Source organism: Xenopus laevis, chromosome 4L (genome assembly GCF_017654675.1).
Source record: "Xenopus laevis strain J_2021 chromosome 4L, Xenopus_laevis_v10.1, whole genome shotgun sequence".
NCBI lineage: Eukaryota > Metazoa > Chordata > Amphibia > Anura > Pipidae > Xenopus > Xenopus laevis.
This window is the reverse complement of record NC_054377.1, coordinates 143273259-143345347: the sequence shown is the minus strand read 5'-3', so window position 1 is coordinate 143345347 and position 72089 is coordinate 143273259. Positions and strand designations below refer to the sequence as shown.

Below are 72089 nucleotides of genomic sequence, written 5' to 3'. Positions count from 1 at the left end.
CTACTATACCTGCTATCCCACAGTCACACTCCCTTCCCAGAGACTATTATCCTACTGTTACTATAGGCACCATCTCTCCCTACTATACCTGCTATCTCACAGTCACACTCCCTTCCCAGAGATTATTATCCCACTGTTACTATAGACACCATCTCTCCCTACTATACCTGCTATCCCACAGTCACACTCCCTTCCCAGAGACTATTATCCCACTGTTACTATAGGCACCATCTCTCCCTACTATACCTGCTATCCCACAGTCACACTCCCTTCCCAGAGACTATTATCCTACTGTTACTATAGGCACCATCTCTCCCTACTATACCTGCTATCCCACAGTCACACTCCCTTCCCAGAAACTATTATTCACTGTTACTATAGGCACCATCTCTCCCTACTATACCTGCTATCCCACAGTCACACTCCCTTCCCAGAGACTATTATCCTACTGTTACTATAGGCACCATCTCTCCCTACTATACCTGCTATCTCACAGTCACACTCCCTTCCCAGAGATTATTATCCACTGTTACTATAGACACCATCTCTCCCTACTATACCTGCTATCCCACAGTCACACTCCCTTCCCAGAGACTATTATCCCACTGTTACTATAGGCACCATCTCTCCCTACTATACCTGCTATCCCACAGTCACACTCCCTTCCCAGAGACTATTATCCCCACTACTACTGTTCCAGGTACCAAGACTGAGCCAAACTTTCAGTTTTCACGTAGAATATAGATGTAGAATATAGAAGTTCAGGAATATTTTCCCTATGTAAGAGACTGGTGCATGACTAGGCAGTGCAGTACATAAGATTGATATAGAAACACATATTGACTTTGTGCTGATACCTTCCTGGAAAGGTTAGAGTTGGTATTTTTTCTCTGTGTGAGCGCACTTGTAATTCCTGAAACACTAATATCTCGCTGGAAAGTCGGCGGGGAGCTGCTTTGGACTGTGAGCTTTAAACATTGTGTTATTTTCGGCACGTAATGAGGTACACGACCCTATCTCTTTTCTCCCATCAGAAAGGATTTACCGTAAAATTGACTATATAAGCGGACGTATTCCCTTCTGCTAATACTCCAGTTTCTGTAGACGCCGCACGTAGCGGGGAATTTACTTCCAATGTACATTGGCTCTTTCTATCATTTTAGACTCTTTGACAATATGGTCAAAAAAATATTAAAGTCTCAGTGTTCACATCTTTGCTGTTTATTTAACGTGCGATTCCTGTAAATACACACCGACAATTCCTATTGTGACTGCCCGAACCTGAGCGAGATGACTGCGCATTTCTAAAAGCTTCTCCTCCGCTGCCCAAATCATCTTCCAGTTTTAAAATTCATAGCTTCCGAAATTGTAGCATTAGGGAGAATCAGTGGGAAATAATGGGAAGGGGGGGGAGGGGACAATCAATGGGTGAATGTGCAGAATGGAGATGGGCACCCACTTTGTTTAGATTAATGAATGGGAAGCTGGTTCCATTTCTATAGGAAAGGGGGATGATTTAAGGGAATATATATCCAATTCTAAATAGGCTTTGTGAACCATTTATTTAATTTAAAGAGACATCTCGCCAGTGTGTTTTGTTTGTTCAATTAAATATATGATCCAGAAACCCGTTATCCAGACAGTCCTGAATTACAGGAAGGCCGTTTCCCATAGACTTCGTTTTAAATCAAATAATTTGATTGTTTAAAAATATAAAATCTTTTTTTTCTATAATAATAAAACAGTACCTTGTTCTTGATCCCAGCTGAGATATCAATATTCTTTAATGGAGCAAAACAATCCTATTGGGTTTAATTTGTGTTTAAATCTTATTATAGTAGACTGAAAGGGGTTGTTCACCTTTAAATTAACTGTTAGTATAATGTAGAGAGTGATATTCTGAGACAATTTGCAATCGGTTTTCTTTTTTTATTAATTTTGTTTTATTGAGTTATTAAGCTTTTTAATCAGCAGCTCTTCAGTTTGCAATTTCATTAATCTGGTTGCTAGGGTCTACATTACCCCAGCAACCCCACATTGATATAAAGAGACTGGAATATGAATAGGAGAGGCCTGAATAGAAAGATGAGGAATAAAAAGTAGCAATAACAATACATTTGTAGCCTTACAGAGCATTTGTTTTTAGATGGGGTCAGTGACCCCTATGTGAAAGCTGGAAGGAGTCAGAAGAAGTATAAATAAATAATTAAAAAACCATACAAAATAAAAAATGAAGACCAATTAAAAAGTTGCTCAGAATTGGCCCTTCTATTGGATACTAAGAGTAAACATAAAGGTGAACCACCCCTTTAAGGAATGGAGATCCAAATTACAGCAAGATCTCTTATCCAGAAAACCAAACCTCCCAACTGTCCCGTTTTTAGAGGGACAGTCCCTCTTTTGACAGTTCAACCCGCAGTCCCTCGTTTGTACTGGAAAGTTTAGATTTTCTGTGCACTGAACAGGCAGAAAAAGAAACAAAGTTTCTAACTTAATTGGCTTTTGGCAGAGAGCCCAGAACAGCCACAGCAGCAGATAAGATACTTTTGTAACAATTTTGAGATAAGCAAATAAGTCATTGTAACAATATAAGATAACAGGTCTCTTGGGAGAAGTTAGACTCACAGCTTAAAGGGCAATTCACCTTCATTAGCAAAACTGTAATAACTGAAAACATATTATAGCGTGTGATTGCCAAATGGGCACTACCTTTGCTAATGATGAATAATTCCGAGGGGCTGTTACAGTAAGAATATCCCAAAAGGCATCCCACCCTATATCTAATGGTATCTACCAACACTCCCCGATGCAAATTTAAAAGGGGAGAGGGTTGCATAGGGGCACAGCCCTGACATTGGGGGAGGGTGTGCAGCAATGAAAGAGTTAAGTGAGCTTGGAATAAGGAATTTATCATGCTGGGTACCATTATCAGAGAATCAGAGATTACTTTGTTTTAGCATTATGTTAAACATAGCCATGCTATAGCCTTTATAGGATTTCATATCATTCCCCCAATTTACACCCAGTCCATTGTGGGGTGCAGCACTGGAAACCCAATCAGTGGGTGAGAAGGAACCAGCACTAGTGAGAGGTGAATTTCTCCAGTTTCGCTTCGCCACAAAATTCACGAATTCCATGCGAAATGGCGAAAAATTTGATGACCGCGTCAAAAGTCGTTTGCATCAGTTTCGATGCAGGTGTTAAAGTCAATAGGCGTCCGAATAGTGTTGACGAGCAGCGATTTTGACGCAAGTGACTTTTCAGCCGCACATCGACGCCGGTGAATTTTCGCGGGAGATTCGCCACAAATTCACGGTAGCTGAATTTATACGCCCATCACTAACCAGCATCTAAGTGGTGCAAAATTGCACTTTGCTCTCAGGCTCAGGATTCATGGCACAGTTTATAAATCACTGGTTTTCTATAGCTGCTCCCATTCCCCTGGGGAGAGTCCAGAATTTGGCTGGGTAGCCATTAACTCATAACAAGGTCTAAGCACCTGTGTAATATACAGAGAAATTGTACAGGGCCCCTGTCCCATAAGAGTTAATATTTCAGACTCCTCTCCTGACCACATAAGAAATGGCCGGCAGGATAAAACGTGTGCAGGGAAGAGGGATCAATATGGAGCTAGAGCGTAAGCACAAAGCCCAGTGCAGGAAGATCCTATAGCAATTGCTTAGTTGGATTAATATGGATCAGTCAATGAAGTGCAGCTCAAGTGCTGAGAGAGGTCCGGATTCATCCATCACAGTCCAGTCAAATGGGCTTGTGTCCATCAGTGAGGTTCCAGCAGCAACAGGGTGTTTTCCATACTTGAGGGATGCACTGCGCTATATGTTGCTGCTATATGAATACATGTTTATAATAATAATAATGTTAAATAAAGGGTAAGTAAAGGCTGCATTTAACAGTGGTCTGATGTGCCAATCTGGTCAGACAGTCAGGAGCCCAGGGCCTCGTTCCTCCAGTGCTGTATGTGGGTAACTATCATCATTAGTATCAAGCACCCCACATGTCAGTACAATGAATACATCCTATTGCCAGTAGAACAGAGGGGCAGGGCTGCAAGAGAATTCTGAAAGGAAGAGTTGGGGTGCATGGGGGCTATACATAATAACCAGGGCCCCAGTCCTACACCAGTGCCCATTGAGCTTTTATTTCCCATAGTCCTTTGCTGATCTGTCTTGAGCAATCCATCTGCATATTAGTTGTGACTCCTATAGAGGCACATTTACTCATGTTGTTGTTGCACCTTTTGGAGATGGTAGCAGCCAGGGCTGTGACGTTGGTACATAAATCCTTCAACTCCCAATCCTCAGTTTATGGTACCTCTGACTCCGACTCCAAACCACTCCAACTCCACAGCTCTGGCCCCCCGACTGCAACGCCACAGCTCTGGGCCCCACAACTCCATATCTCTGGGCTCCATGAGTCTGACTCCACAGCTCTGGGCCCCACGACTCCAACTCCACAGCTTTGGACTCAACGACTCCAACTCCGCAGTTCTGGCCCCCCGACTCTACAGTACTGGGCTCCATGACACAGCTCTTGTAGCAGCTGTGCCTGTTGTAAAAATGATAAAGTTCTGAAGGTCTAGATGTTATGTTTCCCCATAAAGAAATGCTACAAGTCTGTTCTATCTCTTTCAACTTACCATAAGGATCAGCCATAAAGCAAGGTGCAACTGCTGCTTAGTGAAGAGCTTAACCATTTGATTACAGTTCCCTGCCTGACCACAAATCATCAGGAATACTCTGCCTTAATCAACATTATCCCTTTCTGACACAAATGCAAAATGTATGCCTCTTTAAATAGTTTGTGTTATTTAAGATTTGGTCAAAATCCCAGTATTTGACATTGATCTGTCCAGCCTCCCCTGTGCTGCGGTTATTCATCATTTGTGGTGCTCTGGTGCCACCTGCTGCCACAATATAACAGCGACCCTGTTGCCCGCTTCTCAATCATCGAATTTCTTTATATATTACACCTCAAAAGGCAATTCTTACACCTATGATGAAACAAACAGGATTTTAAAAATGTAAAGACACAAACAGAAGTTAAATAATCAGCCTGACCACAAGGGGTCAGTATTCTAACAAACCCTTCTTGCCCAACTGCTATTATCATTATAATAAATGTTTTTAGTGGTTTATAGCAAACACATTAGCGAAACCATCTGATTTATTCCATTTATCTCAATGTATTCTGCTATCTATCAAATAACGGGACAGCATGTGACGTTTAATTTCAGTTTCATTACACATTGTTTCACACACCCTTTGGGAGCCAAAATGTTACCAGTTGCAGTGCCCAAGCAGAAACTAAGCATATTATGTGATATAGCAGCTAAAGTCACTAAGGAGTTAATTACTGCAAACCTGAGAAACCTAAGCACAAATGGTCTCAGCAAACATGGTATTGTCTAAGCAAAATAATATGGCTGCTCCCCTATAAACAGTATATATATATATATATATATATATATATATATATATATATATATATATATATATATATATATATATATATATATATATATATATATATATATAATACACAAAAATCATAAATTGATAAATTATGTCCTTATAAATGGTGACTAGTGATGTTATCAGTTATAAACTGTAGTGATGTCATTGTTGTCACATGACTCACTAAAACTTGTGTAGTATAATAAAGTACCGCTTGCTGGTAGATATGAGGATATTAGGAGTTACCTCCGAGTTCCATTACCTGTATAAATACACTCATGTTTTTATATGGTCATGGGACATTGGTGACTTATATGATCCTTATATTTTACAAGAGGGGGTACTTTATTCATTATATATATATATATATATATATATCAACTACAAGAGGTCCTCTGCACTCAACCCATTATCAATATATTTAAGACAGAGACATTTTGTGCTACTGCTACTAAAAAATGCCTTACCCTTTAAACAACACAGGGATTGTTTGTCCATACAATCTGGTCATTACCAGATAGAACAGCAAAGGGCACAGGGGCACCTCCCATTAGTGCTCCCAGAGTGACCAGAGGGAATAGGAACAATGAAGATTGGTATCAGTGGGTGCCACAAGTACATGATGACATCACACAGTCTAAGAGATGATGACATCACCCAGACTGGCATGTACAGGGCATGTGATTGTAGTTGGCATGTCAGCGCTGATGTCATTGAGCCATTCCAGTTTAGTGACGAGGAACAATAAAATCCCATCCACGGATGCAAATGAAAACTCCCTTCCTGCAGCCAAATATTCATGACCATTCATAGAAAGTTTTACTGATCAATAAGTAATCTTGTTGTACTCAGCAGTGCACCCCAGGCACCATATTGTATCTCAGCTCCATAATTATACGTCCCTTTTAATTCTGCCAGGGAATTGTTGGGGGAATATGGATCATTTTATGGTATTTCTCTGTAAGGCTATGAGCAAACTTAGGGGACTGTTCCTGCTGAATTGTGCTTAGTACAGGGAATACCTATGCTGCCATACTTTTATGGGATCTCTCTGTACAGACTATGGGCAAACTTAGGGGGCTGTTCCTGCTGAATTGTGCTTAGTACAGGGCAGAGATCCCCAACCTTTTGAACCCTTGAGCAACATTCAGAAGTAAAAGAAGTTGGGGAGCAACACAAGCATGAAAACTGTTCTTGTGGTGCCAAATAAGAGCTGTGATTGGCCAATGGTCTACATACATTGAGGCTCTGCTTGGTAGTACACCTGGTTTTTATGCAACCAAAACTTGCCTAAAGGCCTGGAATTAAAAAATAAGCACTTCTTTTGAGGCCACTGGGAGCAACATCCAAGGGGTTGGAGAGCTACTGGTTGGGGATCACTGGTACAGGGAATACCTATGCTGCCATAGTTTTATGGGATCTCTCTGTACAGACTATGAGCAAACTTAGGGGACTGTTCCTGCTGAATTGTGCTTAGTACAGGGAATACCTATGCTGCCATAGTTTTATGGGATCTCTCTGTACAGACTATGAGCAAACTTAGAGGACTGTTCCTGCTGAATTGTGCTTAGTACAGGGAAACAGTGTCGGACTGGACTGGTCGGACGCAGTAAAAAAAACCTTTGGGCCCCACTGGCCCAGACCCACTCCCTGCATTGTGATTAGTATGGGACTGCCCAATGACCACTAGCCCAGGCCTGATTGCAGCGGCCAGAAGAGGAAGGTACGTACTGGGGTGGGGTTGTGGTTGGGGTGGAAGGGCCATTGGGATGTCGGGGCCCAGCTGGGCCCCTGAAGCGGCAGCTCCAGTCTGACACTGTCTGTCTGACAACTATGAAATGCTCTGGACAGCCAGAAACAATAGCAGCTTAGGCAAGACTGAAACTCCAAGGTAGGGAAGGCAAGACGTAAAAATACATCCAGCTCTTAAAGGAGAACTAAAGCCTAACTAAAGATGTAGCTAGAAATGTTGTACGTTATATTTTGGGTATCTGTACCAGCCCAAGGCAACCACAGTCCTTTAGCAGTAAAGATCTGTGTCTCCAAAGATGCCCCAGTAGCTCCCCATCTTCTTTTCTGCTGATTCACTGCACATGCTCTGTGCTGCTGTCACTTACTGAGCTTAGGGACCCACTCACAATATACAGTACACATAGAATAGAAATGTCACAATATAAGGCTGATTAGTAATTAATACAGATAATTACTACATGGCAGCACAGAAACCAGTGCAATTAGCATCAGAATTTAATAATCAGCAAACCTGTAGCATCAGCTTATATTACAGCCAGGGAAGCTCATTTTCTGCTGGATAATTAGTGACGAGCCCTAAGCTTAGCTTCTCAACAGCCAATCAGAGCCCACTGAGCATGTGAGTGTCACAGACACTTTCCAAGATGGTGACCCCCTGTGACAAGTTTGAAGTCCTGGATCATTGCTGCTATTGACAAGCTGAAACTTGAGGCTGGTGCAATACGTTCAGTACGGCATTTTTTGCCGTATTCATTAGGGTTTAGTTCTCCTTTAATACATATATTAAATAAAGGAAACATCTACGATCTGTTCCTTTAGATTCATTGGCAGCATCCAAAATGCATTTTATAATAAGGGGCCCATTATTCCAGGGTCGGACTGGGCTGGTGGGGCAACGGGAAATAACTCCGGCTCCTGTCAGCCCCACCGGCCCAGACCCTCTCCAGAATCTGTTGTTGCTTCCCCAGACCTCCTTCTCCATTACCGTTTGCTGCAAGAAACAGGAATGCATGGGGGGGGTTGCGGCTGGGGCTTTGTAGCAGGGGTGGGGGACACAGCTCCAGTGGCCCCCCATTCTAACCCTGCATTTTTCCATATATATATATATATATATATATATATATATATATATATATATATATATATATATATAAATATATACAACGCTGCGGAATATGCTGGCGCTATATAAATACATTTTAATAATAATAATAATAATATACACACAAGTAGGTTGTAACAATAGATGACATCACTTGTGAGTATAATAAATATTTCCACTGCTCAGACCTGTCCAACCATCTCATCCACCAACTTCCCACCGGGAATTGCTCCCTTAATGGCCTTAAACCTAATGAAAGTTTCTAAAGCGGTCGGATCGCACCAAGACGCCCGGCGGGGAGGTCAGAGCGGCGCCGCTCGCATTTACACCTCGTTGGAAACATTTTGATTACCTGCCAGAAACAATTTGTGTACTTCCAGCCTCCCGCCATATTTTCCTATCTTTTTAGGCGCATTAAAGCGAATGTGATGGAATCAGATTTCATAAGAGGGAGTTATGAGAAGCAAATGCTATTTCTGCTCTCCGCCCCCGCCGCCCAATATCGGCCAAATAAATAAGTGTGACAGTACAATTGTGATCGAGCCCGGCTACAACATTCAAATGCAAATCGTTTTATTTTCCCCCGACGCTCAGGGAGGGAGAGCGGAGACGTGCGGCTGCTGGATATGAAAACCCTTCAAATAAGAATATCATAGAGACAGGGGGGTGGTTCAGCTTTAAGTTAACTTTAGTGTATTACAGAATGGCCAATTATCAGCAACTTTTCAATTAGTCTTAATTATTCATTTTTTATAGTTTTTTAAATATTTGCCTTCTTCTTCTGACACTTTCCAGCTTTCAAATGGGGGGGGGTCACTGACCCCATCTAAAAAACAAATGCTCTGTAAACACATTTATTGTTATTGTTTTTCATATTCCAGTCTCTTGTTCAAATCAGTGCATGGTTGCTAGGGTAATTTGGACCCCAACAACCAGATTGCTGAAATTGCAAACCGGAGAACTGATGAATAAAAGCTAAATAAATTGATTAAAACCAATTTAAATGGTCTCTGATATGTCAGTAAGATTACTGCAGGGAGAATATGATAATCTATGTTAACCCCAGGCATGTCAGTAAAATCACTACAGAAAATGTATTCAGAGCATTGCATTATCCCCAGATGTACTAATAAGACCACAGCAGAAAATAGATACAGAGCATTGCATTAACCCTGAATATACCAGTAAGATCACAGCAGAACATGGATTTAGAGCATTGCATTAACTCTGAATATGCCAATAAGATCACAGCAGAACATGGATTTAGAGCATTGCATTAACTCTGAATACGCCAATAAGATCACAACAGAACATGGATTTAGAGCATTGCATTAACCCTGAATATGCCAATAAGATCACAGCAGAACATGGATTTAGAGCATTGCATTAACTCTGAATATGCCAATAAGATCACAGCAGAACATGGATTTAGAGCATTGCATTAACCCTGAATATGCCAATAAGATCACAGCAGAACATGGATTTAGAGCATTGCATTAACCCTGAATATGCCAATAAGATCACAGCAGAACATTAGAGAATTGCAGAGATTTAGAGCATTGCATTAACACTAGATACACAATCAAAGATCACAGCAAAAAAAATTGCATTAACCCTGATTATGTCAATAAGATTCTTATAGAAATGCACAATGAGCACTCCGTTAACCCTTAACCCACAATGGATAAAAACTGAATTAACCTCATGCTGCCAGTAAGATCACTGCAGAACACCGATAACGTGCATTAAAGGACCAGTAACATCAAAAAAAAAAACATAAAAAAAAATGTTTAAAAATTCGTTAGTGCACAACGAAAAATAAACACCAAGACAAATGAAACTTTTAAAAAGCAAAGCAGAAAATGGATAAATTCATTGAATGAAACAACAGCTATGCCAGTAAGATCATTACAGGAAATGGCGAACACTGAATTAACCCCACAAATGCCAGTAGAATCATTGTAGAAAGTAGAACATCGTGTGGATAGCTACCGGATTAACCCCACACATGCCAGAATGATCATTCCAGAAAGTAGATCATAATGTGGATAATCACCTTTAGCTAAATGCACGTTTCACCTCATTCATCTCACGGATTTTTCTCCGCAGACGCCAAAGCGATCACTGCAGAAAATGAATAATGAACAACGCGTTAACCCCCAAACTAATCAGTAAGATCATTGATGAAAATGGATGATGTACTTTGCATTAAACCCAGATCTGTCAGTAAGATCACTGGATGCTGGACGCTGAATTAACCCCACACATGCCAGTAGAATCACTGCAGAAACTAGATCATAATGCGGACAATCACCTTTCGCTAAATGCATGTTTCACCTCCTCCTTCATCTATTACAGAAAAGGAGAAACAAATAAAGGGATTGAGTAGCCACATAGGAGACCAGGGTGAAATGTTTGTGTCTGACCCAGAGCATGACTCTGTGTCATGTAAAACACCATTACCAGGTGAGGAGCAGCAGTGCATGCTGGGACCCTATGTGGCTGCTGCATTCCCCTGTGTCTGTCAGTATCACCTTCAAAAAAGCCAGAGGAAATAAACCAAAAGGCAAATAAATTTACATTCAGCTATTAATATTGGGCAAATCCATGGGGAAATAATCACCAAGATGTAATGGCCCTTGAAGTAACATTCCCAACAGGACAAGGTAATCTGCCAAGTGCTCCGCTCACATACGCATGAACTACCTACTGTGTGCTCTGATGCATTCACCAAATGTAATAATAATACGCTCCGCAGTCTGGAACTTACTGAAAATATTTAGCAGGTCTTTTTATACTACATTATTGCCTATATGTGGAATTTTCGTCAGAATTATTGGTTTACGGAGGTCTGTCTTTTAACAACTGTATGAAAAGGTGAGCAGAGAACTTGACTCCGGAATGGCAGTGGATGTGATCTACTTAGACTTTGCTAAAGCATTTGATACAGCGACACACAGAAGGTTACTGGTTAAATTAACAGTAACAGTGTTGTTAGTGGAGTATCACAGTGTCTGCACTTGGTCCCTTGCTTTTTAGCTTGTTTATTAATGACCTGGAGGTGGGCATTGAAAGTACTGTTTCTATTTTTGCAGATGATACTAAATTGTGCAGAACTATAGGTTCCATGCAGGATGCTGCCACTTTGCACAGTGATTTGTCTAAACTGGGAAACTGGGCAGCAAACTGGAAAATGAGGTTCAATGTTGATAAATGCAGGTTATGCACTTTGGCAAAAATAATATAAATGCAAGTTATACACTAAATGGCAGTGTGTTTGGAGTTTCCTTAAATGAGAAGGATCTAGGGGTCTTTGTAGATAACAAGTTGTCTAATTCTGGGCAGTGTCATTCTGTGGCTACTAAAGCAAATAAAGTTCTGTCTTGTATAAAAAAGGGCATTAACTCAAGGGATGAAAACATAATTCTGCCTCTTTATAGGTCCCTGGTGAGGCCTCATCTGGAGTATGGGGGGCAGTTTTGGACTCCAGTCCTTAAGAGGGATATAAATGAGCCGGAGAGAGTGCAGAGACTAAGTGCAACTAAACTGGTTAGAGGGAGGGAAGAGTTAAATTATGAGGGGAGACTGTCAAGGTTGGGGTTGTTTTCTCTGGAAAAAAGGCGCTTGCGAGGGGACATGATTAGACTTTACAAGTACATTAGAGGACATTATAGACAAATAGCAGGGGACCTTTTTACCCATAAAGTGGATCACCGTACCAGAGGCCTCCCCTTTAGACTAGAAGAAAAGAACTTTCATTTGAAGCAACGTAGGGGGTTCTTCACAGTCAGGACAGTGAGGTTGTGGAATGCACTGCCGGGTGATGTTGTGATGCTGATTCAGTTAATGACTATAAGAGGGACTTGGAGGATTTCTTGGACAGACATAATATCAAAGGCTATTGTGATACTAAAAGCTGCAATTAGTATAGATTTGGGTATATAGAATTATGTGAGGGTATGGAGGTAGTCAGGGTCAGTGTGTGTATGGATCGGATCCTGGGTTTCATTTCAAGGGGTTGAACTTGATCGACTTTGGTCTTTTTTCAATCCGATTTAACTATGTAACTAACTATGTATGTTACTTTGTAGATGAACCTCTGAAATGTTATTATGAAGCATGAGTAGTTATAGGGCAACCCTTTTGAAATAAAAAAAAAAAATAACAAAAGTGGTATAAAGGCAATACCTTTGTTGGCTAACTAATATAATCATAGCAAGTTTTCAGAACATTTTAGTTCCTGATTACAATGAAGCTGTGCTGTTCTCTGTTATATATACAACATTCAGCTCATAGGTCAAATGACCAACAAAAAGGAATATAAATCTATGTGTAACGTGTCAAAGTCATTTACGAGGGGATCTGTAAGAGACAAGCAGATAAGTTACAACTTAATGTGGGTCAAAGAGGCTGAGTATAAATTAGGGATGAATTATTGGAGTGTGGAATAAAAGGAATTCCATATGATCCCTTAGTCCAGATCCAGACATGTTGGTATTTCTGACTAAGAAAGGACTGCACCAGGTCAGAAATACCAACATGTCTGGATCTGGACTAAGTGATCATATGGAATTCCTTTTATTCTACACTCCAATAACTCAGCCTAATTTATCCTCAGCCTCTTTGACCCACATTATCTTGTACCTTATCTGCTTGTCTCTTATAGATCCCCTCGTAAATGACTTTGACACGTTACACATAGATTTATATTCCTTTTTGTTGTTCATTTGACCTATGAGCTGTATATTGTATATATACCAGAGAACAGCACAGCTTCAGTGTAATCCCCTTAAAAAAGGTTGGAAGATTGCTATGATTATATTAGTTAGCCAACAAAGGTATCGCCTTTATACCACTTTTGTTATTTTTTTATTTCAAAAGGGTTGCCCTGTAACATTTTTACTGGCTAACATGGTACAGCAACTTTACCTGAAGAAGCAAGAGTAGGGAATGGCTAGTGAGAAGTAGGGAAAGGCTAGTGAGTAGTAGGAAAAATCTAGTGAGTAGTAAGGAATGGCTAGTTAGTAGTAGAGTAAAGGTGGCCATACACGGGCCGATAAAAGCTGCCGACAGACCGAGTCGGCAGCTTATTGGCCTGTGTATGGGGGCCCCCGACGGGCTTCCCCGATCGAGATCTGGCCGAAAGTCGGCCAGATCTCGATCGGATGGGACTAAAAATCCTGTCGGATCGCGGCCGCATCTGTTCGTTGATGCGGTCCCTCGATCCGACCGCCCGTTTGCTTTCGCTAGGATCCGATTGTTGGGCCCTAGGGCCCACGATCGGATCAGCCCGATATTGCCCACCTCAAGGTGGGCATATCGGAGGGAGATCCGCTCGTTTGGCGACATACGAGCGGATCTCCCCATGTATGGGCACCTTAAGGCTAGTGGCAAAAACCAAACTTTATTGGCCCAGTAGTTTGTAAGATATTAGTAGCAGAGAAAACAAAAGTTATCAATTATCTAGTATATGTAGTATATCATAATTACAGCAACATATAAAGGACCGATGAAGGCTCTAGCTAATGGCACATGGGGAGTTGTGTCTTCTGTTGTTATCCAGTAGGATAGAATAACGAACAAAGATGGACAGAATGACCTTGCCCATCTGTCACTGTTCCAATTGTTATTTGATGGATTGGGGGATATTTTTGCGAGAAAGCCTATCTATCTCCACTCGTCAGCCAGGGAGCTTTCTAGTTGCACTTTAGATCATCTACATTGTGTATTACTCTGGTCCCTTCGCTTTATAAAACTCTGAAAATAGGCAAATTGAACAGAAACTAAAATGCCCTTTATTCCAACCATTTAAATATTAAAAAGGACTATTATGCCTAGTTTGGATCAGACACAGCCCAATACTTTCTTGTATGCCCTGCCCCTTTTGGAATCCATGATTCTGCACTGACAGCGGCTGAATTAGTGGGTCAGCAGGTGTGAGTGCACCAGGGGTCTTTCAGTGCAGCGGCCATGATGTCAGGAGGCAATCCATGCAGTTTAGGGGGTGGTGCAAGGGAGGACCCATTGCAAAATTTGGGGCCTATGTAAATACTGGGATTGTCCTACCTAAACCCTGAACTTTGGTAAGTCCATGTAGCCCTTGCTCTTACATAGCAGCACCTGGGAGAACAGTGGCACCAAGATGCTAGAGACGAGGGATTTGTGGGAAGGAGACAGAGACAATGGCAATTTAGAGCAAGGCAGAGTGTGCAGTGAGAAGCAGAGATTTTTTGTGCTAACAAAGCACAAATAAGGTTACACTGTTCCCCTACTGTATCCAGTGAGCAGAGACAAGGTAGAGTGGCCCTTCAATAAATATTGTCATTTGGCCCCAGAGCAGCAGATTCCGCTAGTTCAGCTAAATGGTTTGTTTATGTGACTCTCACCCCCCAGTGGCCGGCCGCTCAAGGCTTTAGGCATCCCTCGTGGGGGAGAACAGGCTCACAATGGCTGACAGATATTAACAGAGATACAGATTATTCCGCACTGACCTCCTTTCCAAGCCCAGAGCAAGTGCACCGAGTAACTTATTTACGTGTTCCCTCCATCACAGGATGAAAAATGAAGCCAGGCTTAATAAGCCTCCGAGTGGAATAATGGAGTGAGACTTGCTAAAAATACGTGAGAATAAAGTAGCAGGCGGCAGAATAAACATCATCCGTCATGACCTACCAAGGACTTGTGGGAAGAGCACGGGGAAGTCTGAAACGTTTACACTAGAGCCGGTCCCATTGTAGTTAAATCACTTCACACAAAGGACCAATATGCAGGAAAGTCATTATTTGTTTTATGGAGGAAATACTTGTCCTGGGCTAAAACATGAGCTTTGTTTTTCCTTTATACGGAAACTAGATACTTAGGACAATAAAGGATCATCAACCCAACACTATGTCCCCAATTACCCCTTATATATTAAGGTTGGTTGCAAAAAAGAAAAACTTTATTGGTCCAGCTGTTCTATTACAAAGATAGCTAGAATCTCAGCTGCCATAAAGCAGGGCAGGACTGTTGCTTACAATGGGGTCAGATAGGATCTGTGCAGCCACTGGGACAGAATGCTCTGTTATACAGATAGCTAGAATCTCAGCCATAAAGCAGGACAGGACTGCTGCTTACAATGGGGTCAGATAGGATCTGTGCAGCCACTGGGACAGAATGCTCTGTTATACAGATAGCTAGAATCTCAGCCATAAAGGAGGACAGGACTGCTGCTTACAATGGGGATCAGATAGGATCTGTGCAGCCACTGAGACAGATTGCTCTGTTATACAGATAGCTAGAATCTCAGCTGCCATAAAGCAGGACAGGACTGCTGCTTACAATGGGGATCAGATAGGATCTGTGCAGCCACTGGGACAGAATGCTCTGTTATACAGATAGCTAGAATCTCAGCTGCCATAAAGCAGGACAGGACTGCTGCTTACAATGGGGATCAGATAGGATCTGTGCAGCCACTGGGACAGAATGCTCTGTTATACAGATAGCTAGAATCTCAGCTGCCATAAAGCAGGACAGGACTGCTGCTTACAATGGGGATCAGATAGGATCTGTGCAGCTACTGGGACCGAATGCTCTGTTATACAGATAGCTAGAATCTCAGCTGCCATAAAGCAGGACAGGACTGCTGCTTACAATGGGGATCAGATAGGATCTGTGCAGCCACTGGGACAGAATGCTCTGTTATACAGATAGCTAGAATCTCAGCTGCCATAAAGCAGGACAGGACTGCTGCTTACAATGGGGATCAGATAGGATCTGTGCAGCTACTGGGACCGAATGCTCTGTTATACAGATACAGTCATATGAAAAAGTATGGGAACCCCTCTCAGCCTGCATAATAATTTACTCCACTTTCAACAAAAAAGATAACGTCGTTCATTTCACAGGAACATCTGAGTACTGGGGTGTTTTCTGAACAAAGATCTTTAGTGAAGCAGTATTCAGATGAATGAAATTAAATCAAGTGTGAAAAACTGTAATTTTGCTAATTTGAATGCATGCTCAATACTGACTACTGGCAACACCAAATTAGTTGGATTAGCTCGTTAAGCCTTGAACTTCATAGGCAGGTGTGTCCAATCATGAGAAAAGGTATTTAAAGTGACCAATTGCAAATTGTACTTCTGTTTGACTCTGAAGAGTGACAGCATGGGATCCTCAAAGCAACTCTCAAAAGATCTGAAAACACAGATTGCTCAGTATCATGGTTTAGGGTAAGGCTACAAAAAGCTATCTCAGAGGTTTAAACTGTCGGTTTCAACTGTAAGGAATGTAATCAGTAAATGGAAGGCCACAGGAACAGTCTCTGTTAAAAACCCAGGTCTGGCAGGCCAACAAAAATACAGGAGCGACATATGCAGAGGATTGTGAGAATGGTTACAGACAACCCAAAGATCAACTCCAAAGACCTGCAAGAACATCTTGGTGCAGATGGTGCATCTGTACATCGTTCTACAATTCAGCACAATTTGCACAAAGAACATCTGTATGGCAGGGGGATGAGAAAGAAGCTCTTTCTGCACAAACACAAACAGAGTCGCTTGTTGTATACAAAAGCTCATTCAGACAAGCCACTGTTATTCTGGAACAAAGTGCTTTGGACTGATGAGACAAAAATTGAGTTATTTGGTCATAACAAAAAGCTCTTTGCATGGTGGAAGAAAAACGCCTGTTACCGACTGTCAAATCTGGTGGAGATTCCATCATGCTGTGGGGCTGTGTGACTAGTTCAGGGACTACTGGGCCCTTGTTAAAGTCAAGGGTTGGATGAATTCAACCCACTATCAACAAACTCTTCAGGATAATGTTCAAGCATCAGTCACAAAGTTGAAGTTACGCTGCAGGGGTTGGATATTCGAACAAGACAATGACCCTAAACACACTTGGATCTACAAAGGCATTTATGCAGAGGGACAAGTACAATATTCTGGAATGGCCATCACTGCCCCAACCTGAATATCATGGAAAATCTATGGGATGATTTGAAGCAGACTGTCCATGCTCGACAGCCATCAGATTTAACTGAACTGGAGAGATTTTGTATGGACGAATGGTCAAAAATAGCCACATCCAGAATCCAGACACTCATCAAAGGCTATAGGAGGCGTCTAGAGGCTGTTACATTTGCAAAAGGAGCTCAACTAAGTATTGATGTAATATCTCTGTTGGGTGCCCACATTTATGCACCTGTCTAATTTTGTAATGGTGCATATTTTATATTTGCTGTTAATCCAATAAACTTGAAATACTGCTGAAATACTACTGTTTCCATAAGGCATGTTATATATTAAAAGGAAGTTGCTACATTGAAAGCTCAGCCAATGATAAACAAGACTCCAATCACTTAGGGTCTGGCCTCACAGGCAGATTTGGGGAGATTAGTCACCAGGCGACAAATCTCCTCTTCTTCGAGGCGACTAATCTCCCCGATCTGCCTTCCGCTGGCTAAAATGAAAATCGCCTGGGGGCAGGCACATGGAACGCTTAGTTTCCGAAGTCGCCCATAATTGCCTCATGAGGAAACTTCAGGTGACTTCGGAAACCGTAGCTGGCGGAAAGCAGATCGGGGAGATTAGTCGCCGCGAAGAAGAGATTTGTCGCCTGGCGGCTAATCTCCCCGAATTTGCCCGCGTGGCCAGACCCTTAAAAGGGGTTCCCAAACTTTTTCATATGACTGTAGCTAGAATCTCAGCTGCCATAAAGCAGGACAGTACTGCTGCACTGTAATAGAAATAAAAATAAGCTCCATTTGGTTACAGTCACTTGTAGGAGAACGAAACCCCCCCCTGATATGAAAAGTCCCATCCACTACCCTCCATAGTGCCCCCTCCCCACATAGTGTATTAGTGAAAAATGTGCCCCTAATTGTCAATCCCAAGTATCCGTGCAGAGTAGCGCAGCGGAGATCAAGGGCGTCATCTAGGGTTGCCATCTCTTCCGAATTTCACCTGGACAGCCCGGTTTTTGGAACATTGAAGTGAATGACATGGTGATCAGCCATTCGCTGATAGCCACGTCATCAGTCCCACCCCTGACGTCACGCGCCCTGCCCCCTACATCACCCGCTCATCCCTCCATGTCACCGGCCCGCCCCCCGTCCGTTTTTGGGGGGGAAAAAATGTGGCAACCCTAGTGCCATCTTCTATATTTTTGGTTTTCTTCAGATCCTCTTCCTACTCTTCGGCCAACTCAGTGTGAGCAGTCCCTTCCTTAGGAAAACTGCAGATGCAGAAGATGGCGCCCAAGAGCTTCGCTACTCTGCACGAATATGTGAGATTGACAATTAGGGGCTCATTTTTTACTAATACACTATGCAGGGAGGGGGCCTCTATGGAGGTAGTGGATGGGACCTTTCACATTGGGGCAGGTTTAGTTCTCCTTTATGCAACAAATGAAACGTTAGTAATTGTTTACAAGTGCAAATACAAGCTCTTTGGTTTAAGACATGTGATGTAACCGCAGGGAGATGAAAAGACATTTACAGTTGCTAATTAGCGAACTCCGTGTGATTTCAGGGTAACATTATGTTTCCTCGCCGTTTCCTAAACCCCCCAAAGGCAGAACAGTAAAGTGTAATTTTCTGTTACAGGAATCCCTGCCAAAAAATGAAACGTTTTATTTATGTACATAAAACCATAACGTGTGGAGCATCGTAAAGATTTATGGCAGCGGTGATTCCTGTGAAATCTATATTTTACGGCGCTGCCGCAGTGCACTATAAACGCATTAGATAAATGATAATCGCTTCCTAAACCTTGATATGATTTGTGTCCCCGGAAACGGCTCCTCTGCTTTCACCCAAACCTGCCATAAAACTGTCACCCATGTAAAAGGCTTCTGTCACCCCGGGACTTTGGTTCCGGTTATAGACCCAGTATTGCGATATGGACATTAAAACAATGCACTGCTGGTTCCCTTAACTAGTAAACCACAAAATAACATTATGCCGAATGCAAGGAAATGACATTATAAGCAACTTCCCGATACATATTATTCATAAAACATTTCCAATAGATTTAAAGCTACTTGTAAATGTTTTTGCTATTGAAAGCCGTATGTCTGTCCCTTTCTACACTGCTGGTTCTGTCTATTGTAACAAAGTAGCAGAAATCAGCCATGCATGCTTCTTTACAGGTCTGTTAGGGTCAGACTGGGCTGGTGGGAGACCGGGGAAAAACCCGGTGGGCCCTGCCGATCCAAAGTCACTCCCCGAGGATGCTGCTGATGCTTTCAGCCCCTTTAAGCCGTTCCGTCCGCAGCCCATAAAGGGGAAGTAAAGTTTAAAATAGAATAAGGCTAGAAATGCTGTATTTTGTATACTAAACATAAACATGAACTTACTGCACCACAAGCCTAATCAAACAAATAATTTATGCTTTCAAAGTTGGCCACAGAGGGTCACCATCTTGTAACTTTGTTAAAAATCTTTGTAAGACTAAGACTGTGCACATGCTCAGTGTGGTCTGGGCTGCTTAGGGATCGTCATAAATTATCAAAAAGCACAAGTCAAATAATATCAGAAGCCGATACGGCAAGACTAATTAATAATCAGAATATACAGACTGCACTGGGTCCTGTGTTGTCATGTAATCTAATGTGGATTTTATAGTTTTTGTATTGTTTAATATAAACTTTCTCCAACTCTGCAGAACCAGTGGCTGCAGCAAAATAATCCTCCAAATAGAATCCAATTTATCTGTTTAAATCTGGCTCCATGATCTTTGTCCCTGCAGCTGGAGTTGGAAACAGTAAAGGGGATGTAAAGGCAAAAATAAAATCCAATACAAATCTCTACACAGTCGCCGACTGCTCAGGGAAACAAACAAAGCTGCTTGAGTTCTGCATGGCTGGGAAGTAAGGCGGGGGCTCCCCCTGCTGTTCATAAGTATGATTGTTTCCCTGCAGAGCAGTTAGGGACCGTCTGACAATTCCTATCCCCAGCAGTAAATGAAGGGAGAATTTCACTGCATACAGTCAGGTTTCTTACAAAAACAGTACACATTTTTATATTGGAGATAGGTTTATTTTTCACTAAAGAAAGTAAAAAATCGGATTTTATTTATTTATTTTTTGCCTTTACACGCCCTTAAAAAAGCAGGCTGAGGCGGGGAGAGGGGAGACGGACGCAGGGAGAAGGGTCCCTGGATGGGAAACAGGGGGGGTCCTTCAGATTGCAGCCCCAGTGGGCCCAGGAGACCTTAGTCGGAAGCTGGGGTCAGGGCTACCATCAGAGAGGTATAGGGGGCACTGCAATTCAAAACCAGGCCAAGTAGTATTTGCGGGTCAGGATAAGGGCAGACTCATGGGGAATAGGAGGGGTTTGGGTGAATTGTAGATGGGGTTCCAGCATGATGGGAGCCATGCATACAAGGTCCACCAAGGTGACCAATAGACTAATAATTGGGGCCCTGTAGTATATGCCCTCTAAATCTTGATAGTGGCCCTGGTTAGGGGAATGTTTTTGCCTCCCGAGTGATTGCTAGCTCTTAGGGTGGTGGCACACAGGTAAATTTATTCACCTACGATAAATCTTCGCAAATCTCCCTGAAATGCCTTCCCACCGTCAATAATGTAATTCGCCAGTGGGATGGCATAAGCATCGCTTCGTTTGCCTCACAACGATACTTTGGGCGTCTTCATAAAACCGAAGCAACACTTTTGCCATCCCGTCGGTGATTAACATTCTTGCCGGTGGGAAGGCCTTTTGGCGACCACAGTAGCGAAGATTTATCGCAAGCAACTAGATCGCCCCGTGTGTCACCACCCTTAGACAAACCCTGGAAATTACCTTGGAATTAACAATAATGTTTATGGCACTGACCCTGTAGAGAAGTCTGCAGCCGCATGGAAACGCTCAACTGCCCAAGTGATAATTGCCTGAGCCAAGTGTGCACCGAAATAGGGTCCATTGGAAATGCTCCACAAGACGCAACATGGCAGCTCCCACTCATTGTTATAAATGAAAATTGATATCATAGCAGGCATTAACCTCGCTAAAGGTCTGGCAACGAAAAAAATCATCATTACACCCGTTCACTGTAAAAAGAACAATTCATAAATAACATAAAAGGTTGTTTTCAGTTAAAATCTCATTTTAATATTTAAAAAAGTGACAAATTGTATCAAAGTCATGAAGCTGAAACTGGATAAAAACTGTACAAACACCAGCGTTATAAAAAGAGACATGAACACAGTAACCTGCATATTCCGACATTAGATATACTGTAAATGGGAGGGTCGGATCTGAACCTACACAGCTGCCGTATCTCCATATGGGGCCCCAGAGTCTTATGGGGGTCCAACCTCACTTGTGGGTCCCAGGCTGCTCATCCATATGATGGGAACTCTACTCTCTATCTCTTCTCTTCCCAAAACTCTTCCCCTGTTGTCCAAAGCATCCCACCCAGCCTGACATTGAAGCTGAATATATAAGGGCCTTCTAGCTGCTCCATAGCTGAATGCTGGCAATAGGGGCCTGTCTCATGCAAATTTTATTTTTTACTTTCCCTTTATTTTATCCATTTGCCTTGTAGCCCCTTCCAATCTCTCTTCTCTTCCATTATCTTCCCTTTTTTTCTTTGTCCTTCTCTCTCTCCATTCTCATTTCTTCTCTCGCTTCTTCTCTGGAAGGGATTCCCTTTTCTAGAGCCTTTCAGAGCCAAACTGTGCTCCTAAGTAGAAAGCCTTAATATTTCTGGAACCCACAGCATCCCCCGTTAAAGGTTTGATGGGTGCTGGGAGTTGTATTTCAGCAACACCAGAAGGTGGGATCCATGAAAAGGCTACAAGACAACCCTGTAGGACCTGTAGGAGAGATGACATACTGAAGTGAAGCACTAATTACTAATTAGTACTTAACCAATTACTAATTAGTACTTAACCAATTGTGTTTTCTTTTTTTACAGGAATTTAAAAAAAAAAAGTCCAAATCTCTTCTTCCTAGGACAGGTAATGGGCCAGAAACATGACATCATTAACCTTTATCATCAGGTTCAACTCCATCGACCAAACCGTGATGTCTCACCCGCCCAGACACGGAACATTCAATGGTTTGTGCCCCTGGGAAGTCACAGCTCATCTCGAGTCCTGCGGAGCGGCCACTTGGAATGACGAGACACGTATGTCGCCCCCTGCTGGACCAGACGCAGAAATTCCTCTACATCGAAGGCGTAATTGGTGAATTTTGGGTGCTCTCCCAAATTAGGATGATGTCCCTTAATTGAAAAGAATAACAAGCTGCGTGAGGCTTTGGCAGGATTTGTGCTTCATTGAGAGGCAAGTTAATTAAGTCTTTCTCCAGCGAGAGACAACTCTCATCTAACCATCCCCAGGATCTATTGATTTATTTCTGCCCAGGACACGGGCACTGAGTTATTGGCAGCTTTAACTAATGGTCAATTAATTTCATTTTACTTCCCTACAGCCATCAATGTATGAGCAGGAGATGAAGTTGCGCTGTTTATAGGATGGAGCGTCGCCATGCCATTTAAAAGAAATGTTAAATTATTATAATATATATATAAAATGTGTTTTTACAATAAAATAAAAAACAGGACAATTCCATGAAAATTCATTATGGAAAATGGTTTCTGAAGCTGATTTTCAGGAGCAAAATGTACCTTACAAAGAGGCATCTCTCCTGGAGTAAAATGCTATTTTGAGGGTGGTTCAAGAAGAGGCAGCAGATTTGAAGTAAAAGCTCAGCAGGAATCCAGAATGAATGGGTATAGTAGGGAGAGATGGTGCCTATAGTAACAGTGGATAATAGTCTCTGGGAAGGGAGTGTGACTGTGGGATAGCAGGTATAGTAGGAGAGATGGTGTCTATAGTAACAGTGGGATAATAGTCTCTGGGAAGGGAGTGTGACTGTGGGATAGCAGGTATAGTAGGGAGAGATGGTGCCTATAGTAACAGTGGATAATAGTCTCTGGGAAGGGAGTGTGACTGTGGGATAGCGGGTATAGTAGGGAGAGATGGTGTCTATAGTAACAGTGGATAATAGTCTCTGGGAAGGGAGTGTGACTGTGAGATAGCAGGTATAGTAGAGAGAGATGGTGTCTATAGTAACAGTGGGATAATAGTCTCTGGGAAGGGAGTGTGACTGTGGTATAGCAGGTATAGTAGGGAGAGATGGTGTCTATAGTAACAGTGGGATAATAGTCTCTGGGAAGGGAGTGTGACTGTGGATAGCAGGTATAGTAGGGAGAGATGGTGCCTATAGTAACAGTGGATAATAGTCTCTGGGAAGGGAGTGTGACTGTGGTATAGCAGGTATAGTAGGGAGAGATGGTGTCTATAGTAACAGTGGATAATAGTCTCTGGGAAGGGAGTGTGACTGTGGGATGGCAGGTATAGTAGGGAGAGATGGTGCCTATAGTAACAGTGGATAATAGTCTCTGGGAAGGGACTGTGACTGTGGGATAGCAGGTATAGTAGGGAGAGATGGTGCCTATATTAACAGTGGATAATAGTCTCTGGGAAGGGAGTGTGACTGTGGGATAGCAGGTATAGTAGGAGAGATGGTGCCTATAGTAACAGTGGATAATAGTATCTGGGAAGGGAGTGTGACTGTGGGATAGCAGGTATAGTAGGGAGAGATGGTGTCTATAGTAACAGTGGATAATAATCTCTGGGAAGGGAGTGTGACTGTGGGATAGCAGGTATAGTAGGGAGAGATGGTGCCTATAGTAACAGTGGATAATAGTATCTGGGAAGGGAGTGTGACTGTGGGATAGCAGGTATAGTAGGGAGAGATGGTGTCTATAGTAACAGTGGATAATAATCTCTGGGAAGGGAGTGTGACTGTGGGATAGCAGGTATAGTAGGGAGAGATGGTGCCTATAGTAACAGTGGATAATAGTATCTGGGAAGGGAGTGTGACTGTGGGATAGCAGGTATAGTAGGGAGAGATGGTGTCTATAGTAACAGTGGATAATAATCTCTGGGAAGGGAGTGTGACTGTGGGATAGCAGGTATAGTAGGGAGAGATGGTGTCTATAGTAACAGTGGGATAATAGTCTCTGGGAAGGGAGTGTGACTGTGGGATAGCAGGTATAGTAGGGAGAGATGGTGCTTATAGTAACAGTGGATAATAGTCTCTGGGAAGGGAGTGTGACTGTGGGATAGCAGGTATAGTAGGGAGAGATGGTGCCTATAGTAACAGTGGATAATAGTCTCTGGGAAGGGAGTGTGACTGTGGGATAGCAGGTATAGTAGGGAGAGATGGTGCTTATAGTAACAGTGGATAATAGTCTCTGGGAAGGGAGTGTGACTGTGGGATAGCAGGTATAGTAGGGAGAGATGGTGCTTATAGTAACAGTGGATAATAGTCTCTGGGAAGGGAGTGTGACTGTGGGATAGCAGGTATAGTAGGGAGAGATGGTGCCTATAGTAACAGTGGATAATAGCCTCTGGGAAGGGACTGTGACTGTGGGATAGCAGGTATAGTAGGGAGAGATGGTGCCTATATTAACAGTGGATAATAGTCTCTGGGAAGGGAGTGTGACTGTGGGATAGCAGGTATAGTAGGGAGAGATGGTGCCTATAGTAACAGTGGATAATAGTATCTGGGAAGGGAGTGTGACTGTGGGATAGCAGGTATAGTAGGGAGAGATGGTGTCTATAGTAACAGTGGATAATAATCTCTGGGAAGGGAGTGTGACTGTGGGATAGCAGGTATAGTAGGGAGAGATGGTGCTTATAGTAACAGTGGATAATAGTCTCTGGGAAGGGAGTGTGACTGTGGGATAGCAGGTATAGTAGGGAGAGATGGTGCTTATAGTAACAGTGGATAATAGTCTCTGGGAAGGGAGTGTGACTGTGGGATAGCAGATATACCCCCAAATGTAATAAAAGGCACTACATTTGCCCAGGAGCAGTAACCCATAGCAACCAATTAGATGTTTATTTTTAAACAGGTGACCAGTAAATACTATGTGCTGAGCATCTTCTCCCCTACCTCTTTCTGTTGGGGTTCCTCAATGCTCTGTCCTGGGACCCTTTTTATTCTCCCTCTATACTTCCTCCCTCGGGAAATGAACCAACTCGTATGGTTTCCACTACCACCTCTATGCTGACGATACTCAGATCTATCTCTCCTTTCCTGATCTCAACCCAGAACTCCTAACTCGCGTCTCCTCCTGCCTGTCCGCTATCTCTACTTGGATGTCGCAACGCTACCTTAAATTAAACCTCTTTGAAATGGTTCTCTTTCCTCCAACTAACACCAGTAGCATCCCCGAAGTATCCATCATAGTTAACAATTCCACTATCACCCCCTCTCCCCAGGCCCGGTGCCTTGGGGTTATCCTAGATTCTGCCCTGTCATTCACTCCTCATATCCAGTCACTTATTAAATCATGTTACTTCCACCTAAGGAACATATCCAAAATATGATCATTTATCACCCAAGATGATGCCAAAATTCTTATTCACTCTCTCGTCATATCACGTCTAGACTACTGTAACTCTCTTTTAATTGGTCTCCCCCCCAGAGACTGTCACCTCTCCAGTCCATAATGAACACTGCTGCGAGGCTCATACACCTCAGCAACCGCTCCTCCTCTGCCTCTCCATTCTGTCAATCCCTGCACTGGCTTCCGTTACCTTTCAGAATCAAATTCAAATTAATGACCCAGACATTCAAAGCACTTCATAACTCTGCCCCACCCTACATCTCTGAACTCATCTCTATATACTCACCCAACTGCTTACTACACTCCTCTACTGACCTGCTACTCAACTCTTCTCTCATTACCCCCTCACATGCTCGTTTTCAAGACTTTGCAAGGGCTATACCCCTCCTCTGGAACACTCTTCCACGGTCTGTCCCACTTTCTCCCAACCTTTCTGCTTTCAAGAAATCTCTTAAAACGCACTTCTTTCGAGAAGCCTACCCTCACTCTGCTTAACTACCAAACGCAACACCACATACAATACCACATTTCTCACCCACTTAATTCAATCTTGCCCACTCCCACACCTTGTGTATTACTCCCTTCCCTTTAGAGTGTAAGCTCTTTCTGCATAGGGCCTTCCTCACCTTTTGTACCGGTATTGATTGCGATGTATGTAACTCCATATGTTCTATGCATATAATTCATGTGATTTAGTTGTATAAACACATTTATTTTACAGCGCTACGCAATATGTTGGCACTATATAAATACATGGTATTTACATAGTGCCTTTTATTAGAAAACCCCCATAGTAGGGAGAGATGGTGCCTATGTAGTTGAATATATGTGATGTGTTGGTGCTTATATTACAGATATTAAAGTGTTATATAGTAAACTCTAAAAAGGGGAATATTACCTTGTCTTGAGGAAATACTTTATCTCCCTTCTCCCACGTCATGTATTGGATCCCGCGCAGTCTCGCCAAGTCTAAATAACAACGCACATCCTCACAGTTGTACCTAGGAACAATTTATGACAAAATAAACCTGTTGAGTATTTGTTTTAAAAAAAAAAAACTTCACGTTCAGTCCAAAAAATTATTTCTGGGCAGACGAGTGTTGAGCCAATTCTGCACCCTATGTTTCAGGGACCATAAATAAAAAGTTATTTTTGATATATATGAATATAATATTATATTTACACCATGCCAATTTGTATGAAGGAAGAGGAAGCCAGTTATCCTCTGATATAAACAGGTTCGTTATGACGTCACAATGACAGCGACGAGAGATTAAAAAAAAGCATTTACAACCCTGTGTTACTAACGACACAACAAAGTAACGAAGGCAAAGATTTTATATCAGAGGCTGACAGAACCCTAATCAACTTATTGTGAGTCAGGGAGATACTTTGACTGTTAATAAAATTGTGGCATTTGGCTTAGACAAGTATTTCCATTCTCCATTAAATTAATTGGGACGTGGGGGGGCAGTAAAAACTCAGTAGCTCTTCATATGTGCTATAAACCCAAGAGTTAATGGTGAGGCTGGAATTTCCCAAAATGTAATGTATAAAGGCTGGAGTGACTGGATGTGTAACATAATAGCCAGAACACTACTTCCTGCTTTTCAGCTCTCTTGGTTTCCACTGATTGGTTACCAGGCAGTAACCAATCAGTGACTTGAGGGGGGCACATGGGCCATAACTATTGCTTTTGAATCTGAGCTGAATGCTGAGGATCAATTGCAAACTCACTGAACAGTTATGTCCCATGTGGCCCCCCTTATAGTCACTGACTAACTCGGAGTTAGAGAGCTGAAAAGCAGGAAGTAGTGTTCTGGCTATTATGTTACACATCCAGTCACTCCAGCCTTTATACATTACATTTTTGGCTAACTAACTATATTAAATACATTTTTTATTTTGCACAGCCTATCTATTTACTAAGTTTTTATTTTTATACTGAACTGTTCCTTTAAGGCTCGATTGGCCTCTGTCTAATGGTAATATCCACCTTAGCTTATATGAAGGTGTTATTTACCCAACTCATTCGAATGATTTAGTAGCCCCAAGTCTCCCAGGTTTCCTACTACGTTATAATCCCCTTCAGCCCCCTAAATTTGCTCATAGTCTGTACAGAGAGATCCCATTAAACTATGGCAGCATAGGTATTCCCTGTAATAAGCACAATTCAGCAGGAACAGCCCCCTAAGTTTGCTCATAGTCTGTACAGAGAGATCCCATAAAACTATGGCAGCATAGGTATTCCCTGTACTAAGCACAATTCAGCAGGAACAGTCCCCTAAGTTTACTCATAGTCTGTACAGACAGATACCATAAAACTATGGCAGTATAGGTATTCCCCTGTACTAAGCACAATTCAGCAGGAACAGTCCCCTAAGTTTGCTCATAGTCTGTACAGAGATATCAAATAAAACTATGGCAGCATAGGTATTCCCTGTACTAAGCACAATTCAGCAGGAACAGTCCCTAAGTTTACTCATAGTCTATACAGATATATCAAATAAAACTATGGCAGCATAGGTATTCCCTGTACTAAGCACAATTCAGCAGGAACAGTCCCTAAGTTTACTCATAGTCTATACAGATATATCAAATAAAACTATGGCAGCATAGGTATTCCCCTGTACTAAGCACAATTCAGCAGGAACAGTCCCCTAAGTTTGCTCATAGTCTGTACAGAGGTATCAAATAAAACTATGGCAGCATAGGTATTCCCTGTACTAAGCACAATTCAGCAGGAACAGTCCCCTAAGTTTGCTCATAGCCTGTACAGAGAGATCCCATAAAACTATGGCAGCATAGGTATTCCCTGTACTAAGCACAATTCAGCAGGAACAGTCCCCTAAGTTTGCTCATAGTCTGTACAGAGAGATCCCATAAAACTATGGCAGCATACGTATTCCCCTGTACTAAGCACAATTCAGCAGGAACAGTCCCCTAAGTTTGCTCATAGTCTGTACAGAGATATCAAATAAAACTATGGCAGCATACGTATTCCCCTGTACTAAGCACAATTCAGCAGGAACAGCCCCCTAAGTTTGCTCATAGTCTGTACAGAGATATACCATAAAACTATGGCAGCATAGGTATTCCCTGTACTAAGCACAATTCAGCAGGAAAACGTTAGGGTACAGCTGCCTTTTAAATGGCCCCAAACAGATTCTCTCCTAAATCACATAAGGCACAGTAAAATATTGACTGTATGACAGAAAGCACATCTGCGTCATGGGAACCAAAACCCTCTGTTTTTACAGCAAATTCCATTCTAAAAATGTCACCCAAACAGTTTGCATAGAAGTGTGTTGATCTGCTCACTGAACAAAATGTCAGTCCATGTTAAGGCAACTGCTCCAGAGCTAAAACAGGAATGCTGGGTAAGTACATAATGTTCCCCAGGGGGGGATTCACTGGGGGAAAATAACTTTCTGCCGTGTCTAATGAATTCGGAGACCCTGGGAGTCTCACATTTGCTGCAAACCTTCCGCATGCTCCATACACTCCTAATTGTACTTTATTAGTTACTATTCTGTGTAACATGTTGCTGATGTCACTACATAAAGGCTCCTTTTAACAAATAAAGTACATAACGATGCCGTCTGCCCCATGGCCCCCAAATTGCTGTCAATATTAACACTGAGTATTGGGATAGTAGTCACCTGTAAGTGTGAGCCTGTTTGCTGTCCATATTAACACTGAGTATCTAGATAGTAGTCACCTGCAAGTGTGAGTCAGTTTGCAGTCAATATTAACACTGAGTATTGGGATAGTAGTCACCTGTAAGTGTGAGCCAGTTTGTAGTCAATATTAACACTGAGTATTGGGATAGTAGTCACCTGTAAGTGTGAGTCAGTTTGCAGTCAATATTAACACTGAGTATTGGGATAGTAGTCACCTGCAAGTGTGAGTCAGTTTGCAGTCAATATTAACACTGAGTATTGGGATAGTAGTCACCTGTAAGTGTGAGCCTGTTTGCTGTCCATATTAAAACTGAGTATCTAGATAGTAGTCACCTGAAAGTGTGAGCCAGTTTGCAGTCAATATTAACACAGAGTATCTAGATAGTAGTCACCTGAAAGTGTGAGCCAGTTTGCCGTCAATCTTAACACTGAGTATCGGGATAGTAGTCACCTGTAAGTGTGAGCCAGTTTGCTGTCAATATTAACACTGAGTATCAGGATAGTAGTCACCTGTAAATGTAAGGCAGTTTGCTGTCAATATCAACACTGAGTATCGGGATAGTAGTCATCTGTAAGTGTGAGCGAGTTTGCCGTCAATATTAACACTGAGTATCGGGATAGTAGTCACCTGTAAATGTGAGCCAGTTTGCATCTTTATAGTAATGAATAAAGCGCAAGCCTAGGCACAGGTATCAGAACCTGTGGGTTGGGTCGGCAGTACAAACAGAAATGAAAGAGTTTGCACGGAAGTAAAACGGCACCTACAGCTCAAAGACAACAGCCCAGTCCGGAAGGAAGAGCAGGTGGGTGAGTCCGGCTCCGTGCATTCCTATGAATATGTCAGAGTTGTGTGTGATTGACAGCTGCTCCAGGAACCCCAGGACTCTGCAGGGAAATGAGAAGCAGGTGAGGTATGTGCGACCCAGTATGATACATTATAAATAAAAATATAATAGTGTATTAGGTACCAGAATGGACTTGAAAAAAAATAACAGTCCTCTACATATGTTTTTATTTGTGATGGGGAGCTGCCATACTACTTGCATCACCAGGTGCAATCTTCATAGACATTAATGGTGAAAGAAGCTTTAACGGTTGCTGTTTCTATGGAGTATGAACAACCAGAACACATTAGAGGACTCATCCCCCCAGGCAACTGTAATATCATCCACTTAATAAAATACAGTTTATTAATCCATATCATAATACACCAGCACAATTAAAAACACCCAAACCCATAAAAATAATGGGCACTGCAGATTTAGTTTGAGGGGCCCCTATATAATGTTTGTTGAAATAATAAATGCGTCCATGTACTTACGATATTTCCAATATCCTTCCCGAGAAATAACTTACAGAAACTCCACTTGCGCTCCTCTTCAAAAAAAGTGATCCAGCGATCCATTGTGCGATGCTCGATTTGACTTGCCTTCCTTATAGGAGATAGCCAGGGAGGAGAAATCGAGTGCCGCACAATGGATGGTCACCCTGTTGCCTTTTCTGAAGAGGAGCGCAAGCGGAGTTTGTGTAAGTTTCTGTAGTTATTATTGCGATTTAAAAGTTTAATTTGTCTTTGTGGGTTTTTTTTCCGTTCTATACTGACGAATTTTATAAAAAATTTGATGTTACTGGTCCTTTAATCCCATATGTTTCCACTACGGAAACTAAATCTGCAGTGCCCATTATTTTTATGGGTGTTTTTAATTGGGCTGGTGTATTATGATATGGATTAATAAACTGTATTTTATTTTTACATTGTAAGAGGATGATATTACAGTTGCCTGGGGGGTTAAGTCCTCTAATGCGTTTTAGTAGTTCATACTGTACAAAATTTGGACACCCTGGGTCACCGTACACATTATGTAATTACCAAAGGATTTTCAATGTGGATACGGTTATATTTCTATGGAGAGTCATGGGCTGGGTCATGGGGCCCAACAGAACCAGGGTCCTTTGTTTGTTGCCCCTCTGCTTATTTATTTGGTGGCCATGTGGCATAACCAGTTGATGTTAAAAGGCTCTGAACTCTTTTAGCCATATGGGTATTAAGCTTACGCTCATACATTCACTGCCCCTCTCCTGTGGGTAAAGAGCCATATGGTTGGGCATGACCAGTTATTTTAGGCTGTGCCGTGGAGCTAAATTCTGTGGCCTCAAAACACCCCTGAATACACACCCTAATACCCACTTCCCCTATCCAGTGTCGGACTGGGGGGGTCCTGGGCTGCCTTATCAGAAGCCCACACACACCAGCTCCGGGGCCTCCGACTCCCCCCCAACTTCAGGGCCGCCCTTCAGAAGCCTCTCAGAACTAGGGATGCATCGAATCCAGGATTCGGCCGAATCCTTCTGCCCGGCCGAACCGAATCCTAATTTGTATATGCAAATTAGGGGCAGGGAGTAAACAATGTTTTCCCTTGTCCAGCCCTGATTTGCATGTGCACAAAACAAATCTTTGTTGAAGGATTCGGTGGTACGGCCGAATCCAAAATTCAGGGGATCCCTACTCGGAACCCACCTCCACCCCAACCGACCAGTGCATGCCTTTCTTTTATCAGTCAGAGCGGGGAGAAATTGACAGGCAGGTGGGCAGGGCCGGATTTGACGAAGTGGCGCCGTGAGGCTGCATGGTCCCTGCGCCGCCGCCCCTGCCTGCACGGTCCTAGCGCTGACTTCGGCACTCTCCGGCACAGAAGCACTGGGGAGCGTTAAGTCCCCAGTGCTCTTAAGAATGCAGCTGGGCGGCATGCCGCCCCTGAAATATCCGCGCCCTAGGCCTGGGCCTTTGCGGCCTCACCACAAATCCGGGCCTGCAGGTGGGAGCAAATCTGGGGCAGTGGGGCCCACAGGGTTTTTTCCCCGGTGTCCCGCCAGCCTAGTCCAACCCTGCCCTATCCAAAGGGAGGGCAAAATCTTTGGATTACAAACAATTCTCCTTACCTGTACTTGTAATCTACCACTTTCACCTGAAACGTGGGCACCGCCTCCAGCGCTTGAACCAGCTAGGAATGGAAAGGACAGCACTGAGAAGCCGTTGTTACCAAAACATGGTGGCATATAAAAAAATAAGCATACATACAGATATGTAGTGAATAAAGTACCCCCTTTTGTAAAATATAAGGATACAGTATTATAAGTCACAGAGGAGTTCCGTGACCATATAAAAACACGAAGCCGAAGGCAAATGTTGTTACACAGGTCATGGAACTCTAAGGTGACTTCTAATATCCTTATATTTTGCAACAGGGGGTACTTTATTAATTATAATACACAAGTCATGTGACAGAAATGACATCACTAAGCATGGTTTATAAGCATATAATCTACAAGATATTCATGGCTCTTAAGTATTATATTTATATACAGGTACGGAACTTGTTATCCTGAATGCTCGGGACCTGGGGTTTTCCGGGTATAATGGATCTTTCCATAATTTGGATCTTCATACTTAAAGTCTACTAGAAAATCATGTAAACATTAAATAAACCCAATAGGCTGGTTTTGCCTCCAATAAGGATTAATTATATCTTAGTTGGGATCAAGTACAAGGTTCAAGGTTTATTATTACACAGAAAAAGGAAATCATTTTTAAAAATTTGGATTATTTGATTATAATGGAGTCTACGGAAGGCGGTCTTTGCGTAATTCGGAGCTTTCTGGATAATGGGTTTCCAGATAATGGATCCTATAACTGTATATACACACACACAGGGTTTGTGAGCAACCTCAGCCAGTCCCTAAATAAGGAGTTAACAAGGATACATATAGGAATACCTCATCCAGGTTCAGGATTTTCCGAAACTCGGTGCTGCGTACAAGTATGGTGACACGGATCTTTGCCTCCTATATTATAAATGAAGGTGAAATTAATAGGGAAACCCACACAGACACAGAGGAGCTACAGACTCCTTATCATGAAACAAAGTGCGGAGAACGGATTCCCCAGAGCAACATATTCGATGAACTGCAGCCCATACATGTCACATGCATGTTACACCCCGTGCCCTACCGTTGCCGGGTGCTGGGTAATATTCAGTCGATGCAGCACATGCTGAGAAAACGCTCGGAATAATCCGCTTCCGTGACAGTGTGATATCTGGAATAAGAAGATTCCACATTTACTGCTTAAAGGGGTTGTTTGCCTTTAAATTAACTTTTAGTTTGATGTAGAGAGTGATATTCTGAGGGGCACATTTACTAAAGGGTTAAGTGACTAACGCCGGCAATGATTCGCCAGCGTGACGTCATTTCGTTACTTCGCCGATTTACTAAAGGGCGCAGTCGTCACTTCGCCAGCGAAGGAGATAGACGCTAGCGTTGCTTTGCACTCTAACTCCAGGCGAATTTTTGCTCTGGCAAATGGACGCAACTCCGCAAATTCACTAAGATGTGGATTTTACTGTACGTTCCCTCTTTCACCAGACTTGCCTTCACCAGCTCAGACCAGCCACAGTGCATTGGAGTGTATAGATCTTCTTCAATTTTTAGTGCAAAAGCTTCTAAGTCCCAAAAAACGCTGGCGTCTTTTCCTTTTCTCACAGGGTTCCCCCCTCCATTTCCTAACATATGGCACATAAACTATACAGTGGGCTCATGTGTAGGGCAATATAACAACTCTATTTTATTTATAAAGGGTCCCTGGACTTGTGTAATTTAATGTATTTGCTGCAACTTATACGTCCATTCCACTTTATAATTTCCCGCCGTATGCAAATTAGCCTGATCGAAGACCTCTAACGAAGTTGCGCTAGGCATAATTGAACGCTAGCGCATCTTCGCTTTGATTGCCGACGTAACGCTATCGAAAATTCGCATTTTAGTAAATTAGCGTTGGGGAAGTGTAGTGATGGGTGCGAAGCCGTCGCTGGCGAATTTTCGCAGCTTAGTAAATTTCTCCCTGAATAAATTTTTATTATTTGAGTTATTTAGCTTTTTATTCTGCAACTCTCCGGTTTGCAATTTCCGCAATCTGGTTGCTAGGTTCCAAATTACCATAGCAACCATGCTTTGATATGAATAAGAGACTGGAATATGAATAGGGGAGGCCTGATTAAGAAGATGAGTAATAAAAAGTAGCAATAACAATACATTTGTAGCCTTACAGAGCATTTGTTTTTAGATGGGGTCAGTGACCACAAAAGTTGCTTAGAATAAGCCATTGTATAAAGTTAACTTAAAGGGGTGGTTCCTAGAATGCTCAGTTCCTAGTAACTTTGCAGTTGGTCTTCATTATTTATATTTTATAGTTTTTGAGTTATTTCCCTTTTTCTTCTGACTCTTTCCAGCTTTCAATTGGGGGTCACTAACCCCCATCTAAAAACAAATGCTCTGTAAGGCTACACATGTATTGTAATTGCTACTTTTTAATTACTCATCATTCTATTCAGGCATCTTCCACTCAAATCTGTGCATGGTTGTTAGGGAAAATGCAAACTAAAGAGCTGCTGCATAAAAAGCAAAATAACTCAAAAACTGTGAATAATAAAAAATGAAAACCAATTGCAAATTGTCTCAGAATATCACTCTCTACATCATACTAACAGTTAATTTAAAGAGGAACAACCCCTTTAAAGGTAAACCATTAAAGGCTCACATTTTCTACCGACCCCAAAAACCTCGACCATCTACTTGTGACCACTAGAGGTGCCGTTGCTCCGGCTGCTTACAGAGAACGGTCTGTCTGTTTGTCTTGGCAGAGGCAAGCCATGTGGCAGCTGTCAGTGAGTTACACTGTAAATGGACATTTTTGGAAACAAAATGTTAAGGGTAGTAACAGGTTCTGCTCGAATTCTGTACTGTTTAAAGGAGAACTAAAGCCTAACTAAAGAAGTAACTAGAAATGTTGTACATGATGTTTTGTTTTTCTGTACCAGCCCAAGGCAACCACAGCCTTTTAGCAGTAAAGATCTGTGTCTCCAAAGATGCCCCAGTAGCTCCCCATCTTCTTTTCTGCTGATTCACTGCACATGCTCTGTGCTGCTGTCACTTACTGAGCTTAGGGACCCACTCACAATATACAGTACACATAGAATAGAAATGTCACTATATAAGGCTGATTAGTAATTAATACAGATAATTACTACATGGCAGCACAGAAACCAGTGCAATTAGCATCAGAATTTAATAATCAACAAACCTGTAGCATCAGCTTATATTACAGCCAGGGAAGCTCATTTTCTGCTGGATAATTAGTGACGAGCCCTAAGCTTAGCTTCTCAACAGCCAATCAGAGCCCACTGAGCATGTGAGTTGTCACAGACACTTTCCAAGATGGTGACCCCCTGTGACAAGTTTGAAGTCCTGGATCATTGCTGCTATTGACAAGCTCAAACTTTAGCCTCGTGCAATAAGTTCACTATATAAAATATGGTATCTTTAGCCATATTTATTTTTAGGGTTTAGTTCTCCTTTAAGGGGAAACGAACAGAAAACTAAACCTTATAGAAAGACCTATATCTAAGACAATAGACTGAAAGAAGCATCTTACCAACGGAGTGTTGTAGAACAGACCGTATCTCATCCGGGGGAGCAATGCAAACACTGCGTCTTTAAAGCACACCTGAAATACACAGAGACAAATCAACAGCAGCTTTTCCAACATAAAAATCCAGGGGTCTTGGGGGCACCAACATGTTCAGACTGTTCATTAGGAGACGGGGCTTGAACAGTATGGAGTCAACTATTGGCCCAGGAACACACTCAACTGCCGTGCAGCAGACACTCATTTTGAAGTTGATTTTCTTTATCTAATTTTAATTGTTTGCATTTAATCCTGCATCTCTCTGGGGTCAGCGACGCCCAGCAACCTGGTAGCCAGGTTCATTATGATAAGAACTGATGAAATTCTGAACTTTCTCAAACGAAAAGCTAACTACCCCTTTAAAGGGGCGGTTCACCTTTAAGTAAACTTTTAGTATGAAATAGAATGGTCAATTCTAAGCAATTATAATTATTTGCCTTTTTCTTCTGACTCTTTCCAGCTTTCAAATGGGCGTCGCTGACCCCATCTAAAAACAAATGCTCTGTAAGGCTACACATTTATTGTTATTTTTTTTTTTATTTCTCATCTTTCTACTAAGGTACTCTCCTATTCATTTTCCAGTCTCTTATTCTAATCGGTGCATGGTTGCTAGGGGAATTTGGACCCTAGCAACCAGACTGCTGAAATTGCAAACTGGAGAGCTGCTGAATAAAAAGCTAAATAACTCAAAAACCTTAAATAATAAAAAACTAAAACCAATTTCACTCTCTACATCATACTGATAGTTAACTCAACGTTGAACAACCGCTTTAAAGGCTCAAGGGCAAAACGTAAGGCATTTATATATTTATTTTTGGCTGAAACTTTGCATTTCCTCTGCTGTTTTAGGGCAAATACAACATGAAGTTCTTGTATAGGGGCTTCCACCCCAAGCCTATCTGAAGCAGTAACGAGGCACCTACCCAACTGTTCCTCTGAGATCCCCCATCTCCATGTCCCCCCTCCACCAATGATGGAGATTGTCTGGTGCTACTTACCCTTTTATTATCATAGGCTTTCAGATGAGTGATTTCATAGTCTGTGAAAGCCTTCCACGTGTCGCTGAACAGATCACCATATCCATACACACTCTGCACAGAAAGAAAGAATTACAGACATTACCCAGAATCTGGGGGACCAGTGAATACTAATTAACCAAAGACAACGTCTCCCTCTCATGCCTTACATTCTACTTTTGGCCAGAGAAACACTGGAATTGGCATTTGTTTCATAAAAAAATATATGAGGGCGGGACTGGGCCAGTAGGACAACGGGGAAAAACATGGTGGGCCAAGTGGGATTCCGCCAGGAGCTGGAGCTTGCAGATGGGGTGGGGGCCCAGAAACGCCAGTCTGATACTGAGAATATCTGATTTTCCCAATAGTACCTCCTTCCTCTCCAGAACTTCCTTCCTCTCCAGAACAAGTCCAAAGAAGAATGTCTGGTAGGGATGTAGAGGTTGGTAAATTCTAGTTGGGGTAGTACTCTAGGTAGAGCTGCCAATTTTCTAGGTACATATACATAGTACAGGTTTGGGACCTGTTATCCAAAATGCTCGGGACCTGGGGTTTTCCGGATAACGGATCTTTCTGTAATGTGTATCTCCATACATTAAAACAATATCAAATAGTTTAGGGGGAATCCAATTTGCCAGTCCACACAGGGCAACCGAAGCTCCAAGGTCTTGTCATACCAAAGGCACCACAAAAATTTAGCCAAAAACAATATCCCAGAAGCTACTAAATATAAAATTCAAAAAAAAAGTTAACATCGTATAAAATGGTACATGCTGACCCTCCAATAATCCGCTCAAAAAATGAACCCTGGGAACCCGTTATCCTGAAAGCTCCGAATTATTTAAAGCCTGTCTCCCATAGACTCCATTGTAATCAAATACAGTAATCCAATTTTTTAAAAAAAGATTTACTTTTTCTCTGTAATAATAAAACAATAGCTTGTACTTGATCCCAACTAAAGGTGGCCATACACGGAGCCATCCGCGATGTCGCCAAACGAGCGTATCTCTCCCCGATATGCCCACCTTGAGGTGGGCAATATCAGGCTGATCCGATCGTGGGCCCTAGGGCCCAACGATCGGATCCTAATGAATAGTAATGAGCGGTCGGATCGCGGGACCACATCAACGAATAGATGCGTCTGCGATACGTCGGGATTTTTCATCCCATCGGCAGCTTTTATCGGCCCGTGTATGGCCACCTTAAAACATAATTAATCCTTATTGGAGACAAAACCAGCCTATTAGGTTTATTTAATGTTTACTTGATTTTCTAGTAGACTTGGGATATGATGATCCAAATTACAGATCCGTTATCTAGAAAACCCCAGGTCCCGAGCATTTTGGATAACAGGTCCTATACCAGTATAAGTATGAGACCTGTTATCCAGAATGCTTGGGATCTGGGGATTTTCAGATAATGGATCTTTCCTTAATTTGGATCTTCATACCTTAAGTCTACTAGAAAATCATGTAAACATTAAATAAACCCAATAGGCTGGTTTTGCCTCCAATAAGGATTAATTATATCTTAGTTGGGATCAAGTACAAGCTACTGTTATTGACTGGAGTCAATGGGAGACAGCCTTTCCATAATTCTGAGCTTTTTGGATAATGGGTTTCCGGATAACGGATCTCATACCTGTATAGCACTTCTGAGCCCCAAGTAAGAGGGTCATACAGGTATGGGACCTGTTATCCAAAATGCTCGGGACCTTGGGTTTTCCTAATAAGGGATCTCTCTGTAATTTGGATCTTCATACCTTAAGACTACTAGAAAATCAGGCAAACATTAAATAAACCCAATAGGCTGGTTTTGCTTCCAATAAGGAATAATTATATCTTAGTTGGGATCAAGTACAAGCTACTGTTTTATTATTACACAGAAAAAGGAAATCATTTTTAAAATTTTGCATTATTTGGATAAAATGGAGTCTATGGGAGACGGCCTGCCCGTAATTCTGAGCTGGATAATAGGTTTCTGGATAACAGATCCCATACCTGTACTAGAATGCAAAATTAGAACAGAAAACCAGAATTTCTTATTACGTCCCCCGCCTACATGAACAGAGTGATTGTACTGTATATATACAGCCAGTGGAATATCACTGTGACGTTGGTTTGGATAAAAATAAACAGAGAAGGGGGGGAGGAAATCCTAAATTAGTGCGACTGTGAAAGTGAGATAAGATTCCTAATTCTTACACATCCTGCCAGATGGGACACGCCAGCACCCAGCAGCACCCGGCCCCAGTCCCACTGATGTATTAGACACATAAAGAACATTGTCTTGTGATACAAAGCCCCTGCCCCAGTTGTATAAAAATAAAACTCCCAGCCAGCGACTCGCAGTCCACCTGTTCTTTAATCTCCACGGGGAAATATTCTCTATTTATGATTTAAAAATCTGGACATTCTACCCTAGAATGGCAAATAGGCAAAATGACTATAACAGATAAGTGATCTGGAAGCCCCAAAAGCCTAACCAGATAAGCGTTAGGCATCCTATGTTAAAGGAGAACTAAAGCCTAACTAAAGAAGTAGCTAGAAATGTTGTACATTATGTTTTGTGCTTCTGTACCAGCCCAAGGCAACCACAGCCCTTTAGCAGTAAAGATCTGTGTCTCCAAAGATGCCCCAGTAGCTCCCCATCTTCTTTTCTGCTGATTCACTGCACATGCTCTGTGCTGCTGTCACTTACTGAGCTTAGGGACCCACTCACAATATACAGTACACATAGAATACAAATGTCACAATATAAGGCTGATTAGTAATTAATACACATAATTACTAGGGATGCACCGAATCCACTATTTTGGAACCCCCGAATCCTTCATGAAAGATTCCGCCGAATACCGAACCGAATCCGGACCCTAATTTGCATATACTAATTAGGGGTGGGAATGGGAAAAACATTTTTACTTCCTTGTTTTGTGACAAAAAGTCACACGATTTCCCTCCCTGCCCCTAATTTGCATATGCAAACTAGGATTCGGTTCGGCTGGGCAGAAGGATTCGGCCGAATCCGAATCCTGCTGAAAAAGGCCGAATCCCAAACCGAATCCTGGATTCGGTGCATCCCTAATAATTATTACATGGCAGCACAGAATCCAGTGCAATCAGCATCAGAATGCTCTGTGCTGCTGTCACTTACTGAGCTTAGGGACCCACTCACAATATACAGTACACATAGAATAGAAATGTCACAATATAAGGCTGATTAGTCATTAATACTGATAATTACTACATGGCAGCACAGAAACCAGTGCAATTAGCATCAGAATTTAATAATCAGCAAACCTGTAGCATCAGCTTATATTACAGGGGAAGCTCATTTTCTGCTGGATAATTAGTGACGAGCCCTAAGCTTAGCTTCTCAACAGCCAATCAGAGCCCACTGAGCATGTGAGTGTCACAGACACTTTCCAAGATGGTGACCCCCTGTGACAAGTTTGAAGTCCTGGATCATTGCTGCTATTGACAAGATGAAACTTTAGCCTCGTGCAATAAGTTCACTATATAAAATATGCCATTTTTAGCCATGTTCATCTTTAGGGTTCAGTTCTCCTTTAATACTCCTGCCTCCTCAGTACAATACAGTTCCAAAGGGGCACATTATACTTTGCAATGTCCCTGGGAGCAGAGAGACCACAAGTTCTTAGGGAGCCGAGAAACAGACAGGGAGAGGGCAGGTGAGCCTGGGAGACTGTTACTAAAATAACCCTGTATTTTTAGGTGAAGGTGCAGGGAATCCTGATAAAAAGGGTCACAGAATCTGTTCCCAGAGCCACTTGGCATGTGACCAACCTGTTTCGATAACTGAGTCACAAACAGGAGATGCTGCTTCCTGTTCTCACGATAAAAAAATGCGTCATTATTCATATTCTCCCACCATTCCCATATGTGGCCAGATTGCTGTTTGACCAGAAACCTAAAAATGCCAAATATATCATATATATATAGATCTGCTTCACTTGTTGCAAATTGCTTCTACCTTACAGCTACAACTTATACAACTAACTAACTAACAAATAATACACCTAACAATCAAAGTGTCCCACTTAAAGGGATCCTGTCATCGGAAAACATGTTTTTTTCAAAACGCATCAGTTAATAGTGCTACTCCAGCAGAATTCTGCACTGAAATCCATTTCTCAAAAGAGCAAACTGATTTTTTTATATTCAATTTTGAAATCTGACATGGGGCTAGACATTTTGTCAATTTCCCAGCTGCCCCTGGTCATGTGACTTGTGCCTGCACTTTAGGAGAGAAATGCTTTCTGGCAGGCTGCTGTTTTTCCTTCTCAATGTAACTGAATGTGTCTCAGTGGGACCTGGATTTTACTATTGAGTGTTGTTCTTAGATCTGCCAGGCAGCTGTTATCTTGTGTTAGGGAGCTGTTATCTGGTTACCTTCCCATTGTTATTTTGTTTGGCTGCTGGGGGGAAAAAGGGATGGGGTGATATCACTCCAACTTGCAGTACAGCAGTAAAGAGTGATTGAAGTTTATCAGAGCACAAGTCACATGACTTGGGGCAGCTGGGAAATTGACAATATGTATAGCCCCATGTCAGATTTCAAAATTGAATATAAAAAAATCTGTTTGCTCTTTTGAGAAATGGATTTCAGGGCAGAATTCTGCTGGAGCAGCAATATTAACAGATTCATTATGACCATATCCCTTTAAACTTTCATGTAGAATCAATGGTGCATTTAAACAAACACACACACATATAATACATAAGACCCATGAATAGTGATGAACGAATTTATTTGCCAGGCATGGATTTCACCACATGCGATTTTTTTCTGTGAAACTGCGTCAAAAATTTGCTGCGAAAAAATTTGCTGCGGCAAAAAAGTTGCTAGTGTAAAAATTTAGTGCGGAAACATTTTTTTGACGCCCACTAACTTTAATGCATTTGCACAAAAAAAGTCTCCAAGACAAAATTCTCGCTAAGAATTTTATTTTGACGCCCATTGACTTTAATGCATTTGAAGTGAGAAAAAATTGACGCGCATAAAACAATTTTGACGCCCATTGATTTCAATGCATTTTACGCCGTTTCATGTACTTTTTCAGAGTTTCACTAATTTTTCGGGGGCTCGGACAAATCCAAAATAGTGGATTCTGTGCATCCCTTCCATCTATCTCTCTCTCTCTCAGTTATCTATTTATTTATTTATCTATCTCTCTCTCTTTCTCTCTATCATCTATCTATCTATCTATCTATCTATCTATCTATCTATCTATCTATCTATCTATCTATCTATCTACCTTCCTATCTATTTATCTCTCTATCTATTCTCTATATTTCTCTCTCTCTCTCTCTCTCTCTCTCTCTCTCTATCTATCTATCTCTCAAAAACTTGTGGAGTCTAAGTGATTTTGGGTTTCTGGAGTAGGAGGTACCATAAACTGGAGTTTGGAGTAGAAGGATTTATGTATCGACTCCACAGCCCCGGCAGCCCATTCAGCATACAGCCACCCGGTGTTATATTATAATTATATTATAATAGTGTATATAATATTACAATAGTTGACAGAGTAAACACAGTAACCCTCTATACTAAGCTAAACTGCCTGCACTTGGTTGTTTTTTCTCCCTGGAAACTGCTTAATACAGCGATTAACTATGAGATTCTTACTATAACAGCTTTAGATTGGACGAGAAGCAGCCATTCCACTAAGAATATCTCAATGCTTTCTTGTGCTTAGCTCATTACGTAGCAACTGATAGGCAGGCTGGTTTAAAGAGACTGCATTCTGGGAAATTCTGCCATTGTCATCCAGTAAAAAAGAGCAGCGCTGAGACAAAGCACTCCTGTACTCCTGTCATCACTCGTAATGTTATTTAATCTGCAACAAACTTCAGTTGAGCAAATTTTTCTGCTGGACAAGTCATCCCATGCTATTAGCCTTATACATTACAAGATGTGAGTGGACTATGAAAGAGAGACAGCTGATGCTACAGAGACTGCCGGTAGCCATTGCAAATGGTGCTACTGGCCTCAGGTGGCTACTGTATTCACTGGGGGCTGACTCCATAGTTACCGGCTGCTTCAGTCTGGATATAAGAAGTCATGAGTAGAACTAGACTGTATCCACACACACACACACATATATATATATACTTACTGTGGTCCACATAACAATGTTGATGTCAGTGCTGAAAGAATTGTTGACGTGCTGGGTGATATAAAGATTGACAAAATCACAGAAGTGGTGATACATATTCACACCTGTAAGTGCACAAACACAGCACAGTTACTGGCATGTTATTTACTTCCAGATTCATCTCATCAGTGTTCCACGTGATATCTAGTTATCCTGCAATCTCAGTCATTTGCTTTAATTCCAACACAGTGGCCCCAGCAAAGTAGGAAACAGTGGCCCAGCAAAGTATGAAACAGTGGCCTCAGCAAAGTAGGAAACAGTGGCCCAGCAAAGTATGAAACAGTGGCCCCAGCAAAGTAGGAAGCAGTGGCCCAGCAAAGTAGGAAACAGTGGCCCCAGCAAAGTAGGAAACAGTGGCCCCAGCAATAGTGGACACACCCCTAAGTTTGGGGTCTTATTTTTTAAGAGGATAAGGGGGCAATCTATGTCACAGGCAGATGAAACAATGTAGCAGAAGGTTTATCGGCATGAACTCATTGATGACAAACATACCCATGAAAGAAACACACATCGTGACTATATGGACACAGTAAGGGCAGAAAATTGTGATGCCAAGTGACTGAGATAAGAAATATTTACTCATGCGCCTACAGTACACGGTGTTTATGGCAAAAGACAGGAATAATATACAATATTTGCTCACCTGCATCCAGTTTCATGAAGTAGGTCGGCTTCTCTATGATGATATCACAATGGGCATCTTCTATAGGCTTAAACTTAAAGGAGCTGTACGACTGCAACTCTGCAAACCTAGAGAGGTAAAAAAGAATGTCGCTAAAGGGGAAGACATGGCAAATACAGTGGTGTAGCTAGATATTAATGGGCCCACAGCTAATTTTTCAGGCACCCAAAATGTCTAGAAGTTGACCTGCTTTACTAATGTTTATTTAACTTCTATATGAATGTTGGGCTTTATAGGGCCCCTATACCTGGCAGCAGTCCTGGACTGGGAGTCAAAATAGGCCCTGCCATTCCAAGTACACAGAGGCCCAAATAGCCCCCCACCAGCCCAAACAGCCCCCTATATTGTACTTTTCTATTGAACCATACAGCAGCCCCTCTGGCATTTGCCAGAACCCACAGATTGCCAGTCCGGGCCTGCCTGGCAGGGCCGCCATCAGGGGGGGGGACAAGGAGGACAAGTGTCCCAGGCCCGGGGCTGAAGGGGAGCCCGGCTGTGCTGCACTTTTCGAAGAGCCGGGCCCCCCCTTGGGCGATCCGCAGCTGTCCCGAAGAGGCAGAATGCGGAAGTGCCGAACATACAAAGTCCTAAGCAGTGGAAAGACCCGAAGTCACAAAAGGAGCCGACACTGAAGTCCTGAAGCCACGAGTTCAATTCTACTGACACCAATGTGGGTTTTTTTTAATTCCCTGGCCACCAATGTTTTATTTCAATAATCTATAGGCCCCTGCCACCAATTTTTCTTTTAAAAAATATTTTATGGGGCCCCAATTTTTTTTTAAAAAATAATTTTTGGGGCCCCAATTTTTTTTTAACTTGTAAGGGGGGTCCTGGCGCCAATGTTTTTTTAACTCCTGGGCAAATGAATATCTCCCCAGCAGAGGATTACAGCCTCTAGTGCATTCCCTATACGTTTGCAAAATACATAAGCGTGTGACCTACCATGCTATTTCCCTTGAGTGTAGAGTATAAGGGGAAAGGTTTTTTTTATTAGTAAGCAGAACATGCAGTGTCTTCAAATAACAATAACAGTCTTTTTAAATACACGTCTTAGTGTTTCCCTTAGAAGACAGAACAGTATTGGGCCATAATGTTTGTGCTATTTATCTTCTGAATCACTGGTTGCTAGGGTAAGCAACCTTAGTAACCACTCATGGACAAGTAGGAATACAGCGCAATAAATAACTCCATGCTAAGAAGGAATGCCTTTTGTAACACATTATATATATATATATATATATATATATATATATATATATATATATATATATATATATTATATATATACAGGTATGGGACCTGTTATCCAGAATGCTCGGGACCTGGGGTTTTTTGGATAACAAGACTATCTGTAATTTGGATCTTCAGACCGGATACCTAAAAAAAAAAATATATATATATATACACACACACACCGCCTTCCCTGATTGTGATGCTGATTACTGGCTGATTTCTCATTTCTATGGGAGACGCACAGGCTCAGTGACTCAGTGTTATTACTCGCCCCTAGTCCAGAGATGAGGAGACGGATGATGTCCAAAATAAAACCTATTTAAGTAGGTATTGATTGCATACAGAGCTCTTCACAGTAATATCATTGTTCCTTTAGTGAGACAGAATGTGATTGGCGGATCTGAGTGCAGTCGCTGCGCTGGTTACGGACTCTCTCCTCCGTGGTGTCCTGAATCCCTAAAGACCATTGATTAATAAGAATTGATTTTTTTTTTCCCCTTCTTTCATTTGGTCTTATAAGATTTTTTTTTGTGTGTGTGGGTGATAGAGAGCTGCTTTATCTCACACAAGTTCCCCTGCAGCTTAACATTCAGTATGAATTTCTCCTTTCTATTTCCACACTAGAACATCTGGCAGTTGCTGTTAAGGGCTTCAGCACACGGGCAGATTCAGGGAGATTTAGTCGCCTGGTGATTTAACGGCTCTTTTTCGGGGCGACAATCTCCCCAAACTGTCTTCCCCCTGCTAAAAATGAAAAAATGCCTGCAGCAATGCACTCGCTGTGCTTTGATTTCCGAAGTCGCCCGAAGTTTCCTCGTGAGGCAACTTCGGAAACCGTAGCGCCGCGAGTGCCAAGAGTAAATTTGGTTGCTGAAAGATATAAATTCTGCCAACACGGACAATGGCGAATCCACAGAACAATTTGTAGCAGCTTTGAGAGAGCTGGTTGTTACCTGTGACTTTGGGAATCTAACAGATGAAATGCTAAGAGACCTAATAGTGGAAAAAACAAACTCACCTCACATTAGAGAGAGACTGCTCCTAGAGCAGGATTTATCCCTTGCAAAGGCTATTACAGTTGCTAGCCAAATTGAAACAGCAGTGGCAGAGGCTAAAACTCTCAGTCAGGGAACTGCTGGGAATGTACAGACTGTGAATTCAGCACTGTGGCCTAGTCACGCTGTAGACAGTTTACTTGTACAGGTCCTTGGCAACTGGGGGCCCAGAAAATTCTGTTGTACAGGGCCCCGCAAATTCTGATAGGGGGCCCAGGGTGCACGGTCGGTACCTACTGCAGGAAGATTAGGCAGCCAGACAAGGCAAGGCCTGTGCATCTCTAAAAAAGCGACAAGCACACATGAGCATTGCCTGACTGCCTAATCTTCCACCAGCAGCTGCAACCGTCCCGACCAGACCCAGGTCCAACAATGCATAAAAAAACTATTTTTTTTAAAGAAAATAAGAAATTGAAAAAGCTAGACGGGCCCCTAGGCTATAGTTTAGGGTAGCCTATTTATTAATCTGCCCCTGTTTATAGCCAGAAAGAAACAAGCACGCACTCCTGGAGCCAATGGATGAAGTTAAAATAGTTAAAAATCTATAGGACGTGTATTTTTTAGTTATATGGAATAAACCTCTGTTTTAACTTCATCGGCTGGCTCCAGGAGTGTGTGCTCGTTTCTTTCCAGGTTGTATCCTCACCTTAAACTACGGGTTTGGGGCACGGCACCCGAGCCATCTGCCGTCATTGGTGAGTGCAAATTTAGCTGATTTTATCTTCATTCATTTAATTGTACAGACTGTGTCCGAAGGTGACGGACCTGGGGTTCACACACCCGGGTCATCTTCTCCATCGGGTGAGCTGCAGTGCAACTTTATTAGCAGCTTTATACTTAATGCTCAGAGTTTTTATGTTTCTGTGCTAATATTTCAATAGGCTAGTTTTACACTTTTTAGGGATTAGAGCTGAAATAAAACCTATTTCAGCTCTATTTAAACGTTGTAATAAATTTTTTCTTTTGCACATTACAAGCACTGTGAGTGCAGTTTTTTCAACATTTTGTTATACATAATACCACTAACCTGCACCCAGGCAGTTGGTCTTATTACATGAGTGCTCCAGCTTGACGAATAATATATATATATATATATATATATATATATATATATATATATATATATATATATATATATATATATATATATATATATATATATATATATATATATTATATATATAAATCCATCAGTAGAAAGCAGCGCACACTGGAATTTTTAAAAGTTTAATTTATTTATCAAAATTTTAAAAAATTTTACATGTAAAATTTTTTAAAATTTTGATAAATAAATTAAACTTTTAAAAATTCCAGTGTGCGCTGCTTTCTACTGATGGATTTCTGAATAATTGACACGGCAGCAGCACCTGGTACTTCATCATTCGAAGGTGTGCGAGAGACTAATTTTGTTTTTATATATATATATATATATATATATATATATATATATATATATATATATATATATATATATATATATATATATATATATATATATATATATATATAAATATTACCCTGTTTTTAGCTCCAAGTATCAAGCAGAGTATTTACACTCCCCTGCCCTCCAAAAATGTCTATAGAGACCATGTCAACACCACCAGCAGATTTATGAATACTAAGGATGCACCGAATCTACTATTTGGATTCGGCCAAACCCCTGAATCCTTCATGAAAGATTCCGCCGAATACCGAACCGAATCCTAATTTACATATGCAAATTAGGGGTGCGAAGGGGAAAACATTTTTTACTTGTTTTGTGACAAAAAGTCACCCGATTTCCCTCCCCGCCCGTAATTTGCATATGCAAATAAGGATTTGGATTCAATGCTGAAAAAGGCCGAATCCCAAACCGAATCCTGGATTCGGCACATCCCTAATGAATACATGGATACATTAGCCTGTGAGTGTATGAGGATCCAACAAAACCTCCCTTCTCTGCACACCTATAAAAACAAGGGGGCGGCCATACTGTGTGCCCCACTGAGAGAATGTGACAGATTTCCCTTCCACTTGCAATTAGGAGCTGACATTCTAGCCTATTACTCACACTAGCTTCACCTGTCCTTCAAATATGAGAAAACGTCAATGTTTCGAGTAGGAAAAAAAATTGCAGCTTTCTTAAATTACAATCAGGGAGGTTTAAAAAAAAAAAAAAAAGGAAATTAAAAAATCAAAATCGCCCCAAAACCTCACATTTCTTCTGCACGTCGCTTACTCAGCCTTCAACCCACACAATCAATAAGTGCTCCCACCAAACGCCAACTGCTTCCATTGATTTTGTCCCTGTCCCTGCAAAGTAATTCATTAGTCCCTTTGCTTTCAGGCTTTGAGCGGGTGTTTAATTACCGCCGTTGTCTTTCTTACAAGGGAACGATGGTGGAAATCACAATGAGGTCGGCAGGAATATAATAGAAAGGAAAATAATGAGATTGAAGAAGAGTCGTCCGATTTGACTATAGGGATGATAAACCCTCTCATTCTTTTTATTGTCTCTGGTCTAAATATTTAGATTTATTTGGTGGGTCAAAGAAGAGGTTATCGTCCAATTTAGGGTTTATTTAAAGGGATACTGTCATGGGAGAACATGTTTTTTTCAAAAGGCATCAGTTAATAGTGCTGCTCCAGCAGAATTCTGCACTGAAACCCATTTTCCAAAAGAGCAAACAGATTTTTTTTATATTTTGAAATCTGACATGGGGCTAGACATATTGTCAGTTTCCCAGCTGCCCCCAGTCATGTGACTTGTGCTCTGATAAACTTCCGTCACTCTTTACTGCTGTACTGCAAGTACCCCCCCCAGCAGCCTAGCAACGAAACAATGGGAAGATAACCAGATGGCAGCTCCCTAACACAAGATAACAGCTGCCTGGTAGATCTAAAAACAAAACTCAATAGTAAAAGCCCCACTGAGACTGATTCAGTTACATTGAGTAGGAGAAATTACCTGCCAGAAAGTAGCTCCATCCTAAAGTGCAGGCACAAGTCACATGAATGGGGGCAGCTGGGAAACTGACAAAATGTCTAGCCCCATGTCAGATTTCAAAATTGAATATAAAAAAATCTGTTTGCTCTTTTGAGAAATGGATTTCAGTGCAGAAGTCTGCTGGAGCAGCACTATTAACTGATGTTTTTTGGAAAAAATATGTTTTCCCATGACAGTATCCCTTTAACAGCTAAACAAGTTTGGTAAAACTTTTAACGTAAAACAATTCCAGGAGTATTTTCTTTTCATTTCCATCCAAGGTATGGTCTCATTTTTATTCTATACATTAATTATTTTATGCTCTGAGTATTAATTTGTATTATTTCTAAATTTGGAATTCGAAATTCTGTGATAACTTTTTGTTTAGAACTAAAAACTTTTATGGCATTTCATTATAACTTTCTGTTATAACTAATTTGTTGTTTGATTATAAAGATGTAACATCTGTCCTCATCTCGTACTTGTTTATGAAACTAATAAACATATTGAGAGAGAGAAGAGGAGTCGTCTATGGAACGTACCAAGATTGCAGGGGGCTCTTCCAAGCTCCTTGGGACAATAACGCCTGTTTGTCAAGGTCACAGTGTCCTCCGATTTCCCCTTCCTGCAGGAAGTCTTCCTTAAAACTTTGGGGGAAGAGAATGAATGTTATTCATTGTTCTGGTTTATTGTACTGAGGGTCAAAGCAATGTTTCTTGCAATTTAATCTGAATAGGAAGAGACATGGAGCACCGAACCTGTCCGACCATAGAACCGACTAATATCCATTATATATACAGATGTTGGCCGGGAAGCCTGAAAATCTCACTTTGTTTCATACAATTTTTTCAGTACCTGTACGGCCTTTGGTGAGCCAAAACTCCTGAAAGATGCTGACGGTTATGGGCTTATGTAATAAGAGCAGTAACCTATAGCATTTACAGTAGGGATGCACCGAATCCAGAATTCGGTTCGGGATCCAGCCTTTTTCAGCAGGATTCAGATTCAGCTGAATCCTTCTGCCCGGCCGAACCAAATCCGAATCCTAATTTAAATATGCAAATTAAGGGCAGGAGGGAAATTGCGTGACTTTTTGTCACAAAACAAGGAAGTAAAAAATGTTCTCCCCTTCCCACCCCTAATTTACATATGCAAATTAGGATTCAGATTCGGTTCTGTATTCAGATGAATCTTTCGCAAAGGATTACGGAGTTTGGCTAAATCCAAAATAGTGGATTCCATGCATCCCTAATTTATAGGTCACCTGTTTAAAAGGAAACACCTTATTGATTGCCGCTCCGAGGCCTTTTATTACATATGGGGGTTAGGGTTTAACAATGACTTGACTTTCAGTTTGTACGGTTTTCTGACCCAAGTCTTGATTATCCGTCTGTCTAAGGTTTCAGGGAACACCCAAGAACGAGGGGGCTTTTCTATAGGCAACAGACACTTAAAAGAGTGGTTGACCTTTAAAGGGGAACAGCATACTGAAATAAGAAACTTTTTAAATACAATCAATTAAATATTCTGCATTGTTTCTGAAATAATCAAGTTTATCTTCACTATTCCTCTCTCAGCATGTTTCTGTTCATTCTGTCTTCATGGAATCAGTTATTTGAGTGAGCTCTAATACATCTGCTAGGAAAGGGATTTGATTTGATATCCATTGGGCAGGTTTAAAATAATGGAGGACTGCGTCAGCATGTTGTGTTTCTCTCCCAATGGGTCAGCATAGGCCCCCATTGTGATCCAATAACTGGCCTGGGTGGAATGATCATATCTTCTTGATTTAGCACAGCCTATAGGCGTCCAAAGCAGGTAAAGATGTGCTTATTAGATACTAAGCCCCAGTACAAAACCCTATAGCAACCAAGTGAATATTATTATATAATTATATATTAATGGCACCTCTCCTGAATTGGATCCTGTTCTGGATACAGAACTCGGGCGACTCATCCACTGCAGAAGGCTACTATCGTCATTCAGCTACATTTTAGGGCCCCTTAGAACCGGTGTCATGGCTGTAGGTATTAGTGAGCAGAAATTATTCTCTATTACATACAAGTGATTCCTGTAAATCCCAAGCTGAGCCAGAGGGATTTGCCCCATTTTTAAAGCCAGCTACAGTAGAGTCTTGCGTGGGTCCATTTTTTGGAACCTGTACCCGACCCGAACCCGCAAGCTGTAATCCGCAACCCGGACCTGCAACCCGCATTCTTACCCGCTTGGACCCGCTACCTGACCCACAAGTACCTTATCCGCAACCCGAAACCTGCGACCCGCTGACCATCAAGAATCAGGAAGTGCTGTCATTGTAAACCGGAAGTGACATCATCAGAAGTATGCATGATCAGAAAAAAGGAGTAAAAATCGCTATTGAGAAGACCCACGGCCCGACGAGGGTCTATACCCGCACATGAAACTTCTACCCACAACCCGCAGGGTACCGCAGGACTCTAAGCTATAGTACAAAAAAATATATATCAAAGATATATATATCCAAAGGCTCAATAAAAAAATATTTATTAAAGTTGACATTAAAGATGGTACATACTGACCCCACATGGCCCACCTTACGCATTTTATACCCTCTGGTAAGAGACACCTATGAGTACCGGAGGGTATGAAACGCGTAAGGTGGGCCATGTGGGGTCAGTATGTACCCTTTTTAATGTGAACTTTAATAAATATTATTTATTTTTCCTATAATTGAGCCTTGGGACATATATCTTTAATACATATATTTTTTGTACATTAGTGAGCAGAAAGCAAACCATTTTTGCAGTCAGTAAGTATTGCAGAAAAACTATTCTATAGACAATCGGTGCTACAAACTTTTCTTGTCCTCTCCTTGGATGTCTCAGGTCCAGGTAAAGGTTTGTGGCTCTGCAGTGCTGGAGGTTTTGGGAACAGGCCAACATGGAATCTCCCTAAGGAAAAAATACATAAAAAGAATCATTTATATAACAATAAGAGCACATCTAGCAGCTATTTGGCTCAAAAAGAAAAAAGTTAACGGGTGGCAAACAGTATTTGGGCCAAAATAAATATTGTGATTTATTCTGGTTGGATAAAGCCGGTCCCATATCACATAGTACACACTATACACCTCACACATATACAGAACATCACGTTAACTGTAAGACTGAATGTATAAACCTGGTTTATCGCTTAACTGTACGGGGCGACTTTGGAAGAACAGAAAGTCCCGCCGATTGTCACATGTATCTAACCCCTCATTCTGTTTTACCTCCCAAATAAGTTGCCCCATTCTCTGTCCGTTTTGCCCATGCAATACCCTCACTCCTTACCTGTTCTTGGGGGCGGCATAATATCTGAGTTTCAGCCAATCTCTCTTTCACATAACCAAAGTCTGCTTGTCTCCAGAACACTTGCTGGGACTCCTCTATAGTCTTAGCCCTGCCGGAAGCACATAATATAATATAATGTATAATATAATAACTAAACTATTAGTCTTTTAACCCCACTGATTGCCCTTCCCAACAACAGATTTGCTCAGCAGGGAGTAGTGGGGGGTGAACTGGTTATCCCATTCATTGTGGTAGAGATACAGGTAAACACATCATTTTGGACTCAATTTATATACAGGTATGGGACCTGTTATCCAGAATGCTCGGGACCTGGGGTTCTCCAAGTCTTCTGCCGATATCGGTCAGCTCATCTCCCACCATACACACCGAATATCGTACGAAAATGTGTTTTGTACAATATTATCAGTGCGTCTTTGGCCACCTTAAAGGACCAGTAACATAAAAAAAAATTAGTTTGTACATAACGGAAAAAAAAACCACCAAGACACATTTAACTTTAAAGTCTTTATTAAGAAATAACTTACTAATACTCTGATTGCGCTTACGGTTGACACCTGGCCGGTAAAAATTATGGTTTATCCCAATGTTATTAATATGGAAAAAAGATAAATATATAGGAAGGCCGGTATTTTCTTTCCAGAAAGGGTGGCAACCCAACTTGCGCTGCTCTTCAGAAAAGGAGACAGGGTGACGATCCATCGTATCTCCTATACAAGGCACAGTGGAGAAATCGAGTGCCACACCATGGACAAATTTGTTTTACATTTTTTTTTATGTTACTGGTCCTTTAAGTCTACTAGAAAATCATGTAAACATGAAATAAAAGTGAAATAAACCCAATAGGCTGGTTTTGCCTCCAATAAGGATTAATTATATCTTAGTTGGGATCAAGTACAAGCTACTGTTTTATTATTACACAGAAAAAGTCTATGGGAGACGGCCTTTCCATAAATTCTAACGGGTTTCCGAATAAAACATCCCATACCTGTATCACCCAGGAACACTGTAGACACATGAATCTCTGCCCTTATCAGCTGGGTAGTTCTCCCATTATACTACCTGGTGAGCAAACCTGCTGGGTATATACTGAATGTTTCTCCTTCTAAAACCAAAGGAAAAAGGGCTAAAAACTTACCAACCAAAGTCAACCTGGTCACACACTGGATAACCAAATCTGTGGCCCTCGGCGCACGTCTTCTCATAACCCCAGCAGGAATTTAGATTCTGTAGGTGTTGCTACAAAATAAAACAAACCACTGGTGTGTGTGTGTATATATATATATATATATATATATATATATATATATATATATATATATATATCATATCATATATATAAATATCATATAGTCAGGACAAATGCTGATATACATGCCATGGGCCCCGGAAAAGAAAAGCATGTGGCCCAGTGTGCATAGAGAATATATAAAGGGGAGGCAGGTGCAAAAAAACTTTATTTTACATTTTCCAAACACAGACACAATCCTGATGCGTTTTGTGCTGTTAAAGGACATTTACTCAGTGAATTAAAGGGGTTGTTCACCTTTAAATTAACTGTTAGTATGATGTAGAGCAGGGTTCCCCAACCTTTAGAACCCGTGAGCAACGTTCAGAAGTAAAAGGAGTTGGGGAGCAACACAAGCATGAAAAATGTTCTTGGGGTGCCAAATGAGGGCTGTGATTGGTCATTTGGTAGCCCCTATGTGGACTGTCAACCTACATTGAGGCTCTGTTTGGCAGTACACCTGGTTTTTATACAACCAAAACTTGCCTCCAAGCCTGGAATTTAAAAATAAGCACCTGCTTTGAGGCCACTGGAAGCAACATCCAAGGTGTTGGAGAGCAACATGGTTGGGGATCACTGATGTAGAGAGTGATATTCTGAGACAATTTGCAAGTGGTTTTCATTTTATATTATTTGTGGTTTTGGAGTTATTTAGCCTTTTAGTCAGTTTGCAGTTTCAGCAATGTGGTTGCTAGGGTCCCAATTACCCTAGCAACCATGCATTGATTTGAATAAGAGACTGGAATATGGATATGAGAGACCTGAATAGAAAGAGGAATAATAAAAAGTAGCAATAACAATATATTTGTAGCCTAAAAGAGCATTTGTTTTTAGATGGGGTCAGTGACCCTCATTTGAAAGCTGGAAAGAGAAAGAGTGAGAAAAAGAAGGAAAATAATTAGAAAACGAATAAACGTACTTTATAGGGACAGTGCAGATCCTGGAGACAGAGTGCAGCGACGTGCCTGTTACTGTGCAGATAATAAGGAATATGATCATCGGGCAAGTGAATTTTCCTGTAATTGTACAACTGGGCAGATCCATTGTTGGCGGCAGAACCAACCTCGTTTTCGCAGCTGAAATGGATTATGTGGAGGAGCAGTACCAACCGCAGGGGCACCATGGCATCCGGCCCTTTCTGTAATATAAAAGAGCAGCCCATCAGTTTCAGTCTGGTTTCCCCCTGAACTAGGGATGCACCAAATCCACTATTTTGGATTCGGCCAAACCCCCGAATCCTTCACGAGAGATTCGGCCGAATCCCGAACCAAATCCTGGATTCGGTGCATCCCTACCCTGAACCCTATTCCTACTATCACTGCCCCGGATTGTAACAGGCTTCTGACTCTGCTAATGGGAATAATGGAGGCAATACAGAAAATGATGATTAAATGAACACATAAACAGATATGGGATCAGTTATCTGGAAACCCATTGTCCAGAAAGCTCAGAATTACGAGAAGGTCGTCTCCCATAGACTCCATTTCATCCAAATAACCCACATTTTTCAAAATGATTTCCCTTTCCTCTGTAATAATAAAACAGTCGCTTTTACTTGATCCCAACTAAGATATAATTAATCCTTATTGGAAGCAAAACCAGCCTATTGTGTTTATTTAATGTTTACATGATTTTCTAGTAGACTTAAGGAATGAAGATCCATTATCCGTAAAATCCCAGGTCCTGAGCATTCCGGATTACAGGTCCCATACCTGTACCTTCAACCTGAAAACAACATCCAAGTAAAAGCGCCCTATCAGTACAAGTATGGGATCCGTTGTCCGGAAACCTGGAAAGCTCCGAATTACAGGATCTCCCATACACTTCATCACTTACACAAAACGCATTTTTAAAAATGATACATTTTAAAAATAAAATAGTACCTTGTGCCCTATCAGGTTTAATTAACGTTTCAATGATTCTTTTTAGGAGACTTAAGGTATGGAGATCCAAACTACGGAAACATCCCTTATTTGAAAAACCCCAGGTCCTGAGCATTCTGGATAACAGGTCCCATACCTGTATAGCACAAGGGGCTGCAGAAAACCCAGTAAATAACTGCCACTTTGTATGGGGGGGGAGTATTTCCCGTTAAGAAGTGTGACTATGGAAATGGGCACGGCCGTGTCTGGGGCGTCGGAGCAAACCCAGATATTTACAACTCAGCTGAACACCCACCTCCTCTCTGGTCTCTGGCACACAGAACCCAAGCAATGCCATAAAGTAAAATAGTCTCAAAATTCTTATTATAATATAACATCCATTTCATCTAAAATTATGAACTTTTAAAGGGTCTGTTCCCCTTTAAATTAACTATTAGTAGGATGTAGAGAAGGATATTCTGAGACAATTTGCAATTGGTTTCCATTTTTTAATTATTTGTGGCTTTTGAGTTATTTAGCTTTTTATTCGGCAGCTCTGCAATTTGCAGTTTCAGTCATCTGGTTGCTAGAGTCCTAACCATGCATTGATTTGAATAAGCTACTGGAATGTTAATAGGAGAGGGACTGAAATAAAGAGCCTTACAGATCATTTGTTTTTAGATGGGGTCAGTGACCCCCATTTGAGCGATGGAAAAAGTCAGAAGGCGGCTAATAATTTGAAATCTATAAAAAAAAAAAAAATGCCTAGAATAAGCCTCTCTATAACATACTGAAAGTTGACTTAAGGGAGCCACCCCTTTTGGGTCAGGGCACACACTCAGATTCGGGGAGATTAGTCGCCCGGCAACAAAACTCCTCTTCTATGGGGCGACTAATCTCCCCGAACTGCCTCCCGCCGGCTAGAAATTGCCGACGGGATGGCACTCAGATCTCTTTGATTTCCGAAGTCGCCCGGTTTCCTCATCCCGCCGCCGATTTACATTCTTGCCGGGCGACTAATCTCCCCGAATCTGAGTGTGTGCCCTGACCCTTAAAGGAGAACTAAACTCTAAAAATTAATCGGGCTAAAAATGTCATATTTTATATAGTGAGCTTATTGCACCAGCCTAAAGTTTTAGCTTGTCAATAGCAGCAATGATCCAGGACTTCAAACTTGTCACAGGGGGTCACCATCTTGGAAAGTGTCTGTGACACTCACATGCTCAGTGGGCTCTGATTGGCTGTTGAGAAGCTAAGCTTAGGGCTCGTCACTAATTATCAGCAGAAAATGAGCTTCCCTGGCTGTAATATAAGCTGATGCTACAGGTTTGCTGATTATTAAATTCTAATGCTAATTGCACTGGTTTCTGTGCTGCCATGTAATAATTATGTGTATTAATTACTAATCAGCCTTATATTGTGACATTTCTATTCTATGTGTACTGTATATTGTGAGTGGGTCCCTAAGCTCAGTAAGTGACAGCAGCACAGAGCATGTGCAGTGAATCAGCAGAAAAGAAGATGGGGAGCTACTGGGGCATCTTTGGAGACACAGATCTTTACTGCTAAAGGGCTGTGGTTGCCTTGGGCTGGTACAGAAACACAAAACATAATGTACAACATTTCTAGCTACTTCTTTAGTTAGGCTTTAATTCTCCTTTAAAGACTTACATACTCTACTTCTATTAAAATAGCAGGTAAAGTTGAAAAAAGTCCATCAAGTTTAAGCTTTTTGATTAAGTGACAGTCGTCTAACTGGCAGCTGCTCCAGAGGAAGGAATAAAATCCCATCTGAAGCCTCTCCAATTTGACACCCAGGAGGGCAATCGGATCAGGCCCTGGATTAAGAAAGAGTTAATTTGAGTGACCTTGTAACCCTTGCTTGAAATTTTGAAATGAACAAATGTATCTGCCACTATCACTACTTTGGGAAGAGAATTCCACAATTTCCCAGCGGTATTGAACCCTTTTGCACAGACAGAACCTTACATTAAAATGGACCCAATACAGAACCCCATTAAGAACCCTACCCCACCAGCCTCTGCTGTGAGACCCCTGCCCAAGTCCCTAATGACTAATAAGCACATTTGCTTGATATGATCGGCCCATCATAAAGCCGTGCAGATTCCTCTTTATAATCCCACTATCCGGAATATAATCTGGGATCTGATCCCTTAACAAACCGAACAATTTGCCCACAACAGATGTCAGACTTACTGGCATATCACCACTGTCAGTTATCAGAGGAACTTATTGGCAACTCCCTTGATTTATCGCTCGGCAAACTCTGATAGCAAGCTCTGCTGTTGATCTTCAGATTAAAAAATTCAGGCATCCTGTTAAAGGACAACTAAAACCTTCAAAAAAAGATTATGGCTAGAGATGCTGTATTTTATCTACGGAACCCTAAAACACTTATAGTCACAGCAGCTCCTGATTTTGGACCTTCGTTAGCTCATCTTTTGAGTGTCAGCGGCACTGCACATGCTCAGTAGGCTTTTGCCGGACCTGCTTTGCTATTTAACTTTGCAGATGCCACGAGAAGGGAATTAGGAAGGCTCTCAGGTAGGGTGAGTAGAGTATAGTACAGGTATGGGATCCGTTATCCTGAAATCTGTTATCCAGAAAGATCCAAATTATGCATAGGCAATCTCCCGTTTTAGACAAATAATCCAAATGTTTAAAAGGATCTCCTTTTTCTGTGTAATAATAAAACAGTAGCTTGTACTGGATCCCAACTAAGATATAATTAATCCTTATTGGAGGCAAAACCAACCTATTGGGTTTATTTAATGTTTACATGATTTTCTAGTAGACATGATATGAAGATCCACATTACATAAAGATCCCTTATCCAGAAAACCCCAGGTCCCCATCATTTTGGATAACAGGTCCCATTAAATGTTACATGATTTTCTAATAGACGTATCATATCATGATATTATGATCCAAATTACAGAGAGATCCTTTATCCGGAAAACCCCAGGCCCCGAGCATTTTGGATAACAGGTCCCATACCTGTACAACACTCATGGGGATCAGAAGTGCTATCCGTTATCCAGAAACCCGTTGTATAGAAAGCTCCTAATAACGGGAAGGCATCTCCCATAGCCTACATTTTATTCAAATATGAAGATCGAAATTAAGTAAAGACTTGTTATCCAGAAATCCCAGGTCCCGAGCATTTTGGATAACAGGTCCCATACCTGTATAACACTCTAAAATGGGGCTCACGTATGGGATGTGTTTTCTGGAAACCCGTTATCCAGAAAGCTCCTAATAACAGGAAGGCACCTCCCATAGACTACATTTTATTTAAATATGAAGATCCAAATTACAGAAAGAAACCCAGGTCCCTAGCATTTTAGATAACAGGTCCCATACCTGTATACAGAATGATGGTTCAGGAAATGAAAAATTAAAGGGGTCACTGACCTTAAGTGGTTCCTTTAGCCGCTGGTGGGTGATGCTTGTCTCCCTTTAATGGGTGGGTGGGTGTCACCTGGGTTCCAGAGAAAGGCACCAAACGTAAAACCAAGGGACTCTATTAAAGGAAAACAGAAACTTGCTGTATTTGCCAAACAAGACGTTGCTAATGCAGCTGATGAACAACAGGGCGGCGCTATAATCTCTTTAAAAAGAAAATAAGGCTCATTTACAAATCCAAGTGCAAAAATAAACCTCAAGTCCCCATGAACTTTACTAACAGTGCCGGGTTTTGTCCCGGAATTTTAATGGGTGTCCATTAAGCAGCATGCGCCGGGACTTGTGGGTGCCTCTGCCTGTGCCCCCCGAGTTCTGCTGCTGACTGCAATACATGGCTAAATATACAGCAGTCCTGTTTTTGAAATCGTAAGCAAATCGTTTCCCTGCATAAGGCTTTAGTTGCCCTTGGAACTACCAAGCTGCTGTGGGTGAGTGCAATAGCACCCGTGGCACTAATCACCCTAATATGATTACATACCAAGTGGGTGCAGCACCTTCTCTGCTTCCTATTGGCCAGCTGTGCATGGGGAAGGTGCATGCTGGGCTACTCTGGTGTTCTGTTGCACGGCTGGCTACTAATTTAATTTATATTAGGCCGAACCAAATCCAAATACTAATTTGCATATGCAAATTAGGGGTGGGGAGGGAAATCAAATACAGTATTCATTATCGCCCCATGATGTTAATTATATTGCAGCTCTTTCATTTAAAGGAGACATATTAAACAAGAATATGCCAGTGCATTAAACTCTTTTAGATATAGAAGGAATGTGTTTTAAAAAGTTGTGTTTGTGGTTACTTTATTGGAATTTTCAGAAAAAACACTACTGGTCCCACCCGTTTGTTCCACTTCCTGTTGCCTCCTTTCCCAGGCTGTGCAGGGGAGTCGGTATCACTCAGCTCACTGCACTGTAAGATAAGAACCAATCAGCAACTAGGCTGACCTGATAGGGAACTGAAGCCTGCTTATGTGACCGCAGGGCTGTGATTGGCTGTCCCTCTTCTATTGTACTTCTGGCAGGGACACGCCCCCACTCCTCATTTGAAACAAGGACCAGAGAACATCTATGTTGAGCTCAAATAAAGGGGCTAATTTTGAAGACAATATTAATTCACATTAATATTTATGGCCGAACCGCTCATATTTTTCGTGAAATCAGTTGAAAATCAGCGCAGACCTTTCCCACTGACTTCTACAGTACCCGACAGCTTGGAGATGGAGTATTTTTGGATTGGACTTAGCAGCCTGGGGGAATTATAAAAAAATGATATTTCCTAGCGTGGCCCTTGTGGTCCCCAGTTGATGAGTGTGGAGCCAACATAATATCACACAATTATAAGTCTTTTCTCCTTACTATGCACATAATAACTCAGTTACACACCCTCCTCTCACCCTGCCTTACTATACACTCAGTGACATCACTCTCCTCTCCACCTGCCTTACTATACACTCAGTGACATCACTCTCCTCTCCCCCTGCCTTACTATACACTCAGTGACATCACTTTCCTCCCCCTGCCTTACTATACACCCAGTGACATCACTCTCCTCTCCCCCTGCCTTACTATACACTCAGTGACATCACTCTCCTCTCCACCTGCCTTACTATACACTCAGTGACATCACTCTCCTCTCCCCCTGCCTTACTATACACTCAGTGACATCACTCTCCTCTCCACCTGCCTTACTATACACTCAGTGACATCACTTTCCTCCCCCTGCCTTACTATACACCCAGTGACATCACTCTCCTCTCCCCCTGCCTTACTATACACTCAGTGACATCACTCTCCTCTCCCCCTGCCTTACTATACACTCAGTGACATCACTCTCCTCTCCCCCTGCCTTACTATACACTCAGTGACATCACTCTCCTCTCCCCCTGCCTTACTATACACTCAGTGACATCACTTTCCTCCCCCTGCCTTACTATACACAGTGACGTCACACATGCCAGTGACAGTGCAGAGAGTAGTAAGTGGGTGCTACACACAGTCACAAACTATAACAAGCCCTGGGGGTGCAGAGTCTGACAGGCGGACAGACAGGAGGACACTCACTGTACAGAACTGAATAAAGCCCCTCCCCCCAATCATGCGAACGCTGCAGGGAACAGTACCCCAGTGTTTTCCCGTGTCCTCCCCCGGCCCCCAGTCCCACCCCCAGCCCGAGTACCTGACAGTCCGTGTGTCCGGCCGCATCACCCCGGTCCCAGCTGCTCCCCTGCCAGCTCTCAGTGCGAGGAAAGGAACCTGCTCCGACGTCACAGCCGTCTGCTGGGCGGGGCTGCAACTCGTAGTGGGCGGGATTGAAACTCGCAGTGGGCGGGGAGAGGCGGGGAAGCGGTGTGGTGGGTTAAGAGACAGTCAGTAGAGTGTGGGTGTGGGCGGAGTCAGAGAGAGGCGGGTGTCTGGGTAGGAAGAAAGTTCCAGTGTGTGAGTGAGGAGTTATAGGGAGGGATGAGAGGAGTCTGGTGTAACAGTGACAGTATTGAGGGACATTCACTTCATTGTCTTTTATAAAGTATCCCCTCTTGTAAAATATAAGGAAATTATAAGTCGCCTCAGAGTTTCACAGCAAGTGACCAGATCTAAATACACCATCCTGATCACTAAGCACATTTGATTAACTTTTCTGCTTTAATTGGATTATCATGAGAAGCTGCTTCTTACCATCCACAAAGCAAGCAATAGCTGTAAGGGGGCCCAGGAAGTTGTAACACAAACACCCCGTGTATTTGCATGTTTATTACCGTAACGCACACAAGAGAGCAAAAGGGCACACGTAGAGAATTACGGGACTCTTTGTGACGCAGATCACACATTCGGCATAGGCTAATATTAAGGGCAGTGGAATCTGCGAACTTGAATTTTACATCCCAGCAACGGAACACAGAACGACTTCAGATCAGTACGTTCCAAGACAAACTGTGATTTGCCGAGGCAGATAGTGGGCGGGACCGAAAGCTACTGGAGGGAGTGTGATTGGCTCACAACACCAGGAATAGAGGAAGCTGCAGTAGCTAGGGATGGAGGGGAAATTCTTAGTTTTTACGTTAACTGGATGGAGGATTCTCTTTCAAACCAAAGACGAAACTGGGGGCCGGTGCTTTTAGCTTGTAGACTTACTATTCTGCTTTCCCATTCAAACAGTCTGTTAGTAACAGCTGCCGGGGCAATAGGATTTTGAAATACAAAAATAGACACGCCCATTAATTCCATGTCATTACTGTGATAATGAGTGTAAAGCATAATAAATTACTTTTCAGTCTATATAGGATTATGATGTAAGAGTGCTCATCAGGTCTGGACTGAGAATTAAAATAGGCCCTGACATTTCAGGTCTAATCAGCGTACCTCCCAACTGTCCCTTTTTCAGAGGGACAGTCCCTCTTTTGACAGCTCAACCCGCAGTCCCTCATTTGTACTGGAAAGTCCCTCTTTTCTCTGCACTGAACAGCCAGAAAAAGAAACAAAGTTTCTCACTTAATTGGCTTTTAGCAGAGAGCCCAGAACAACTAACAGGTGCAAATAAGATACTTTGTAACAATTTTGAGACACAAAAACACAATTTAGATAAGGAGAAATATTTTCAAACTTTCATAACCTGCCAAATTTTGTAAAACAAACATGGTAATTAGGGGGTGTGGTCACAGAAAGGGGTGTGGTCAAAAAAATTGATGCGTTACGTGCGGGAAAAAATTTTTTGTCCCTCTTTTTACTTCCAAAATGTTGGGAGGTATGGTTTCCTGACATATAAATACACGAGGCAGAAGTCAGTGTTTTTATACAGGTCATGGAGCTATAACTTCTAATATCCTCATATTTCACAAGAGCGGGTACTTTATTTATTATAATACACAAGTTTCAGTGAGTCATGTGACAGAAATGACATCAGAACTCACCGTTTATAAGGATATAATTTACAGGATATTCATGGCTTTTGTGTATTATATATATATATGTGTGTGTGCTCATATGGAATGTAGAGACAACTATAAGGATTTACACTGATGCTGGGACTGACCATAGAATCATTACATTGTGTCACATGGAGCACAGGGTTATTAGTACAAACATATCAGGACAATGCTGAGACTCGGAGGTGATGTGGAATCACATATAGAAAGAGCATAATAATAATGACTCTCTAACGTGACATTTCACTGTGACTCGCTGTGTAAACTTCTGCTGCTGTAATAATAAATATATTCCAGTTTTACTAGAGGGGGACAGTTATGCAATGAGAGGGGTTGGGGAGAAATATTTGGAGAGAGAGCGTTGGGTTTAGACTGAACTGGAACACTCCTCATACTCAGTGACAGGGAAATTATGTATTATGGGCGTTGGTGCAAATCAGGATTAGCCACATTCTTTAACTTTGTGTAGGAATCTTCATTCTCTTGTCTGTGGCCACAGAAAGTCACATTATGTTACTATAGGCACCATCTCTCCCTACTATACCTGCTATCCCACAGTCACACTCCCTTCCCAGAGACTATTATCCACTGTTACTATAGACACCATCTCTCCTTACTATACCTGCTATCCCACAGTCACACTCCCTTCCCAGAGACTATTATCCACTGTTACTATAGGCACCATCTCTCCCTACTATACCTGCTATCCCACAGTCACACTCCCTTCCCAGAGACTATTATCCACTGTTACTATAGACATCATCTCTCCCTACTATACCTGCTATCCCACAGTCACACTCCCTTCCCAGAGACTATTATCCCACTGTTACTATAGGCACCATCTCTCCCTACTATACCTGCTATCCCACAGTCACACTCCCTTCCCAGAGACTATTATCCACTGTTACTATAGACACCATCTCTCCCTACTATACCTGCTATCCCACAGTCACACTCCCTTCCCAGAGACTATTATCCCACTGTTACTATAGGCACTGTCTCTCCCTACTATACCTGTTATCCCACAGTTATACTCCCTTCCCAGAGACTATTATCCACTGTTACTATAGGCACCATCTCTCCCTACTATACCTGCTATCCCACAGTCACACTCCCTTCCCAGAGACTATTATCCACTGTCACTACAGGCACCATCTCTCCCTACTATACCTGCTATCCCACAGTCACACTTCCTTCCCAGAGACTATTATCCACTGTTACTATAGGCACCATCTCTCCCTACTATACCTGCTATCCCACAGTCACACTTCCTTCCCAGAGACTATTATCCCACTGTTACTATAGACACCATCTCTCCCTACTATACCTGCTGTCCCACAGTCACACTCCCTTCCCAGAGACTATTATCCACTGTTACTATAGACACCATCTCTCCCTACTATACCTGTTATCCCACAGTCACACTCCCTTCCCAGAGACTATTATCCACTGTTACTATAGACACCATCTCTCCCTACTATACCTGTTATCCCACAGTCACACTCCCTTCCCAGAGACTATTATCCACTGTTACTATAGACACCATCTCTCCCTACTATACCTGCTATCCCACAGTCACACTCCCTTCCCAGAGACTATTATCCACTCTTACTATAGGCACCATCTCTCCCTACTATACCTGCTATCCCACAGTCACACTCCCTTCCCAGAGACTATTATCCACTGTTACTATAGACACCATCTCTCCCTACTATACCTGCTATCCCACAGTCACACTCCCTTCCCAGAGACTATTATCCACTGTTACTATAGACACCATCTCTCCCTACTATACCTGCTATCCCACAGTCACACTCCCTTCCCAGAGACTATTATCCACTGTTACTATAGGCACCATCTCTCCATACTATACCTGTTATCCCACAGTCACACTCCCTTCCCAGAGACTATTATCCCACTGTTACTATAGGCACCATCTCTCCCTACTATACCTGCTATCCCATAGTTACACTCCCTTCCCAGAGACTATTATCCACTGTTACTATAGGCACAATCTCTCCCTACTATACCTGCTATCCCACAGTCACACTCCCTTCCCAGAGACTATTATCCCACTGTTACTATAGGCACCATCTCTCCCTACTATACCTGCTATCCCACAGTCACACTCCCTTCCCAGAGACTATTATCCACTGTTACTATAGGCACAATCTTTCCCTACTATACCTGCTATCCCACAGTCACACTCCCTTCCCAGAGACTATTATCCACTGTTACTATAGGCACCATCTCTCCCTACTATACCTGCTATCCCACAGTCACACTCCCTTCCCAGAGACTATTATCCACTGTTACTATCGACACCATCTCTCCCTACTATACCTGTTATCCCACAGTCACACTCCCTTCCCAGGGACTATTATCCTTCTGTTACTATAGGCACCATCTCTCCCTACTATACCTGCTATCCCACAGTTACACTCCCTTCCCAGAGACTATTATCCACTGTTACTATAGGCACAATCTCTCCCTACTATACCTGCTATCCCACAGTCACACTCCCTTCCCAGAGACTATTATCCCACTGTTACTATAGACACCATCTCTCCCTACTATACCTGCTATCCCACAGTCACACTCCCTTCCCAGAGACTATTAACCACTGTTACTATAGACACCATCTCTCCCTACTATACCTGCTATCCTACAGCCACACTCCCTTCCCAGAGACTATTATCCACTGTTACTATAGGCACCATCTCTCCCTACTATACCTGCTATCCCACAGTCACACTCCCTTCCCAGAGATTATTATCCACTGTTACTATAGACACAATCTCTCCCTACTATACCTGCTATCCCACAGTCACACTCCCTTCCCAGAGACTATTATCCCACTGTTACTATAGGCACCATCTCTCCCTACTATACCTGCTATTCCCAGAGACATCAGACACACAGAACCACTTTAAGCACTTTGAAGCTGAAACCTGCTAGAGAACAGCTGGTCCATTCAGAACAGTTGACTATTTGTCCAATCTAGTATTCAGCATGGAAAGGAATTTACAGCTAAACCTGAAATAGTCAGGATTAGGATGGACAAGTTATTGAGTCTGACAAGACAATAGTTTCATGGTGGCTGAAACTGCCAGAATTCTATGGGAACATGATCAGCTGTGAAGGAACTATCAAACACTCACAGTGAGAAGAACAGTATGATTTTGGTTAACATTCTTACATGTATTTTTATTCCAATATTCACAGTGCGGTACATAAGGAAAGAAACCAGTACATCTTGTTTTTTTTTTTCAGGGAATTAAAATAAATTAGGGGCATTGGTTTTGTGGTTTTAGAAGCAGTTTTTTGGGCCTAATTTTATTTACCTTTGTTATTTGTATGAGGCCTCTTCACTGTATTCAGGAGGGTCACACAGCGGCTCTTCCTAAGTTCCATTTTTCAGTCCCGACACATACTTTAAGAATTCATATCATAAGGCAAAGATTGAAAACTTGTGGCCCTCCCAGTATTGTGGCCCATCTAGTGTTGGCTATCCAAGCAAAAATTGATTTCATGAAGTGCAAGTCTATATTATGGTTGTGACTTTCAGTGTAACTAGAAGTTTCTGATCCCCCTTGAAAAGTATTTTAGTGTTTGATCCTCCAGACCCTGAGGAAGATTATATTTTTTACCAATATACAATTGAATTGTCCCTTACTGGGCCCACCAGTAAGATACTAACCTTCCCAAAACCATTGTTTCCTACAATTTCTGCCGCTCTGGGTAGAAGTGTTTGTCTTGGGGCCAAGAAGTTGAGTAGCTTGTAAGGTTAAGGTGGGCTAAAGATAAATTATAGGCTCCTGCTTTTGAAATGATGACAGGAAGCCTTCAATAACTACATGATGATGGCCTCCTCCAACTTCAAAGCTTTTAGCTCTGAGATGCTCAGGAAGTCATTAGGCTAGGACCAGCCAAGCTACTTCCTGTTTGTTCTTTCCTTCCTGGTTGATCAGGTTCCGAATTCTGTTAATTTCAGCCATCTTGAAACAATTGTCTTGAAGGATATACGGAATGATATATTACAGTAGACTCCTGCATAATTCCAGGAACATGCCTGGGTCCTGGACAGAGAAGAAACTGTGAGACCTTTGCCTATGTGGCCAGCAGGGCTGAGTAGAAGCGCTTGTCTCGGTGCTGAGAGATTGAGAGGTTTGTGAGGTTTTTGGCGGGATAAATATAAACTCAGGGCTCCTTACTTTTGAAATGATGGCAGGAGGGCTCCAATGACCGCAGGATAATGGCCTCATCCAAGGTGAAAGCTTTTAGCTTTGAGATGCTCCTGAATAGGGTAGGACCAGCCAAGCTACTTCCTGCTTATTCGTTCCTTCCAGGCTGATCATATTCTGATAGAGTTCTGTTCTTTTTAACCATCTTGAAACAATCGTCTTGTAGGATATGTGGAATGATGTATTTTGGTAAGCTCCAGCATAATTCCAGGAATGTCCCTGGACAGAGAAGAGACTGTGAGACCAAGCATTGTCTCCTAGACCGTTGTCTATCTGGCCAGCAGGGCTGAGTAGAAGCGCTTGTCTCGGGGCTGAGAGGTTGAGAGCCTTATGAGGTTCCAGTGGGTTAAAGATAAATTCTAGACTCCTACTTCATTGTGTATCACCTGAATCCTCAAAAGGGTGGAGACTTCATTGAATGCTCGGATTTGAGATCGTTGTAAATTAAGATTGAGATCTCAGATCTTTCTTAAACGAAGTCAGATTTGAGGAAAATCAAGATTAAAGTATGGTAGGGTTACACAAGATATGATCAGAAATAATTTCAAAAACAAATCTTAAAGGGATTCTGTCATCGGAAAACTTGTTTTTTTCAGTTAATAGTGCTACTCCAGCAGAATTCTGCACTGAAATCTGTTTCTCAAAAGAGCAAACAGATTTTTTTTATATTCAATTTTGAAATCTGACATGGGGCTAGACATTTTGTCAATTTCCCAGCTGCCCCATGTCATGTGACTTGTGCCTGCACTTTAGGAGAGAAATGCTTTCTGGCAGGCCGCTGTTTTTCCTTCTCAATGTAACTGAATGTGTCTCAGTGAGACATGGGTTTTTACTATTGAGTGTTGTTCTTAGATCTACCAGGCAGCTGTTATCTTGTGTTAGGGAGCTGCTATCTGGTTACCTTCCCATTCTTCTTTTGTTTGGCTGCTGGGGGGGGAAAGACCTGGCAAAGAGATCTAGGAATTTCACTATCCAAAAAAACAATGGTTCTTCTTATTGAACCGAAGAAGTTCTGGAAATGGCCGACCCATCTAGAATCAACTAGGATAATACTCAATCACGGATATTTATCCCCCACCCATGTATGGCCACCTCTACCTCCCAGAGTGGAAGTACAATATAGAACTGAGCTATAAGCAGCCAATTTGCAAGGTTGCCATTACAAACAAAAACCGAAAAGGTTGAACTTGACGGACGTGTGTCTTTTTTCAACCTTACTGACTGTTACAAAAAAAAAACACGAAATCAGAGAAATGTAGTATTATTCACTGGAAGCAGGCTCTTACTAGTGCTATGTTGTTGTTACAGAGCATAAGTAAAAGGTTGAAACTTTGGGGAAAGCTGGTAAATAGGTTATTTATTTAGAACAGACCACAGCTTAACAATGGCAGTTGTGTAAAACTTCTTGTATCATCATCACCATTGGTTTTATAGAATTGGAACAGCACCGATATTGTGTTTTTTAAGTTAATATATTCTATATATATATATATAGAATATATCTGATAATGGCCTTTCCTACTCCAGTTCTAGACTAGAATTTATAGTCAGATTAGAGCTTGTATAAAAACATAGGTCTGTGCCTACAAGAGTAAAAAGAACCAAGTTAGGATCAGACAGTAACTGGCAGAAGAACAACCAATCAGCAGTGAGGTTTTAATAATCTAGTGAAGACTGAATAATAAGAGCAAACATCTGATTGGTTGTCATGGCTTACTGGCCTGTCATACGCTTTGCCTCTATAAGTATGTTGATCTCATTGCTTCTCCTCTGTAGCATCTGATTGGTTGCCATAAACTTTGCCCGTGTAATTATGTTGACCTCATTGCTTCTCCTCTGTAGCCTGAGAAGATATTGGGAGTTTCAGAACCACAACAGCCAGAGGGCCGTCTGTATAGGAATGCAGAAATAGGCGCATTTCATTTCACAAACCCATTTTCCCTTCACTTATTAGGCTGAACTGGCTCTTCTGTGCACATAGGAAAGCTTTAGGGTAAGGCCAGACGAGGAGATTCAGGGAGGTTTTGTTGCCTGGCAACTAATCGCCACGTCTTTTACGCGACTATTAGTCGCCAGGCGACAAAACCTCCATGAATCTCCTCGTCTGGCCTTACCCTTAAGGTGGCCATAGATGCAAAGATCTGCTCGTTTGGCAACATCGCCAAACGAGCGGATCTTTCCCCGATATGCCATTAACAAACATGGCTATATCGGGTGTAATCTGATTGTTCGGCCGCATGGCCGAACGATCCGATTACGATGTGCCCTGGGTTCCGGCGGGATCGGTCGGGTCAAAATCAAACCTGACCGATCGACCAAACGACCGATCTCCGCCGGACGAAAGAAGTCGGGACACGCCCCACACGATCCGAAAATCGTACGAATCCTCGATACGTACGATCGGATCTGTGTGTCTATGGCCACCTTTAGGCTTGGTTGTTGGAGCTCAGTGCTCTAATACATCTTCTAGGCAAAAGGAGCCCCCCTATAAGATATATTGGCTCTAACTGTCAATTAATATCTGACACCCAACTGCTGAATAAAGACAAAATTAAGAGAAACAGATGCCGAGAGAGGGATAGTGAATATAAACGTGATTATTTCATTAACTGTACAGAATATTAAATTGATTATATAGTGAATAAAGTACCCCCTCTTGTAAAATATAAGGATATTATAAATTACCGAGGAGTTTCATGACCGTATAAAAACATGAGGCCGAAGGCCAAGTGTTTTTATACAGGTCATGGAACTCCAAGGTTACTTCTAATATCCTTATATTTTGCAACTGGGGGTACTTTATTTATTATAATACACACGTTTCAGTGAGTCATGTGACCGAAATGACATCAGAACTCACCGTTTATAACTGATGACATCAGAACTCACCGTTTTATAAGGATATAATTTACAAGATATTCGTGGTTTTTGTGGATTATATCCAGATTATATCTAGAAATTTTCTTATTTCAGTATGATGAAGCTTATATTAATTTTTCATTTTCGCAATAGTTTACTTTTAAGTTAAACACGATGAATACACAAACATTTTACATGATTACAGTGTACCACAATTTTCCATTGTGCAACCCGCCTTTAAGGGGCATATTCATCAAAATCTGAGTATTTTAATAAAAAAGTCCGACCAAACTAGAATCCACGATTGGACCTTATTTATTATTTATAAATCACAATTTAATCGGATCGGTGACAAACATGAGAAAATAGAGTGAAAATCCCATTGTTATGATTTTTTTTCCCCAAATCTCTCACTTTTTTCGGGCTTTTACCCAAAAAAAAGATTTTTTGTCAGAAAAAGTCAGATTTATGGGCTAATTGCAGACCACACGTACCGTATATACTCGCGTATAAGCCGAGTTTTTCAGCACCCAAAATGTGCTGAAAAACTCGACCTCGGCTTATACGCGGGTCATATGCGGGTCTTATACGCGGGTCATACCGGGTCATATAGCGCAGGACTGTCTGTGTGATCGCCGCCCGGAGCAGGTCCAGGAGCTCCGGGCGGCGCGTCCTTCCCTGCCGGCGTTCGCTCTCAAAATGGCGGCGCCCATGGCCGCCACGTGGGTAGCGGCGCCGGCCGCTACCCACGTGGCGGCCATGGGCGCCGCTATTTTGAGAGCGAACGCCGGCAGGGAAGGACGCGCCGCCCGGAGCTCCTGGACCTGCTCCGGGCGGCGATCACACAGACAGTCCTGCGCTATGGGAGAGGGAGGTGTGTTGGGGCCGCGGAAGGAGCGTATCTGCTCCGGGACCTGCACAGACAGTCCTGCGCTATGGGAGAGGCACAGACAGTCCTGCGCTATGGGAGAGGCACAGACAGTCCTGCGCTATGGGAGAGGGAGGTGTGTTGGGGCCGCGGAAGGAGCGTACGGTACCTTTTTTCTGCTTTCCTAGGTGCAGCACCTCATTGATCTTCTGAGCAGCCATGACAGGTAGGAGGTCACAGGGAAAACAAGTGGCAATTGTCCAGCTAATAGTTCTGACTCTTTTAAATCGTTTTAGATAGATTTCTATGCCATAAAACATGATTACACATTTACACTTTCACATTTTGAAATCTGACATGGGGCCCCTAGGCTTATACACGAGTCAATACATTTTTCCAGTTTTCTTAGGTAAATTAGGTACCTCGGCTTATACACGGGTCGGCTTATACACGAGTATATACGGTACTTCCAAATAGGATAGGGACCTGTATAATGGGAGAGGTTGTATAAATTATATACAACCTCGGTAGGTATGAGATGCCGGATTTTCGGATTCAGACTTTTTCTTTACTCGGGGTATAATCTTGAAAAATTAGAATTTTTATTTCCACTAATTATTGTAAAATAAACAAAAAACTGACGCTTTTTGAGTTTTTAGCATTCGGACTTTAATAAATAACCCCCTTCATGTGCAAATAAAGAGGTCAGAATCTGCCCAGCAGCCTGACTTGTTTATTTATGGAAGCAAAAACGAGTGCTACACTGTCCTGTACATGCTGGAGGGACCCCATAGTAGTGTATGTCATTTCTGGAAAGCAATCAATATATCAATCTGTAGCCTGATGAGCATTAAACATCAGTTGTTTAGCACATTTGTGAGGTCCCGGAGTACCATCTTAATTTCCCTTTTACAATAAAGGGCATAAAGCAAGAATGTTCCAACCTCCAAACCCCCTTTAGCAGAACTACAATTCCCAGCATGCTTTCAGGGAGGCGGATCACTTACCTTGAGAATAATCTACTGGTGTATAAAGCACAATTTGTATTACGGGACCTGTTATCCAGAATGCTCGGAACCTAGGGTTTTTCAGATAAGGGGTCTTTGCATAATTTTAATCTCCTTACATTGAGTGCTTAAAAATCATGAAAACATTAAATA

General features: G+C 42.0%; 1 protein-coding gene across 3 annotated transcripts; it reads right to left on the bottom strand.

Annotated features, from left to right (window-relative positions):
- Nucleotides 1-21401: 21401 nt before the first annotated feature.
- On the bottom strand, nt 21402-61373 carry eogt.L (EGF domain-specific O-linked N-acetylglucosamine (GlcNAc) transferase L homeolog). 3 transcript variants are annotated; one of them, XR_001935153.2, is made up of 18 exons: nt 61215-61373; nt 58989-59097; nt 54611-54829; nt 53542-53642; nt 52386-52494; nt 51910-52004; nt 49617-49721; nt 43783-43889; nt 43101-43204; nt 36944-37036; nt 35913-35984; nt 33435-33521; nt 33200-33268; nt 32366-32427; nt 30191-30310; nt 26641-26743; nt 22306-22541; nt 21402-22131 (listed from the first exon to the last, which is right to left on the bottom strand). XR_001935153.2 is itself a non-coding variant. In NM_001092088.1 (17 exon segments), coding segments are annotated over 15 exon segments (1578 nt in total). In that variant the 5' UTR covers nt 54815-54829; nt 58989-59097; nt 61215-61261; the 3' UTR covers nt 22222-22394.
- Between the last annotated feature and the right edge of the window lie 10716 nt (nt 61374-72089).

Excerpts from the sequence above, each read along its gene's own strand:
- eogt.L (XM_041589267.1), bottom strand. The coding sequence starts at position 54,814 with ATGGTGCCCCTGCGGTTGGTACTGCTCCTCCACATAATCCATTTCAGC. Across the intron at positions 52,495-53,541 it reads GACCAGGTTGACTTTGGTTG|GGCTAAGACTATAGAGGAGT; the intron begins GTAAGTTTTTAG and ends TGCTTCCGGCAG. Across the intron at positions 52,005-52,385 it reads TATGCCGCCCCCAAGAACAG|GGAGATTCCATGTTGGCCTG; the intron begins GTAAGGAGTGAG and ends TTTTTTCCTTAG.